The sequence below is a fragment of the Acomys russatus genome, chromosome 25 (genome assembly GCF_903995435.1).
Source record: "Acomys russatus chromosome 25, mAcoRus1.1, whole genome shotgun sequence".
In the NCBI taxonomy this organism is placed as follows: Eukaryota; Metazoa; Chordata; class Mammalia; order Rodentia; family Muridae; genus Acomys; species Acomys russatus.
In genome coordinates, this window is record NC_067161.1 from 26349118 (window position 1) to 26421206 (window position 72089).

A 72089-nucleotide genomic window follows, 5' to 3' on the forward strand; every position below is an offset into this window, starting at 1 on the left:
AAAGACTGGATGAGGAGAAAACCAGGAGCCAGAGCAAAGAGGACTTGGAAGTGGACAGAAGTTGGAACCTTGTCCTCAGGGCTTTGGGGAATCACTGAAGCATTTTTAAATAAGGAAATTTCCTGATCAGATGCCCTTAAAAAAAAAAAAGTCTTTCAAGAAAAGCCTTGGCAAGCATGAAACCAGGTGAATTGGAGCCCTGTAAGAAAGGGCTGGGTGTTCTAACATGGAGACCTCCAAGACCCAATGGCTGGGGATAATGTAGGAGGGCGCTGAGGATATGTTCCTGATCAGCATGGACTTACCACATTCCTTTACAGGATCCAATCCCCGGATGCAACATTGGAAGGAAAAGAAGTGGAAGACAATAGGAAAGAAGAGTTTCACCTCATGATGGAAGAGACCCCCAAAGCTATTTTCTGCTTGGCTGCCTTTTTCCAATTTTTAGGTTCATAATGACACTTTTGCTATATTTCTACATTTAAATGTTAAATGCCTGCTAAGACAAAGGGCTAATTTATGTACAGATATTTTAGCATTCTACTGGGTTTTATGCTATTGAAATATTTAAGTAATTTATGTATTTATTAATTTATTTCTATATTTATCATTTGTATACCAAGATGTACTGAATATTTCATGTTCTCATGGCCTGATCCACAGGGACCAAAATATAAGCTTGTTATCTTTTTAACAACTCTTCAACCAAGGCTGCATAGGTCCATGGGCTTTGTGATAACCAATAAGAACATAACATTCTGACACAAGCAGTTGTGGCCAATACAGACACAGGAGGCATTTAGAAATGTGAAGAAGATGTGAAAAAGATTCTGAAGAACTCAGTGCTAGTTCCAAACTTAAGGAAGATTTCCTAGATGTGATATTGATAAGAAACCAGGGCCACATGTTTTTCTATTAGCCATGGGTAATATTGGTCCAATGCTAGCCTAAATTTAAAAGAATGTTTTAAAACTAGAAATTGAAATTCAGGTTTGAGTATGTAACTCAGGGGGCAGTGCTTGCCTAAGACCTCTGAGGCACTGGATCTGGTCCCCAGGACTCCATAAACTAACATGGCACTGCATATCTTAATCCCATGGGGGGGGGGGCATTGAGAGACAGACAAATCTTAAGTTCAGTGTCATCCTCAGCTACATAACAAGTTCAAAGCCATCCTGGACTGCGTCCTATCCTATGTCAAGAAGAAGGGCAGGGAAGGGGCGGGTGGGGGAGAGTTTACTGGCTGCCTCCTCACCTCCAGTACTCACAAGACTTGGGAACAGAGACCTCCTAGGTGTCTGGAAGGAAAAGCAGCTCTTGGAAGCTGAGGGGAAAGATAAGTGTAGTTGTGACTAAAGGACATAAAGCCAAGAGTGGCTTAATAGCCACGCAAATTGGTGCAAAGAAAACCCTCCAGCATCACCATTTCATGAGCCAGAGTGAACCTAAGATGCAGATATGATGAGACAGGACCCATCACGCCACAAAGGGGTACCACTGCTGCATAATGACATTAACGGCCATACTTCTTGTAATGACTGCGTTTGTTTTCCATCGTTTATTTATTGTTTGTTTGTTTGTTTATTTATTTATTTATTTATGCCTTCTGAGACCAAATGAATAAAAAGTCTTCTTTGTAGTCATCGTCTTGTACTTGCTCGGCTGACTCAGGCATTCCGTTTCCAAGCCTATGTGGGTGCATCACCCTCACCCCCATCTTCTAAGAACAGCTTCTCCTTGAGGTGATTTCATTTCCAATTGTGCAGAGTGGCTCTTTCCCTTTATAGTATTTCCAGCATCGGCATCTTGCTGAGCTCAAGGAAGGTCCCTGCAGGGGCTCCACTAGGGCACAGAACTGCACTGTGCCCTCCTTAGGGTTTTGTTGTTCCATCACCAAACTTAAAATGACTCCTTGTCTTAGTTTGCTCTCTATTGCTGTGATACAACACCATAACCAAAAGCAACCTGGGGAGGAAATGCTATATTGCAGCTTACAGCTTGCCGTGCACTGTGAAGGGAAGTGAGGGTAGAATCTCAAAATAGGAACTGCCCCACAGGCTTGCCTATAGACCAATGCAATGGGGAAATTTTCTTAGTTGAGGTTCCTTCTTCTCGATGATTCAAGCAAGTTGACAAAAAAAAAAAAAAAGCAACAACAACTAACCAACCAACCAACTCCTACCACTAAGTGAGGTAGATGAACCTTGTCCATGTCTCCCCATTTCATCCATTCATCAACATTCATCAACAGGATTTATAGACATCTGTATCATGACTTGACTCGGTGCATTAGCTCTTAATGTTTGGGGTTTCCAATGACTCTCACCTTGTTTTCCTCTTAAAGAGCGCCCATTCCTGACATTACTTACAAAACAAGGCTGAACACATTTACTCCCATTAGATGCTCAGCATATATGATGTTTCAGGATCTCGACAAACTGAACAGAAAAGAGAAGCTGCTTTGTTTAATTCATGAGCAGGACCTATCGAGTTCTCCTAGTGGCTCCTGTGGAAAGAGTAAGTGGTGAACTCAGAGAAAATGACAATCAATTCCCTGCTATGCTGAAAATCCAGCTGTGCACATCTGGGCTTCCTTGCAAAGTCAGGGTGGTTTTACGTAAAGTTATTCGCTTAGAGTCCTGGTTGTGCTTTCTAGAAGGCTGGGAGGAAATTTCTATCATCCCATTCAAGCCTTTGAAGCACAGCACCCTGCTCTGAGCCCACACGTGACCGCTGGGAATGGCCTCAAACAACTGTGTCTTCCTACAAGGCCTTTTATCTCGGAATACGAAAACATTAAGTAGATACTAAATGAACAATAACACTAAGGAATCATATTTTGTAAACACAGAGACCTAGAGATGTTTCCCCAAACTCCCACTAAACTTAGGGCAGACTTGGCTGTCCTAGCCCTCACCATACGGTTGTTTTTCTGGCGTGACCTCTTAACATTTGATTAATTTCAGTTCATACAATGTTGAGTTTCTCTGTTTGAAATCTATTTTCCAGACAGACTGTCTTAGAAGCCAAGTCACTGGATGTAGTGATGTCATTAAGTGGCCTGACCATGCAGCCTGGGTACCAGACACCAGGCCCTGGAGCTACTTCTGCCTGCTCAAAGCCCTAAGACGTACCTTGACCATCCTGCTGAGGTTGAGGTGTAGCAGGTGAAGATGCTTCCAGTAGAGGACCCTGCAGGGTTCTTTGTGCTAGCATGGCATTACCAGCATCACCACCCGACCATGAGCACTCTGAGGCTAGAGTTCATTCTTGGGGAACAGAAAATGCAGAAGCCTGGGGCTGCCATCCTGGTTGAGCACGAAGGACAGAAGAACACCACTGAGTACTGGGAGCTGATGTTCTGGGATTGGGTGGAGAGCCAGTAGCTACTACAAGTAGATGGGTTGAAGCAGAAAGCAAGAAACAAGAGAAATGGTAGGCCCTCGTGACCAGAACGAGAAGACTTAGCATAACTGTGAAGGAACAAGCAACTGTGACTGCAAGAGAGGGTATTAAAAACAAATAAGCAAACAAACAAAAACCCTTCATTCCCAGGCTGGTGACTTGGCTCAGAGGTTAAGAGCACAGGTTCTTTCAGAGGTCATGAGTTCAATTCCCAGCAACTAGATGGTGGCTCACAACCATCTATAATGAGATCTGGTGCCCTCTTCTGGTGTGCAGTCATGCATGCCGGCAGAATACTGTACACTTAATAAATAGATAAATCTTTTTTTTTAAATCTGTTTTTAAAACAAAAACAAAAACTTCATTCCCAGGAAGAACATGGAGGCCACAATAGAAGCATTAGGCTCCTAGAAGAATCACAACTGGACCAGAGAGAGGCAGGTGGTCAGGTCTCAGTGCAGAAGCTCTTAGAAACCCAGAGGCTTACGCAGGTAATTTTAACTGCACTGAGGTCAAATGTGCCATGGCCATGTCACTTCTGGAATGGAACATCTCACAGCACTCCTTTGCATCCTCCAGCAGGTACATACTTCCATTCTCAAGCCTTGGGGAGCCTGACACACATGTCCCATTTAGAGCTAAGCACTCAACAACCATTCATACTTAACACATGGATCAGTTATGAGTTTCTGCATTAACTGCTGCCCACAGCAGAAGCTTCTCTGGTTGGGGTTGAGACCAACACTAATCAACAAGTATCACCATAAATATTTAAGAGGCAGTTTGAGGGCATATCCACTTGGCAAAACAATAGTTGTAAGTAATGCCATGACTTCACAAACCATTGCCACTTGATTGAGTTTGTACCAGGCATGAATTCCTATTATGAAACAGGCCTCAAATTCAAAAGAAAGTGATGATTGGTTGCCATGATAATGTTCATGCCACTGTTGCACCAGTGGGCACAATGTACAAGGCAGGACAGGATTGCAGCATTCCAGGCACTCCACTGGTAACTTTTCACTCTTTCAGAGGCCTGCATTGTACCTTCCAGCACTGTAAGAATTGGCCAGCAAGAAGTTTTCAGGTCCGTTCCAGCTTTACTTTTCTATGTCCTGACATCAGAGTGGTCTGCTTTTATAAATAAAGTTTAATTGGAACTCCTCCACTCCCAAAATCAAGTTTCTTTTTTTAAAAAAATCTATTGAATATCTGAGCAGAAAAATCTCAAAATGGAACCAGAAGACCAGGGCCTAAACCAGACCTGTTATGTGAACAGGTGACCTTGAACAGGGCATCAGGGATGACCTGTTGTCTGTCTAATCAATATCCACTCCCAAATTCCTTCTCCTTTGATGCTTCTCTTCAGTTCTAAAAATTAGAAAGCTGAGCACACACTTTCAAGGCACTCTCCCTGCTCAGCAAAACCAAAGAGGCCGTTTCTGGCCTATGGGAAGTAAGAAAATTCCACTGGAGAAATGCTGAGACACCCTGGCTTTCCTGATGAGAGATAAAAACCATGAACGTCATTGTTTCTCTCCTTCCTCCCTTGAGCAGACAAAACTTGAGAGGCTTCAGAGGGACATCTGGTACTTGGGAGGAAAGCTGTCGAGTCTATGCAGGTAGATTCTGGACCCTACTGGCAACATCATGCCGTTAAACAACCCTCTAATAAAGAGCTACCCCCGGAATACTTCTTAGTGATGTCTTAGTCGGTGTTCTGTTGTTATAACAAAATGCCTCAGGCCAGATAATAAATTAAGAATAGAGATCTATTCAGTTATGGACGTGAAACTGGGAGATCCAAGGGTATGATGCCCGTGTCTGCTGGGGATCGTTCTGTTACATAACATGCTGGAAGCCATCAGAGGGTGCGATGCAGCTTTTCTTATCTTCTCACAAAACCCCTAATGCCACCATACAGCCCCACCCTCACAGCATCACTTAATCCTAATATCTCCCAAATGGGAGAGCCTCACCTTCAAATACAGTTAACACATGAATTTCAGGATTACATTTTCAAGACGTAAGTGACACCCCAACAGACTGGGAGAAGATCTTCATCGAGCCTACATCCGACAGAGGGCTAATATCCCAAATGTATAAAGAACTCAAGTATTAAATGCCACCAAACCAGATAAACCAATTAAAAAATGGGATTCAGGACTAAACAGAGAATTCCCAATAGAGAAACATTGAATGGCCAAAAAAACACTTAAAGAAATGTTCAACATCCCTAGTCATCAGGGAAATACAAACCAAAACAACTCTGAGATTCCATCTTCCACCTATCCAAATGGCTAAGATCAAAAAACTCAAGTGACAGCACATGCTGGCAAGGATGTAGAGAAAAGGGCACATTCCTCCATTGCCGGTGGGAGTGCAAACTTGTACAACCACTTTGGAAATCAATTTGGCACTTTCTCAGAAAACTGGGAATAGTTCTACCTCAAGACCTAGCTATACCATACTACTCCTGCGCATATACCCGAAAGATGCTCTACCATACAACAAGGCTTTTTGCTCAACTCTGTTCATAGCAGCTTTATTCATAATAGCCAGAATCTGGAAACAACCTAGCTGTCCCTCAACCGAAGAATGGTAAAGAAATTGTGGTGCATTTACACAATGGAAGGGTATAAAAAAAATTACACAATGGAAGCTATTAAAAATAAGGAAATCTTGAAATTTGCAGGCAAATGGATGAAACTAAAAAATATCATCCTGAGTGAGGTAACCCAGACCCAGAAGGACATGCATGGTATATACTCACTTATAAGCAGACATTAGCCACATAATACATGATAACCACTCTACAATACACAGACCTAAAGAAGCTAAACAACAAGGAGGACCATAGGGAGGATGCTAATTGTCACTCAGAAGGGCAACTAGGGTGTACACTGGAAGTTCTTGAGGAGAGAGAATGGGATGGGAACCCACCATAAATGCAGAAGCTGAGACTCACAGCCAACCTTTAGGGTGGAGCACAAGAAGTTTTATGGAAGAACTGGAGAATCGAAGGACCTGGGGGAGACACGAGCTCCACAAGGAAACCAACAGAGGCAACAAATCTAGGCCCAGGACAGAGTGGGGCTGCAGAGACTGATGAACCAACCAAGGACCATGCATGGTGAGGACCTAGACCCCCAGCTCAGATGTAGCAGATAGGCAGCACAGTCTCCTGTGGGTCCCATAATATGGGGAGTGGGAGCTACTTTTGACATGGACTCTGGTGCCCACTCATTGATCACTTCCCCCTGGTGGGGCGACCTTGCAAGGCCACAGAGGAAGAGGATGCAGGCAGTCCAGATGACACTTGATAGGCTGGGGTCAGATGACAAGGGAGGAGAGAGGTGAGGGAGGGAGGATGGGAGCAGGAGGAGAAGAGGGAGTGGGCTATAATTGGGATGTGAAGTGAATAAATTAAAAATTAAAAATAAAAATTTTTTGGTTTGAGGTTTTTAGGGGGAATGGGGAAGGTCTCATATAGCTCAGGCTATCCTCATTGTTGCCAAGGATATCCTTGGAACTTCCAATCCTTCTGCTTCCACCCCCTAAAAGCTAGAATCACAAGCCTGCAGCCCACATTCAGTTTTTATGTGATTCTGATCTAACTTAGGGCTCTCTACAGGCTGGGCAAGCACACTACCAACTGAGCCACACCCAAACCCAACACATGAAATGTGGGGGAACACATTTCTTTTGGCCACAGGAGAATGTCGGGAAATTCTCACACACTTGTGGCTCAGGAAGAAGACAACAAAGACAGAAAACAGAAGGGTGGCTTTCCAGCCAACTTCCACCTCCCAAGCCTCTACCGCCTTCAAAACAGTGCCCCAAGCTGGGGGCCAAGTGTTCAACACATGAGGCCATGGGTGTGCTCCAGATTCAAACCACATAAAGATACACTGCTTATCATCAGAAAGAAAAAAATAATCCTGATTCTGGACCTGTGTGTTGGTTTTTAGGGGTGAGGGTGGAAGGCCAGACGCTGATATCCCGGTCTCTGAGAACTAGACTGAGATCGAGGAATCATCCATCATTGGGGGAGTGGGGAGGAGATAATTTGACATAGAGTCCTCTTCTTACAAATAAATTGGCAAACCTTCCTCCATGAGGAGCTACGGAGACGCAGTGATTCCCCGCCCCGTGACTTCAGGGACCATACAATCTGTTAGAAGAGTGTTTAATACACCGCTAAGGTGAGTGAATTAAAACACAACCCAGCTCTGATAAAGGTATTTGCACAATAAATGTTTCCTTTACAGAGGTTTCCGGCTCCTGGGAGGAGCCTTTTCCTTGTCATCTTCCCAGAACACAGTCGTTTAGCATAAACCTATCGATTCACCTTGCCTATAAATCAGACTCGAGCCATGTCCTTCTATTTCCACACAGCCCTTCTTCCCGGGCAGCGTTTGTGAAGAAAATGTCTTTAGTCAAGAACTTTCTCCAGAGGGTCGTATTATAGCAAGGAAATTAATTCCCTCTTTCAGGCTCATAAAATGCAAAACGAAAATCAGCATTCGAGCTGAAGGCTGAGGGAACCAGGTGCGCATACTGAAAACCCTTCTTCTGCGACAAGCGTGCTGGAGGGGCTCATTTGCATTTCCCTTCACGCGGGCGGCGGGCGGGTTCTGCAGAGCCGGGCACTCTGGCTGCCCTCCCGCGGAGCGGTACAGCTTCGGCACTGGTAGATGCCAGCCTTGATGGGCTTGAGAGTTCCACAGCTGTTCACCAAGCTCCTGCCTGGCCTCACAGAGCACAGATCACCTCTAAACTCCACCCCACCTGGCACCTTCTCCAGGTGCTGGTAGAAGGCACTAACCAAAACAGGAGAGAGGAGTGGGTATCTGTACACCAAATGTCCTCTAGTGGCCTTGGGCTTGACGGAGAGGGACACACAGAGGATGTCCACTGTGGTTGTTGGGCTTCTAAGGTCAGACACAGGAGAAGCGATCCTAAATCCTCTCTTCTTCCTTCCTCATGGGTTGGGCCGTATCTTTTTGTTTGTTTCTTTGTTTTGTTATGTTTTTTCAAGATAGGGTTTCTTTGTGTAGCCTTGGCTGTCCCTGACTCACTTTGCAGACCAGGCTGGCCTCCAACTCACAGAGATCCGCCTGCCTCTGCCTCCCTAAGCGTTAGGATTACAGGTGAGCCCCACCCACTCCCAGCTTGGATGATGTCTTGATGTAAAGCTATGTTTCTCCACCTACCAGGCACATGGCAAAGACAGGGCTCCTAAATCACAACACGCAGAACAATGGACTATTTCCCAAACCCATGGGGGACTTTCTAGAACACTCTGCTTTCATTAGCTGTGGCCAATCAATCCCTTTCACTGAAATCCATCCACCCACCCACCCGTCACATCCGACATCACCCCGACTCCCCACCCCCTCACACACAAACACACACATTTCCTCAGAGGCTCACAACCAAAAGTTGTCTGACTGGTTTTGAGCCGGAGTCTCTTTGTTCAGCTGGGCAGCGTAAATGAAGTGCCACCACAGACAGTGATTTGGCAGGAGGCGTAGAACAGAGTACCAGCTGCACCTGCAAAGCTCTGGTTCTTTTCAAGCAGAATTTATTGGTTTATTTTTCTGTGTGATTAAATGTTAAACTTTGGGAGTTTCACTATGAGAAGCAGACAAAAGCATAATTGTCTCACCCCAGTCCCCCCCAACCCGACTTCCCCACAGAGAGCCCTGGACTTCTTGACAGATACCCCCTACAGCTTTGTAGGACACAGTTGAAGAATTTCTGACTCTGTAAAAGGAGAAAAATGAAGGCAGTCTGGTGCCTTGCCCAAGGACTAGAGCCTGATTGATGCCAGTGCTCAAACTTGAACTTGGAGCTCCTGACTCCCGTTTTGTCCGTCCCTTGTAATGAGTCATAATTCCCAGGAGATTGGCATTAAAATGGCCAGTCTGTCACCAGAGTGAGACAGCGCGTTAAAATTTACTATCTCCTACCAGCGCGCTGGCGCTAATTACCTTCTCAAAATAGTTGTCCGTCTCCTTGGATCACGGTGTTCAGAGCCTGGAAAGTGGCTTTTTTTTTTTTTTTTTTTTTTATTCCACACCATGAGAAGGTGGAAAAACACCAGCCACCGTGTGACTTTGTGTGGTGGGTTTTCTTGATTATGTTCTTGAGTCATGGAAGCGAAGCCCAGATCGCGCCTGTAAGCAGGGTTCTAGATCTGGTTTCCTGAGGCAGGACGACCCACCCTGTGTGGGTGACAGAAGTCCTTTCATGGACCAGGATTACAAACTGAACAAAGATAGGCAAAGAAACTGAGGACTAGCCTTCATCTCTCTCTCTGCTTCCTGACTGCAGATGCAATGTGTCCAGCCGCCTCTACCTCCCGCCACCATGACTTCTCTCCCTGACGGACTGCACTTTCCAAGTTTGACTCAAAAGGAACTATTCTTTGTCCTTATCAGATATTCTGTCACAGCAATTGGTGCAGCTTCTCACCATGGAAGTGGTCCTGCCGTGGCTCGTCCTGCATTGCCTGCTGCTGCAAGTCTTCAGCAGCCCTGTGCTACTTAGGTCAAAGTTATGCCTGCTGCAGGCACACAGCCTCATGTCAGCCCCCTGTGGTTTGACAGCAGAGAGCAGGCTAGATTAAAGTCCTCACTTGATCCATTTGTCATCTGTTCTCAGAAAAAAAAAAAGACGTTGGTGCCGGGAGAAATTGAAGGAGAAGGAAGAATTTCTTTCCGTTGTTTATTCATTCTCTCGTTAGCAAATAGTTACTCTGCCTGCCACTGTGTGCGGTGCAAAAGAGGCCACATGAACAAGGTGGGCAGAAGAACTGCCCTTTAAGTAGCCAGGTAGGACTTCCAGTGTAGGGAGGAGGACAGCAATTCCCCCATAAAACATTCGACCTAAAATTTGTCTTGCCCACAAGAAGTGTAGGGATAAAGATGGAGCAGAAATTGAGGGACTGGCAAATCAATGTCTGGCCCAACTTGAGACTCACCCCATGGGAGAGAGCCAACCCCTGTCACTATTAATGATGCTCAGCTATGCTTGCTGACAGGCGCCTAGCATAACTGTTTTCTAAGAGGCTTCATCCACCAGGTGGTGGAAACAGATGCAGAGACCTCTGGGGCCAAGCTCAGGGAGCTCTGTGGAAGAGTGGGAGGAAGGATTGAGGGCGAGGGCACCAGAGGGGTCAAGGACTCCACAAGAAGACCTACAGAGTAAACTAACCTGGGCCTATGGGGCCTTACAGAGACTAAGTCACCAACCAAAGAGCAAACATGGGCTGGACCTAGATCCACTACACATATTTAGCAGATGCTTGGTCAACATATGAGTTTCCTAACAATGGGAATAAGGTTGTCTCTGACTCTGTTGCCTGCCTTTTGATTCCTTTTCCCCAGCTAGGCTGCTTTGTCTGGCCTCAGTGAGAGAGGATTTGCCTAGTCCAACTGTGACTTGAGGTACCAGGGTGGGTTGGCCCCCCTTCTCTGAGAAAAGGGAGAGGGGGCCATGGGGGAGGGGCTTAAGAACAGGATATAAAGCAATTAGATAGATAGATAGATAGATAGACAGATATAGATAGATAGATAGACAGACATAGATAGATAGATAGATAGACAGCGATAGATAGATAGATAGATAGATAGATAGATAGATAGATAGATAGACAGCGATAGATAGATAGATAGATAGATAGATAGATAGATAGATTTAAAAACTAGATCTTCCAACCTAGACAAGGTCACAGATAACCTAAGGATAGTAGGTGTTGCATGCTGTCTTAGGTGAGGAAGGTGAGCTGCAAGTAAGAGGACCCCTATTAAAACTGGCTTGAGCAATAAAGGGCATGAAGGCTAAAAAAAATGCTAGGAATTCTGGCAGTAAAATGTAGCACAATAAATTAATCCAGCAATCCAATAACACCATCTACAAGCTCAGGTCTTTTCCCCGAGCCTTAAGATTTTGTCCTTCCTCTCACAAGGTGGCTGCTAAATCACCAACTATCACACCTGTTTCTTATCATGCCTCAAGACTGGAAGGGTATGTCTGTTCTAAAGGAGGATTTGTTGGTTGGTTGGTTGTTGGTTTTTTTCTTCAACATTGGAAGACAATTGTCCCCAGAATCCCCTGGCACATGCCTACATTTTAACTGTAACAGGAGCTTAGAGGATAAGAAGCTGGTCTTTCCGCGGCCCACTGAGAGCAGGAGGGAGCTGACTGTGGGAAAGCCCATGGTGTGAGACTACCAACAGTGCCTGCCACCAGATCGTAGAGGAGGAACCTGAAACCCAGGCTTGAAGGGGAGGCCATGTGGCAGAGAAACGTTAGTCCCCTCTGTTGTCCACTCTAGCTCAATTTCTGTGGCTGTAATAAAGTAGTCTGACAAAAATCAACTTAGGAGAGAAAGAAAGGGCTTGTTTTAGTTCACAATTGAAGTTACCATCCATTGAGACCTCAAGATGGCGGAGACTTTTGAACAATTGGGTACACCACAGCCAGGGTCAGGAAGGGAGGGAAGTGAAAGTATGCAAGCCAGTGTGCTCAGGGCAGGGCAGAACTGACAGGGTTTGTTGAAGGGTGAAGGGGGAAGAAGTGAGAAAGAAGTGAATTCATTGATTACTAGCCCTCTCCAAAGACAGATAGATGTAGACATCAGGGCAAGATAGACATCATCTCTAGTCACAAAGAATGGAGAGACTTCTCTCTTAATCAGCTTGGCCACTGGAGTCACCATTCTGCTACAGGGACAAGAGCAGGATTGAGCCAAGGAACAAGGAAAGACAGCAAATGATTTCCACTTCATATCTGTGGATGTTCATGGCTCAGTCAGTGGCAGGATCCTCTAAGACTGAAATAATGGATCCTGGACTATCTGTGAGATTTGGCCTGGGTGTAGGGTCTGAGGATTGCCAGAAGACACAAGGCAATGCCACGGACTCATTCAGATGGTGGAACTATAGCTCAGCGATCAAAGGCATACGTAACATGCTGAAGTGAGAGGCCAGCTGAAAACTGGGACTGCCTTTCCCAAGTCATGCTGGCTGAACTGGTGCCAGGAAGTGCCAGGAGTGCGCAGTAAAGATAATTGAGTGAGGGAATGGCTGAAAAGGGCAAATGAATGAAAGCCAATAGGCAGTTCTCTCTTAGACTGTTTTATATAGAGAAGAAAGCCCTGCTCTCTGCCTTTTTTTAAAAGTCATCCCACAGCCGCAGAATGTCCTCCCTTGTGGCTTCAATGCTGAATTAAGTCTCTAGTTTCCATTTAGATTAGTTGGTGCTTTCAAAGGGGATCCTCTCCCCGGATGACTAATGCATTCTCTTGGGAGGCCTCACAAGTCTGACTTCCAATGTTTCCAAAAAGGTAGATATTTCCTTTCACAAGGCTGAGGTGGTTGAAGCCAGCTGGGCAGTAATGAAACTAGATATGGTATCCATGTGTGCTGTCCACTGTGTTTCGTCCTTGGAAATTATATATATGGTGTACGCCAAGAAACTCATAGGAACCTGTCATGGTTTGAATATGAGATATCCCCCATAGTGTTGGGTATTTAAACACTTAGTGGTCCCCAGTTAGTGGTGGTTTTGGGGGAGGTTTAGCTCATACAGCCTGGCAGGAGGAAGTCACTGGGGGGCTGAGTCTGAAAGTAAAAAAGCTTTGCCTCCCTATGTTTTGTTTCTATATTTCATGTTTCTGCCCACCACGTGCACTCTCAGCCTCCTGCCCGCATGCTTTCTCTACCATGACAAGTCTAACGCTCTGGAACCATAAGCCAAAATAACCTCTTTCTTCTCGAGCTTATCTTGGTCATGGTGTTTTATCACAACAACAGAAAGGTTAGTTACTACAGCAGCCATCTCATATATAGTAGGAAGTCGATGGAATTAGAACTCAGGAGAAATAAGCCATTGCACAGGTAGTTAGGAATATGCTGACGTCAGCTGCACAGGCCAACAACATGTTCTTCCACTTACCCACTGCAACCCCAAGACGGATGCAAGATGGTTAACTTACCTACTCGATGCATCAATTCTCTCGCCTATGCAGGCCAGTAGCAATGCCTACTGTAAGGGCCTGAGGCAAAGAGCTCAGCATAGATCGTTAATATCAGGGTCTCAATACATGCTACCTAGTGTATTCATTTTCCAAGGCTCCTGTTACAACATAGCAGGTGGCTTAGACAATAGGTTAGCAGCTTTTGAAGGCTGTGAGAGATGGATTTGTACTGTGCCTCTCCCTAGTCCTTGGTGTTCTGCTGACTGGCAGACACCACGCAGGAGGAACTGCAGTGGGCAAGTGAGCTTCCTGGAGACAGTGCACCATGTTTTACACAGATGTGATGGACGTACCTCGGAGAAGCACAGTTCCCCTCCCCACGCCCCACCCTGGGGTCGGGGGTTTGCTCTGGATTGCTTCTTGCTGCTGCTGTGCCTTCTCATGTTTGCCATGGCTATAGTTCTCCTGTGTCTAGCATGGTGTGACTGGGCTTGGGGAGACCCCCTCTGCCTATAGTGTGGTGTGATTGTTTCTTTGGGAGATGGCCACTCTATTGGGCATCCTGCTGATCAATATGAAGATGAACTTTCACAGAATAATATTCTTTGGACAAATTAATGATTTTTTAAAAGAAATTCCTAAGTTGATTTAAATCATTTTAGTAAGTTTGGATAGTTGATAAGAAAGATTAAAGACGTGGTTTAGGTTGTTTTACCAGGAAAACGTAATAAAGATAAAACTAAGAGTAAAATGTGCCCTTTCTTTGTAGAGTAGAGAGGGCTGTATAGGCTAAAAAAAGAAAGACAATGATTTCTCATGCATTACAGGCACATAGCTCTGCTTGTGGAAAGGAAAATAGGCTTGAGACAGGTTATGATCAAAGAAAACATTCATTCTAGGTTGGGTCTGTGTCCCTTGATCTTGTTATCCAAGGATGCAGTCACAGGTTTTGCTGTGCACCGTGAATAGGCAGGTTTATGAGCAAAGAGTGCGTGACACTATTATGCGTATAACAATAGTGAGTAGATGATTAGGCAGTTTAGCCAAATACGGTCTCAAAAAATAAGGTATAAAATAAATGATTTATTTCTTGGTAATCAGGTAATTTGTTTCTTGGTCATCAGCTAACATAGAAAAAAAAATAGCTACAATAGACTTAGCAAAAGAATTATTACCTTGAGGTTAAGATGAAGATGTAGAAAAAAAGATAGATGGGAAATGTACAGTTAGATGTGGGTTTCAAAGGAAGAATATATACTAAAAAATCATGTTATAATTTCTCTCTGTGCAATGATTTTAATGTTTTTGAAGAATAAGAATATGTTTTGTGGTGATTTTTTTAGAGAATATGTAACGTGTGGCTATGAGATGATCTTTTTCTTATGTAGAGAATTTTTGTCTTAGGTGGTATAAAAAGGCTGAAAAGAAAAATAAAGTTGTTGGGGCCTTGCTTCACCCAGCAAGTGTGTGTGTGCACGTGCGTGCATGAATGCGTGAGTGTGTGTGTCTGTGTGTGTGTGTCTGTGTGTGTCTGTGTCTGTGTCTGCATGTCTGTGTGTTTCCCCCTTTTTCACTGGCCCCAGAGAATTAAGTTTTGCTCTCTCAGAGAAAAAGTCTGCTGAGATATTAGCTTCTGCCTCCACACATCCTCCTCAGGGTCTGTTCTATTGAAGCTAGCCTTCCGCAGCTTGTAATCCTACTGTCCTTCAGCTTTCCTGCACTATCCTGTCTCTGCCTACATCTTAAGATAACTCCTTGTGTCCCCGTGTATCCCCAAATTTCTACTTCTAATAACAACACAAGGAATAGTGGATTAATGACACACCCTACTGTTATAGGACCTTATCCTAATAATTATATCTGCAGAAGCCTGCTTCCAGCACGTGTGAAAACACCAAGTTGCAACTTTCTGCATATGTATTTTACGGAAACATGTTCCAACCTTAACAGCTAGGAATTATGGCTTTTAACATTACTATCATATTCATTGCCAAGTAAAGATATGGTTTTTTTTTTTTGTCTTTCAATTTTAGTTTATTTGAGGCTTTAAGATATTTGTTGGTATCAAGTCTCTTCTTGGTAGCCTACTATCCTTCCTCTGAGTGCCACCAGGCCTCACCATCAAGGGGACGTGGTCAAATATGGGGCACTAGAGTTCATGTGAAAGTCAGTCCCCGCTCTCCACTCAACTGTGGAAAAATGTCTTGTCCATTAGCTAGCTCTGGGAGGGGTTCGATGTTTACCATATAGAGAGGGAGGAGGTCCCCTCAGTCACAGACATAGGGGAGAGGAATAGGGTGAAAGCGGGAGGGAGGAATGGGAGGATACAAGGGATGGGAAAACAACTGAGATGTAATATGAATAAATTAATTTTTAAAAGATATCTGTTGGTATTTCCTATTACTGTCACAAATTTTCCCTACTGTTAATATAATTGTGCTATAGTTATCTACACCCGGAATTAATGTTTGCACAATATTATCACCTTACTCCTACCTCTTAATTCAGATTTGCCCCACTAATGTCCTTATGGTGGTGTAAGATCCACTCCAGAATTCAATGTATTTAGTTTCTTACCATCACTCCCAACTGTAGGGAAGTTCCTTGGTCTTCCTTATTCACACATTTGCCCTGGCACTTTTGAAGAGCAATGGCCAGTTTGTTTGTAAAGATCTCTCAGATTTGTCTTCTTTCCTCATGGTGTTGTTGTTGCTGCTGCTGCTACTGCTGCCTTTTCATCTTCTTCTTCTTCTTCCTCTTCCTCTTCCTCCTCCTCCTCCTCCTCTTCCTTCTTCTTTCCCAATAACCCCACACTGGTAATCTTATTTGTTTATTCATTTGCTTCTTTTTTCTGTATAATGGGGGAGGGAGCTGAGCATGGTCTATCAGAGTATAGAAGTCAGAGATCCACTTCCAGTCCAAGTTTGTTTGGTTCTTCCACCCTGTGAATCCTGGGGTCTGAACTTAAGCTGTCAGGCTTGGTGGGAAGCACTTTCACCCCACAGAGCCATTGCCCAGGCCCTCACATCAGCCATCTGTGTGCCTTTCTCAGTGACTCCTATCAGGAAGCTGCCAATGTCAGGGTTGGTGATGGTAACTTTGGATGGTGTCTTCAGGGATTCTCCACTGTGCAGTCAGTCTCTTCCCTGTGGGATGAAGATACCTTCTGGAGATACATGGTGAGACTGTGTGAAACCCTGCTTATGATCCCACATACACACAATAGTCTTGTTGCATGTCGCTAATACTTGCTTGTAGGAATCATTGTCTAGTAGTGATTTCTTATTTCCAGCCATTATCAGCCTGTATTCTATTGTGATTTATATTATAATATGTAGGAGGAATGTATATACTCTTCCCATTACTACTATTTTTGTTTTAACTTAAACCTTTCTCTAACTTTATAATACTGTCAGAGACAATTCTGTGGGATCACTAGGACTCAGTTCTTGAGTGCTACCCGCTTCTAAAGTGTCCTCTACACAATACACAAAGCAGGGGGAGGTAGAAATCCTTCTTTATTTTGCATTTAAACCTATGACTTCCCATTAATAGAATCTTTGAAGGCCCAGTGTGCCAGATGCTTCTTGGGGCAAAGAGGATGTTTAAATTATTCAAGAGAACTGTTTTTCTACAACTGGATATACACATAAAAATTAATGCTAATTACATACAATTTCTAGCTATTCATTAAAACAAACCCCAAGGCATTCCAAAAGTCCTTAGTTGGCCTAATGTTATTCTAGGTACTTGAAAACAAATCAGCCTTTATTTAAAACGGAAAACCCTGAGATAAGCTTTACAAAAACAAGTGTCTGCACTAGCCATGAGCAAATCCTACTTCTGTTGCCTGGGTCTCCTTTTTTCTTTCTCCCAGGCATCCATTCCACAACCATGTACTGAAAACCTACTATGTGCCAACCAGATCTCTAAATGCTAGGTTGAAAGCTCTAAGCAAATAAAATAAAATAAAATAACCTCTGTGACTCCAGCTTCCAGTTTCATAGGAAAAGAGATCCTGTCTATCGCGGCTGCATGGTGAAAACTTTAAGCACAGAGGCACAGCGAGGTGACACAAGAGACCTGCCAATTGGATAACTTAGACAAGGAAGCCACCTCAGGTGAGGTAGAAGAAGTCAGGTGGAACAGAGACCAGAAAGAAGGGACAGGAAATGCTATGGCTTTAGGGGAAGGAAAATTGGGGAAAAGTAAAGGACAGCACTGGATAATGGGGAGGGTGGGGGAGGGGCCCTCCTTCCATAGCCCACTCACCTTCTCTTGGCTAAGTCTTCCACTTTCTCCGCTTGGTATTTCATAAGAGCCTTGAATATTTTCTTGTCTAGAAAGTCAGTCAGTACATATAATCCAGCTAGAGATAAGTGGAGAGAGAGTAGTGTAATACTGCTTTCTCCATATTTTATAGTATTGCTTAAATAGTGATATGACATGTATTTGTGCATGAGCAGAGATTAGGGGACAACATTCAGAAGTCAGTTCTCTTTTTTTAAGATTTATTTATGTATTAAGTACACTATGTTCTGCCTGCATGTACACCTGCACGCCAGAAGAGGGCACCAGATCTCACTGTAGATCGTCGTGAGCCATCCTGTGGTTGCTGGGAATTGAACTCAGGACCTTTGGAAGAGCAGGCAGTGCTCTTAACCACTGAGCCATCTCTCCAGCCCTCAGTTCTCTCTTTTTATCACGTGGGGTTCAGGGATCAAACACAGGCCCTTAGTTTTAGGAACAATTTCCTTTACCGGCTGAGCTATCGCGGTTGGGGGGAGGGGGAGGAGCTCTTTCTTTTGTGTGTATTGCGTTTGCTGGCAGCGCACCACCCTCGTACCCTTCCGCTTCCGCATTCAGAGCTGGACAAGCTGCTAAGAGAACCAAGAATGCTCTCCTATGAGTAACGGTAGGAAAGAAGACCACAGCCCCCTGCACTGACCTGCATAGACAGACATCCTGACCTCCACCGGAGCTAGAGCAAGATGAGCCATACTAGTACTAGGCCCTTTGGATTAGATGTACAGTCACCCGCTAATAACATTTGAGTTGTCTATTATGATCATCTCTTCTCAACATTAAGTTTAAGTATTGTTAACCTCTCTTTCCCCTTCCTGTTAAATGTTGGTTCAAGAAACGTCTGTTGTTCCCTTTTTACTTCTTTCAGGCAGCATTCCTCTGCGCCAAAGTATTGATGGTGCTGCGCCCAGTGTTTTTTTAATATCTCCTTTGGGCATCTGTAGAATCTTCAAGCATTCTTTAAAATTATAAATATAGGACTGGAGGCATGGCTCCGTGGTGAAGAGTATTGTTGCTCTTGAGAGGACCGGGCCACACACATGGTACATAGAGGCAAACAGGAACACCAGCGTAAACGTAAATAAAAATAAATACGTAATTTTCAAATTATGACAGCACCTCCTGGAGCTGTCAGCAGTGGAAAAGAGGATGTGATCTGCCAAAAAAAGTAAGTGCATGGATTGATAAGAAAAGCGGTGCCCACCTCCAAATGACTGTCCAGTAAAACTAAATTGAACAGAGACTGTGTCCATACCTTGAATCCTTATATAATGAACAACAACCTATTTTAGGAATTTTTCTTTTTTTCAAACAAATAGCTGAGTCTCAGCCAACAGCAATACCCAAGCTTCAGACTATCACAGACTGCCAAGCCCTCAGACTTAGCCAAATAAGGCTAAGATCCAGCTGCAGGGAGCCAAGCTTCTCTGCCCCCCCCGCCCCCGACGCCCCCGACGCCCTCTTTTCTATCCTTAAAGTTTCCCTAGCAAAGCTGCAGGATAGTCACTAAAAGGCACTAGTGAGGGCTGCCAAGTTGGTGGAGTGTTCTTCAGGATCAACTATCTATCAAACTTAATATGTCTAAAGTTTTCACAGCACCCATACATCCCAAGGGACAAGCAGCCTTGGGGAAAAAAAATGGCAGCAATGGTGACAGTAGAATTTACAAATGGATTTATGTGTCTTGGCTTGTAAAGCTTTGCCCCATAGATCTCATGGCTGATGTCATAGAAAACGCAATGTAAGATGCGAAAACCACAGTATGATGGGCTTTGACATCCCTAGCTGACTCTGTGGAATGCACACTGTGGTCTTCTTTAAAGAAGGTTTCAGTTTTCTAGACCCTTGTCCATAAATCAGGAGGACCAAGCTGCTTGGGACAGGCATGGACTAGCCTGCTTTGCAGGTTGATGTTCTGAAGCAAACTGTACATGTTTAATCAGCCTGGAATGTTCTTGTATTGAAGAGGTTAGAATTCAGAACATGCTTGGCTGATTCCACAATTGGGCTTAATTGCTACTGATTCTGATGAGCTGACATCTGAACTCTGGTCCCCTGGAGGAACTATATACGCTGTTAGCTGCTGAGCCATCTCTCCAGCACTTAGTTAAAAAAATCTTTGTAGTAACAAACAAATAAATAACAACAGACATTAATTAATTAAGGTACAGACTTGGGAAATACATGTAGAAAACGAGCATGTATGTCTTAGTCTCTTTCAGAATGGTGTCACGGAACGTCACATACAGGGGGGGAAAACTAAAAATAATCCTTATACCAAAGAGGCTTACTTAGGGAATACATATATGTACACAGTATACATACATATTCTGATCTCCAACAATCACATCTTACTCAAACCTCTATCATAATATGACAAATGGAGCTGTGATGTCGCTCAGGGGTTACGTTCTTCCTGTGCAGGCATGATGGCCTGAGTCCAGGTCTCAGGAACCAGCTCAAGACTTATGTATAACGTCACGTAACTTCAGTGCTGAAGGAGCAGAGACAGGTACTTCCTCAAAGTCAGCGCTCAGCCTAGCCAAATCAATAAGCCGTAGACTCGATGAGAGCTCCTGCCTCAAAGTGTAATGTGAAGCCATTGCTGCAGCCGGAGCAAGGATGAAAAGTGCTTCCAGCCTCCATTGGATACGCTTTGTTTTATTGGATAAGCATGATAATCAATGTAGAGACTTGTGGCTGCTCCGGGTACTGAGAATAAACACACAGCCCTATCCAGGACAGCTGCAGCGTCCCCTCAAAGGGTCAGCCAGGTGAGCCAGAATCCCCAACTAAGCCAGGCATGGACTTCTGACCTTGGAACCTATGAGGTAATAAACGTGTGGTGCTTACACTGTAAGTGTGTGATAGGTTGCTATGTGGTTTGCTGTCTAGCTTTATGTCTACTTGATAAAAGCTAGAGGAATCTGAGAGGAGGAGAACTCCATTGAGAAAATGCCTCCCTGAGAGCTGACTTTAGGCAGGCAAATCTGTAAGGCATTTTTTTTTAACTAGTGATTGATGGGGGAGGACCCATCCTATTGTGGGTGGTGCTATTCCTGGGCTGGGAGTCCTGGGTTCTATAAGAAAGCAGCCTAAGCAAGCCATGAGGAGCAAGCCAGTTAGCAGCACTCCTCCATGGCCTTTGCATCAGCTCGTGCTTCCAGGTTCCTCATCAATTTGAATTCCTATCTTGGTTTCCCTCAAAGAACTTGGGCTATATAAGGCAAGTAAACCCTTTCCTATGTTATTTTGGTCATGGTGTTTCATCACAGCAATAGTAACACTGACTAAAGACATGTAGGAATAGAAACATGTAAAGGTGTTAAGTTCTTGCCATCTATGCATGGAAAACAGCCAGCCAGGGTCTTCACTCCAAAGCCCACATTTATACCAGGGTTCTACTCTGCCTGTCTGTTCACAGATAGAACTTTTAAGATTGTTTTAGGACCCAGCAGAACTCTAATACACAACTCAGGTGAATTCTTCAGGTCAGTCATACAGAAGGACCTTCCCTGGCTTGAATCACAAAACAGACCACGTTATCTTTTCACGTATACAGAGCTGTCTGGGAGAACAGTGACCAATGTGAGCTCATCTTGGGCACATGTAAGACATGAAATGCCTTTATTTCACGTGACTCTCTCTACACTAGCTGCACACACAGAAGGGACTGATGTGGTGGTTCCCTGCTGATATGGGCAGCAGTAGAACAACCGAGCTTCACTTTCCACTTACTTTCCACTTGCTTATGGGTGATATCAGTTTTAACACCTCCCACTGTCCTAGGAACCAGAAGGGGCAACCATGTAGTCTCTAGCTCCCAGAACTCTCTGGGAGCATCATTGTAAGAGAAATATTGGGGCATTTAGATCCAGTGCTGAGCATGCCTACTCCTCTTTTATGAGGGCATTTGTAAATGATGTGAATCAATTTACTATAACACTAAAAGCAGAAGGCACTTAAGAGCTGCATGAAAACATCCATCATGCGTTACAGGGACCTCAAACTGCAGTAGTAACACCCCACCCCACCCCTTCGCATCCATACCCAGATTCTGAAAATGGCTTCTTTTATAATAAGCTTTCATGAAATTGTTTTTCTTATCTCACTATATCTCCCTGTGAAGGCGAATTGAAAACTTAGCAGGAATGGATAATGTCCTGAGTTTGATCACTTGGAACCTCATGGCAAAAAGGAGAGAACCAATACCCAAAGGATGTCCTCTGAACTTCACACGTACACACACACACACACACCACACACACACACACCATGCACATACAAACTAAGTAAATGTAACGAAAAAGGTCTCACACTTATACTTATGTCAAAGAAACTCAATAAAGGAGAACACTTCATATGAGAAAGAGATATGCAGAGACTCTGCTGCCTTTTTAAGGTCAAAGAATTTTCAAATCTCATAAAACTTCACTTTTAAGCTCTGTACCTGAAAAGATTTTAAATACCCACTAGTTGTAAAGAGTTTTTCAATTATTTAAGGATCACTGTAATAAAATCAGGATTGTTTAAATTGTTCCTGAGATATTTCTCTGACATTTGGCTGTTTAGGATGAGATAACGCTGCCATTTTAGTTGTGTTTTTAAACAATACTACTTCTTTATTTCATGTTCTCTCTCTCTCTCTCTCTCTCTCTCTCTCTCTCTCTCTCTCTCTCTCTCTCTCTCTCTCTCTCTCTCTCTCTCTGTGTGTGTGTGTGTGTGTGTGTGTGTGTGAGAGAGAGAGAGAGAGAGAGAGAGAGAGAGAGAGAGAGAGAGAGAGAGAGAGAGAGAGAGAGAGAGACACGTGGCCTGCATGTGAAGGGTAACTTGTCAGAGTTGTTCTTTCCTCTTATCATGTGGGTCCTGGTGATCAAATCATGGTGCCTGGCTTGCAGCAGGTGCTTGTGTTCATTGAATATCTCACCTGTCCGACTTAGTCCTCTTTGGCTTTGTTGTTTTGTTTTGGTTTTGGTTTTTTGTAGGTTTGTTTTTTGTTTGTTTCCAGTGCAGGTGTTCTGAGTTCTCCCGTGCTTCCATAGTGAATTCTCACCCATACTCTGCAGGCAAACTTAATCAAACCATCGGTTCACCATATTAAACTTACTTTAGCTGTTGTTGGGGACTTTATACGGGAGTGGAGAGACATTGACTAGGGTCCCCAAGTGAGGAATTCCCACCACACATAGACATCACACGGCCAATCCTGACCATAATGCAACTACATGGTAGTTACCTTGGGATGTGAGATTATACATACTTTTGTAAAGTTACGTATATTTCCAAAACAAATAAAATAGCCCATAAAATAAAAATATTCATGTTTAGTATTAACAATTTGGAGAACCAATATGTTTCAAGGTAAGCTCATCACGGAACACGCACTAGCACTCTTAAAGCCGAACAGAAAGTCTTTATTGCTGGCCAGCAGCTGCACCGGGAACTTGCCCAATTCATGCAGTCCCTGAGCCCCATTCTTCGTCTTTTATGCACTAACGCCACATCCTGGTTGACACACTTTGGTTAACAAGCACAACTTTCCCCTGCCTCTGTGTAGCCTTGGCTGTCCTGGACTCACTTTGTAGATCAGGCTGGCCTCGAACTCACAGAGATCCACCGGCCTCTGTCTCCCCGAGGAATGTTCTGGCCACAACATTTTTATAGGGAAAAATAATCAGGGTACTTCTTCCTGAATTTGCTTTGCCACATGATGCATGGGCCAGGCCAGTCCATGTTGGCTGTTTGATGTCAGAACTCTGGACAGAGTTGACGGAAGTCATGGACGGCTTCCCACTGTAGGAAAATGATGGGCTTCGTTACATGCCGGCTTGGAAACCCTGAGTTCTCTGCTCTTCACACTGAGTCCTTTACTGACTGAGAGACATGGGAGTGTAATATTTCCCTCCCTCCCATTTCTCCCCTTCTCCCCTCCCCTATGTCCGTGACCTAGGGAGACCTCCTCCCCCTATATATGCTCTCAGAATATCAAGTCTCTTCTTGGTAACTAGCTATCCTTCCTCTGAGTGCCACCAGGTCTCCCCATCCGGGGGACATGGTCAGAAAAGGGGCACCAGAGTTCGTGTGAGAGTCAGATCTCACTCTCCACTCAACGGTGGAGAGTATCATGTTCGTCGGCTAGGTCTAGTTTTTTTTTTAAAGATTTACTTTTATTTGCATGTGTTTGTGCATCTACATGTGAGTATGTGCACATGAGGAAAGCTGCCTCCAGAGGCTGGAAGCTGGGGTTACAGGTAGCTGAGAGCCACCCACAGTGGATGCTGGGAAATGAACCCAGGTCCTTTGCAAAAGCAATGCATGATGCTCTTAACGCCAAGCATCCCATCAGGCTTCAGAATGATTGTCTTTAAATCAGAAAATTGATAACAAATAACAGCTCGCGAATATTCTAAGAGTCACTGAATCACACTTTAAGTGGAGAGATTTCCTAGTGCAGAAATTCTATCCCAACGAGACTAAACACAAAACCAAACAAAAAACACTATCATCCCCACATTTAAATCTTACAATGGACCTCTTGTGCCCCTTAGTGTTCACCAGACTACTCCCTGTGACCTGCAGAACTGTACCTTTTCTGTGGACTCAATTACCTCCCCCTCACCACTTTTATCCCATTAGACCCTAAATCTGATGACGTGATCCTGCCTGCAGGTTTGTCACCTCTTTCCACTGTAATCTTCTCCACAAATCCCGAATAGCTCTTTCTCAGATCTCTGTGCAAATGCCACTGTTAGGCCTGGAAGACGGTTTCATAGAGAAGATGCGCTTGGTGGAAGCTTGGTCCTCCGTAGGTTAGTGCTGACGAGTGGGACCTATAACAGATGAGTCTCACAGGCAGGTCCTCAGGTCAGGTGGGTTGGTGGTGTGCTCTTGGAAGACAGAGCAGGAAGCCACCCTGTCTGGCAGTGGGCACTCTTCTAGCACAGTCTCACCACTTTGGCGCCCCCACCCCCCACAGTGTGATAGAAGCAGTAAGCCCTCTCTCTGCATGGGCTGCATCATGCTGTTTGGACTTTCGGCCTCTCAGACTGTGAGTTAAATAAACTTCTGAACAAACAGCCTGTCTCGGGGCAGGGGAGGGGGGAGCCTAGTTTTGCTCTGTTCCTGTGATCACACACCCGGACAAAAGCAGTTTTAAGGAAGAGAGGGTTTCTTTGGTCACAGTTCCAGGTTATAACTCATCATTGTGGGGAAATCAATGCAGGCACAGGAAGCAGCTGCTCACAGCCATAGCCAAGGGAAGAGAGACAATGAATACACCTATGCCTGCTCCTGCTCAGATGCCTGCCCCTCCCCCCAGACACACTTAACTAGAGCAGGACTGAACTACAGGGAATGGTGGCACCCACAGTGGGTCTTCCCACATCAATCAACAGGAAGCAAGGCAACCCACCTCAGACCAGTACAGAGGCCAACCTGACCAGAACACTTTACAGGTGATTCTGGATTCCGTCAAGTAGACAAATAAAACTATAGGAATGGAGCCATGGCTCAGAGATAAGGAGCACACACTGCTCCTGCAAAGGACTCAAACTTAGCTCCTAACACCCATGTCAGGCAGATCACAACTGCCTGTAAATCTAATTCCAAGGAATTCAGTACTCACTTGCACTCACGTGCACACACACACATACACACACACACACACACACACACACACACACACACACACACATGAGAGAGAGAGAGAGAGAGAGAGAGAGAGAGAGAGAGAGAGAGAGAGATGCAAACATTCATGCCCATCACAAGCACATATGCAAAAGGAAACAGCAAACCTCACTCTAATGGTCCACATGCCTCTGAAAAGTCATCAGTTTAGTCTTCATTATCCAGGTTACACACACTGGTTTGACAGGTGCTTGCTGCAGATGTGTAGAGCTACAAGAACATCTCTGAGGCTTAGTAACTTGTGGTTTGGGAATTTGTAAGGTTTGTGTTATTATTGTTAATTGACTGTGCTAAAAAGCTGTAGGTTTCGGTCAGCACAGTGGTGCGTGCCTATGACCCTGTAGAAACCCAGGATGTGCCCGACTGATCAGAGGTATGGCTGGGGAGGTTTTTAATTGTATATGTGAGGGAGAGTACAGCCAGATGCATCTGCAAGATTCCACACTCAGGAGAGAAAATAATAAACTGAACTTGGCCAGGAGTCTGGAGTGGACCATGAGAGGCGAGAGGGAGAGAGGGAGAAGAAAGACAAAACAGAGTATGTGGCCCCAAAACCGCAGGATTATATCAGAATGAGAAGCTGGGGAAGGGAAGCCCATGAGCTGGATGGGGCAGGGTGAGAAGAGCTGAGAGCCATTGGTTATGTTAATAGGCATCACAGACAGCCATTTGTCCCTTCTGACAGTGCTGATGAGTGGCTCCCTTGGTAGGAGGTTCCAGAATCTGGGGCAGAGGACTTTCTTCTGGGCCCAACTGATCCCAACACTCAGAAGCCTGAGGTGGGAAGATCTCACCTTTGGGGCTAGCCTGGGCTACCACAGCATCACTAGATCTCAAAACAGAACAATAGCCAACTTTTCATTCTTTTTAAAGGGAATAAGCATCTTTATTAGATTTTTATTTAGAGAGAATACACACACCATGGTGTGCATGTAGAGGTCAGAGGTTTTCTCCTTCTGCCATGTAGAATCCCAGGGACCAAACTCAGGTGGTTAAGCTTGGTGGCAAGTGCCTTAACTCGCTGAGTCATCTCACCAGCCCTGAATCCATATTTTAAATAAGTTGACAATTTATATCGGGAAACTTCTTTAAGCTTAGCATTTGAGAAGTGCTTGCTTACTTCCAGATGTAAGGGTCCAAGAATCACTGAAGAAAAACCCCAGAGCAAAAGCAAAGAGCAATTACTCTGCAGAAGCAGCCCACACGTAGGGGCCAACAACTCAAACAAAACGGAGACCATGAGAGGAGATTGCAGTGTCCTTTTAAAGCCAGTTATGGGATTTTGACCTTTGTTAGGATCGGTTCGGTTCATAATAAGGAGTGCTTGTATGTTCCTGATTGGTTCCGACCTTGGGGAAGAAACAGTCACCTCGTATCTAGTTTAGCCCCAGGCCAGATGTTGGGGCAGTGGCTAATTGGTTGCCCTTTTATGAGGCTTTTTTGAGAAATGTAATAATCCTTTCAGGGAAACCAAAAGCAAAGGCTCAATATAGTGGCCTGATTCAAAATGAAGTAGGTTTGGCCTTTTCACCAGAGTTAAAACTGATGTGGCTCAGAGGGCAATACACTGGTGAGGGTGTGGACCAGTTTGCATCCCCAACACCAAGGCAATGCCAGGCAGACGTGGAAGCCCGTTTATAATCCCAATGCTAGGAAACAGAGTCAAGACTATAGAACAGGCTAACACCACACATTCGTGTCAAAAAGGAGGAAGAGGAGTAGATGATTGAAGGGGTGAAGGAGGAGGAAGAGGAGTAGTAAGGGGAACACCTACTGTATTGAAAGGCTTCTAAGTTTTCTGGGAGGTTTTGTTGTTGCTTTGTTTTGTTGAAGGAGTCTTGATATTACCATATTCTACAAAGGCCGTAACTGGCATTTCTAGTGATGCGTGTCTAGCCTGCAAGTCTGAGAGTCATCTTTCCTTCCTCTTCTAATGTACCGATCTGTTTGTAAGTCTTAGGTCAATCTAAGAATCTAAAAGTTCTCTTTTAAGTTCAAAATGTTCAACACTTACACTAAGACCCACATAGTTTCCCCAAAGCTATTCTAAAAATTAGATTCTTACTAAATTAGTTTTTACTATATTTTACTAAATTAATTTACCATTTTATTAAATTAGATATCATTAAACAGCTAAGCACTTAATGTTCAAAGGCACCTCTTAAATTTTGATGTACAAATACTTATGTGGAAACTGTTATTATCATCATCTGTACCATGAGAGTTCTGTTGATGACCTGGTAAGAGAAAAATCTTCAATATGCTTATTTGCTATTCATGGTGTGTACGTTAGTGTTGTGTCATGGTGACAAGATACCTGAGACAAACAACTTACAAGAAGGAAAGGCTTAGTTTAACTAGAGGTTTCATCGAATGGCCAGTTGACTTATTTCTCTTAGGCATTTGACAGAGACATGGTGGAGAAAGCTGTTTACCTGGGTAGGCAGGAGACAGAGTTTGCTTCTGTAGCAAAACCCATGGTTTTGCTATTTATTTATGAGGTCAGTGTCCTTGTTGTCCAATGGCTTCCCCACTGGGATGCAAGTCTTCCAAGCATGAGTTGGGAGGGTGGCTTGAGAGCCAAAGTAATATTTTTTTAATTATTTATTTATTTATTTATTGTTTTTTTTGAGACAAGGTTTCTCTGTGTAGCTTTGGCTGTCCTGGACTGGCTTTGTAGACAAGGCTGGCCTCGAACTCACAGTGATCTGCCTGCCTCTGCCTCCCGAGTGCTGGGATTAAAGGTGTACGCTACCAGGCCTGGAACCCCAGAGTAATATTTCATTAACAACTAAATGACACTATCTAAGCAATCTTTTTTTTCCCCCCTAATCTCTCGCCTCTGCATAGTTCTATCCCCACAGAAGAAAACTAGCTTATTTCCCAGAATGGAACATGCTTCCCTTGCTTGTTGCTCACCCGCTGTCTCCCCTACAGGGCTGAATGCTACGGTAGGTAACCAACATTCAGCATCCCACAGTGCTTGCTAATGCAAACACAAAGGGTCCTGGATCTCAAACCATTCTTCAAATGTAAGGTTTCATGATGTTATGTAGTTGTTAGGGTAAATATACAGCACTAGATATCAACTATTTTAATCTTGGAATTATTTCTGGTAGAAATGAGTTCTACCAGATACACCATTGAATGGTCCGTTGTATGTCACAGAAATGAGTCTTTGCTTTAAGTCTCAAGAGTTAAAAGGTAAAAAGGGCTTCATACCCTGTAGAATTTATTAATCACACAAAGCACATGATCCCAAACGGTTAATAACAAACTGGCTAGTACTTTGGTTTGGGTGCCACCTGCTGGTAGGAAATGCACATGAAAAGCCCACCTGGCTAGCTGTGGAGTTGTGAGGTTTAACTTAGATTGTAGAAGGTTTTATTTTTTTTTCCTGACCTATGTTAATAACTTATCTTTCAAGTTCAGCTCACTTTAAAGATGAAGCCCAGTCAGGCTTGGTGGTGCACACCTTTAATCCCAGCAGAGTCGGGTGGGTCACTGTGAGTTCAAGGTCAGCCTGTCTACAAAGCAAGTCCAGGACAGCCAGAGTTACACACAAGGAAACTCTTTGTCTAGAAAAACGAAAGAAAAAAAGAAAAGAAAGAAAGAAAGGAAATATGGAGCCCTTCCTTCTCCATTACTATTTGGAATAATAAACTATAATTACATGAGAAAAATGAAACAAACCTTAAAAGCTCTTAAATGTTCTAGTCTAGGGCTGGGGCGATGGCTGAGTGGGTAAAAGGGGCTCCATATAAACGTGAGGATCTGTGTTCAGATCCAGGGAAGGGAGCTGGGGATGTCTCAGTTGGTGAAGCTTGCCATCTGAGTACCAAGGAGCAGAGTTCAGATTCCCTACACACAAGACAGATGTCTGTAATCCCAGCACTCGGGGATGGAGATAGGGAACCACCTGGTAAACTGGCTTAGATTCATTCTACCTGGTTCAGTAAGAGACCCTGCTTCAAGTAAAGTGAAGAGCTATCAAGAGAAATATCCTGTCAACTTCTAGCCTCCACATGCACCCACATAAACATTCAACACACACACAAATTTAAAATTATATTGGCCCTTAATTACCTTTTAAACAAATTCCCAGACATTAAAGAAACATTTTAATAAATTATTTTCATTAAGCACGGCTATCTAATTTGTCACTAAAACCAATTTGAATGTGTAGTGATACATACAACTGCACACTTATTTTAAGATCACAGCTGCAGCTGACCTCCAACTCTGATTCTTTCTGCCTCTGAAGGTCAGGCTCATACTTCCTACCCAGGGGTCCTTGCTTGAACATGGTCGGTGACTTAACAAAGAGGTAATGTACTTGAGACATTACGGAACAGATAACCAATGTTTTAAGAAAAGATATTTATTATTTACACCACTGAAATAGTCCCATAAGAACATTTAAAGTTCATTTAAAAGGAGCAATTCCCTTCAATACAAGAACTGTATAAAGCAATACTGTCAACACAAAAGAGCAGTCACATTACATATCTGCAGGCTTGAGCATTGCAAGTAACAGGTATCTTTAATCTCATGGCTAGATATGTCTGCTGCAACGGTGTTAGCAGTTAGCAACAACACACAGCTGGAGTAGGCACAAACGCTATCCATGCTTCTGAGAGTGGAGTTGGTGAAGGTGCCTTTTACTACTGCGGTAAGCTGTGTTCACAACTATGGTTTTAGGCGGAAGTGCTTCTAGTTAGCCACCAAAAAAACCATCCTCTTGTCCTGTAGTGCTATTTCAGTCTGCTTGTTGCCCTATTGTCATCGAGGGCAGTCCTTATCACGCAGATGCCCTTCGTTCTTGAAGAGCAGTGACACAACTCCAGCTCCAAGATCTTCCAGGTGGACTGCAGAGGAGGAACTCTGCAGCACGGAAGAACAACTCTTGGGAGTTCTTAGCATAACAAACCGGGTTATTTCTTAAAAGCTGGTTTGGGCTTTTTGGCTTTGCTTTTGGTTTTAAGGGGGAAAGCACTAGCTAGTTTGAAGACAGATTTGGTCTCAGACTCAGGCAGCTGATTATACAAGGAGACAAAAAACATAAGAGCATAAGACAAAACTCATTTCCAAAGTCACAAGATGACACTAGTAGATATACTTTTCTCCACCTTTCCTTTTCCTATTTTTAGAGGGTTTAGAAAACACCTCAATAATCAATACCAGAAAACATTTTCTTCAAAAGTAAATTAACAATAGAGGGAAGAGAGAACTTTCTTTTTAACACTTAGTTATGATCTTCAAAAAAAATACAAAATTAAATGTACAAAGTATTGGAAGACCACGGCTAGGCAGCCTGGCATCTGCTTCAGTGTCCAGCACAGTCATGGTAATGCCTAGCAAAGAAACAAACATCCAAGGATCTCCAACTGTGAGTGTAACCGTAACTACTGCCCTTGCTTCTTTGATAGATACCTGCAAGAAATGAGATAAATATGTCAAAACCAGGTCAGGCCAAACTCATGAAAACAACCTGCCTTTCCTACCAAAGAACTTATTTCAAGGGTAAGCCTTGCAAGATGAGTACACTTAGTAATTACTCTGAATTGTTGAATGCTATGGTCCTCCTATTTCACAGGCTCAAAAGTTAAGTAACTGCCAATTCAGGCTGCGCAGATTCACAATTAGCCTTTGGAGGTTGCAAGCATCAGTTACCACCATATGCCTACCTTCCAATGTTAAATAATATTGTGATTTCTAACTAACTCAGACTTTATCTAAAGATCTTATTTTTTCCTATATAAATATAGTGGGATAAATGATACTAAAGGGAGCCGTACACATGCACGCACGCACACGCGCATACATACCGTATCTATCTATATATATACTTATATTTATACACACACACACATAATAAAAGGACTCTGGTCAAGAGTGTAGAGGAGAAAGCTGTAGCTCAGAGGTACAGTGGCTGTATAGGAAGCATATGGCTCTAGATTCAATGGCCAGCACTACAGAAAGTGATAACTCTTTCCTCATATTATTCAATAGGATCTACTACTAAATTAAAATTGCCAACCCTTTCTCACACAGAGGCTACCATCACAGCAGTGTGAAGACAGAAGTGGGGAACAGATGAGTTTTACGGTGAAAACTGTGTGGGTGCTGCATATCACTTATCTGCATGACTCAGCTGCCCCACCCATTTTCCCAAGAGGTCGTTAGACACCACTAAGAAGCTCTGTGTCAGAGTAAAAAGCCAAGAGTGGCATTTGAGGAAGCAAAGTGCCCTGGCAGCTTCTTCTGGAGCTCACACTGGGACCAGATCTTTAAAGTTCTGATTAAAGTAGCCTTACTTGTAGAGCATACACCCTCCTATGGCTCCAGGTTTTCTCAGCTGCATTATACTGATGTTGGTTGCAATTTAGAGTGGGGTTTTCCATGGCCATACTTAGAAAAAGAGACCAGAAGACTCTACACCAATATGGTAATCTTTAGAACCAAAAGTCATGAGCAACTGCTTTTCTTCTATTTCTGCTGCTATACACAGAAGTTCCTTGTGGTTTTAAACTATGCCACCCTGACACAACTTATAGTGACAGTAAAATCAACTCCTAGTCATTCCCATGTGCTGCATGCGTCTGACTCCAGCAGCTGGGATGCTGAGGCAGGAGGACTAGAAATGTGAAGCCAGCACAGGCATCACAGAGACCTTCTGCCTTAAAGAATCATGGTGGGAGGAGCCGGGCATCCCGAGGGTGACCTGGTAATTGTCACTAAGTGACTTGTCAGCCTCTCAAGTTCACACTACTAGAATATTAAAGACCTGAAGGAATGTGGGTTTAAGAGCAAGTTAGGGTTAGAACAAGTACCTTTGAAGGGATGGCAGTAGGTTAAAAAGAATATTTTAGAATTTCCCCACTTTTCATAAAAAATTAAGAGCACAGTTGGCACTGCTAACATGTTCCCACTTGTTGGTATAAACAGAAAATGGCGCAGTTAGCACTAACCTTTCCCAGTACTTGTGGTTCAGCTCCAGGAAGTCATCGAGCTTGGCTATCTCCTTGAGGTACTGAGTGAGCTTCACCAGCTCCTTGTCTTTGTCACGGTTTAGATGAGCTTTCATGAAAGGCCTTATCTGTCAGAAAACGAACAGACTTCACCACATCTTGTGCTGTGGCAGGAAAGCTAACAAAGGCCTGTGCTGCTACATCATCTCAGTCAGTTACGAGGTAGAATACCAGTCCAAGCGGCTTTCATGCCACCCAAGCTTATAAGATAAGAGGTCTAGGGTATAATTTAAGCTCTTCCACCTATTCTACCTCCAGGCTAACCTGACACCACAGCCTCCTCCAGCGCTGCATCTACATGGCCGCTCCTACCTTGCAACACCGGTCACACTTTACTTCCTTCTGTCATCTGAGTGGCTTCCATTAACTTGATATCATTTACACCATCTACTCTGTACTGAACCAGCCCAGACTGGAGCATGTCCTAAGCACAGTGGGGTTATCTCTACTCAGCACTCCTCTATGAGCTTTCTCTACTTGTCTGTTTATTCGGTGTATGCCTGTGTGTGTGCCATGTGCACATGCAGAGGCCAGAGGAGTTTTCAGGAGTTGTAGGAACCAGGCCCAACTGGGCTGCCTGCCTGTCTTGCTGTTTCATGCCCTGTTTCTAGCAGCTTTGTGTCTGTGTTTATGTTGGTTAGCTAGTCATGTTTACTGCTCTGAGAACGCACCCCTCCCCTCCTCGGGACTTTTCCTCCTGTGCGCAATCACCTCTTGAGAGATTTCACCTGGGAGTGGCATTCCTGCTTTGCTGCCTATAAGAAGGCTCTTTGAACACTGAAAGCTGCTGTCGCTGCTGCTGCTCTTTTAGCACAAAGAACCCGCTGTTTTTGTGTGTGTGTGTGTGTGTGTGTGTGTGTGTGTGTGTGTGTGTTAAATCTGCAGTCCCTCACCCTTGACTCGGTACCGCTGTGGCGTGGGCGCCACAAGGAGTCAGTTCTCTCCGTCTACCATGTGTACCTTGAGGATGGAACTGCTGTCTTGCAGGCCCCACTATGCCTTTCTACACAGCTGAGATTATTATATATTCAAGCCAGTTTTCCGCCACATTTTGCCATAAACATTGCACTATGTTATTTATAAAGATGAGCTTCCATAAAAACATCTGTCAGCATGTTCTCCCAAATTATAAGGTTTGATATATTTTATAATATTAATATTTCACTTAAAAAGCATTACTTCAAAAAACTGTAAGTCAGGAAAACAGATAAATGTGAGACTGAATCTTGACCATAATTATGAGTTATTTAATTTGACACATTTTGGGGGGGGTGGTGGTTAGAGAGGGTTTCTCCATGTAGCCTTGGCTGTCCTCGAACTCAGAGATCTATCTGCCTGCCTCTGCCTCTGCCTGCCTCCCAAGTGCTGGGATTAAAGGCATGTGCCACCATGCCTGGCTTAATATTAATTTTAAATCAAATATAGGTTTGGGGTTTGTTTCAGAATATTAAAAGACAGAAGACAAGAGTACAAAGTAAACACACTTGCTTTGCTTCTCTTTCAAGCCAACAAGCTGACTCTGGGCTAAAATCCAGGGCTTGCACCACCATTCTAACACAAACTCACTACACACTAAGAACAACTCAATAATTTATAAAGGCTCTAAGGGCCTACTTTCTACAAGTTCCCATCCCTTGTCTTTATCCAGAACCTAGCTGGCTAAGAAGTTCAGGACAGAGCGGGAAAAAAGGCTTAGTACCAGGATTTCCACTTCACATGGAAACATCCTCGCTGCTGTCACAGAGCCTCTGTGTTCATACCACATGGCTGCATTAGCAGCCACAAGCATGAGAAGAATTCAAGCTCCAATGTTCTCCACTGCAGGGTGAAATGTGCCTAGCTCCTACACAGATTTCATGGACTTGTGCTAAGATTATCACTAACCCAGGAACTAAATCAAACAGATCCTGTGCAAATTCTGTCAAACACCCACTGTATATACAATTCTGAGCAAGTCTTGACTTTTCATCCTAGGATTGTTTCTTAAGAAATGGGACAAGTTGCATGTGGTTTCTACCATCTCTGGCACCTGATAATTCTAAGATCTGCACTTGACTCACAGAAATCACAAAACCACTATTAGTTTCAGTTTAAAAGAAGAAAAACCAAAGCGTTCCTAGTGCCCACTGGCCAGCAACTCTTAAGGTGTACACTCCTAACAAAACACCCGACTTCACTTCTGCTGTTGCAAGTCAATGTCAGTAAGACCAGATTGCTCCCACAGAGCCAGCTAAGACTAAACATTCAAGCAGGCTGCCTAACGAAGGGCACAGTGCAAAAGGCAGCATTCATTTTCATTTGAACTTCGCAAAAATTTTTAAACTCCATTTGCTCGTGACCATAAGACTGTAAGCACAGGGGGCCTGGGGCAGATGGCTCAGTAGGTAAGAACACTAGCTGTTCTTGCAGAGGAGCCATGTTTGTTTCCAGCACTCACAAGGTGGTTCACAACCATTTGTAACTCCAGGTCAGTGATCTGATACATTCTTCTGACTTCTGGTGGTGTAAGAGACAAATATACATTCATCCTGGCAAACAGTCACACATACAAAATAAAAATAAATAGTGTGTGGGGTGGTGTGTGTGTCGCCATGCATCACTCACCACTTCCTTTCCTGAGATACATGAGGTGGATTGCAACCACTGTTTGAACACCACAGAATACACTCTCTCTCTTACTGTCTGCCGAAGCCCAGCGGTGAGGCCTACTGCTCCCAGGCCACCAAACCTCATGTTACTGTACTAAATACCACAGGCGATTGTAAGTCTCTACATAAGTCATGGCACAGTAAAAAACACTAGGCAACAGGACATTTTCAGCTGTTATCTTGAGGACCTGGGCTAACACTCGCTGTCCATTCTTAACTGAAATATCATCCAAAACTTGATGACACTCCACAGCTCAGCTTACATGAGCCTAAAGCAAGTAAGCTGACTTACCTTCAGTCCATTTTGTGGATTCATTAGAAAATTTCTTCCTATGTCATCAAACATAATGGTGTTTTTCTTGCTGTAGAACTCAGAAAACTTTCCCCAAATGACACCAAGAGGCTTCACCTTAAAATAAAGGTTTGTGTTTAACTCTCTATGTATTCATAGCTCACCACAGCCTAAAAGCAGAGCAAGTTCCCTCCGACCTGGAGGGCTACAATGGCTGGCCACCAGGCACCATGCAAGCCTATACTGCTCACCATTTTGTGCATGTCCAATTCACCTGACCCTACTGTAACACTTTACCTAACTTTCACATGAAGATTCTGGGCCAAAAAAAATGTAGGTATTTCCTGGGCTAATAAATACCCACCTTTCTCAAGTCCTTCCGGACTAGGAACATCTAAGTGACAAAAACCACACTGGGCTCGTGAGTTAATAATTTAGGTATCTTATTACGAAATAAAAATCATGGGTTTTTTGTTTGTTTGTTTGTTTGTTTGTTTGTTTGACTTAAGAGTCTCACTCTGCAGCCCAGGTTGGCCTTGAACTCATGCTCCTCCAGACTCAACCTCCTGAGGGCAGGGAGCACAAGTGGTCACCAAGGTAGCCAGCGGATTCTTGTCTTTGAGTCACCAGCACCAGTGCCTGATTCCTAGGGCATTTGATCCATGAACTTCGAAAGCACCAGATATTAATTCCTAGTTTTGTTTCAGAATCCCTAGTCCAGGACTACAACGGGACAAAACCATGACACTGACATGGTTTCTAAAAGTCTCACACAACGAAAACTGATAGCAATGCTCCTCTAGAAAAGGGTCACAGCTCTGCATGAGGTGGGAAGTATCTTCCTAGGACACTGGCTCTCACCCTCCCTCGTGCCATGGCCCTTTAATACAGTTCCTCATGTTGTGGTGACCCCTAACCATAAAATTATTTTTGCAGCTACTTCCTAACTGTAACTCTGTACTGTGATGAACTGTGAGGGAAATGTCTGCGTTTCCCAGTGCTCTTAGGCAGCCCCTGTGCAAGATCAATGAAGAACCTGAGAGAGGCCGCGGCCCACACACTGAGAACTGCTGTCCTGGAACAAGTGTTCACTAACTACAACCCTGACTTTTATTTTGAAGAGCAAATACAAATGAATAAAACATTCACAAAATGCCTTAAACACACCAATTTTTAAAAAGCAGCTGCTTCTTAGTTAGTAGTAGGAATTCCAGTCAGTGATATTAGATCAATAGGCAGAAGGAGAGAAAAGCTGTCCCTGGTTCCTTGATTCCTCCTCAACGTAACATGAAGTAGTATTTTTCTTCCCTAGGAATACTATTTTAAGTTTGCTAAACTTTTTTCACCTCAATTATTTTCTACTAGCTGTTTATTCTTGAAACAAAACTGCCCAATTCTTGAGACAGAAATAGAGGAAACTGACACAGTCAGCCCGACTCCAGGGGTTTGCAGGAACTTGTCTCAGAAGGTCTGACAAGACTGTCAGACACCAGGACTGAACAAGATGAAATCCCACATCTTCTTGGAAATTAAGCCTAACACACCTTGTTCCCCACCAAACATGGACTACTGTTTAAAAATGACTGTACTAGTATTGCTGACCACACAGTAATCTGAACATGCAGAAAAACACAGAGGAAAACTCAAAACTATGTAGCAACTATACAGTCTAAATCACTTATCTGAGGCTTGCTTTCATTTTTAAGTCAGCCTCAGGAAATTCACCACTAAGCTGAGGGGAATCCTAGACTAAACAAAGGCTGAGAACCATTGCCACTGGCCCGCAGATGCCATGTTAATACTCCTTTTACTTGAGTCCTTAACCACTCTACACCATCAGTGGAGTAAGTGGGCTGCGCCACACCCACAACCCAAGCGCTTCACTCCTAGCCACTGGCAGTTAGCTGTTCTTTGAGGTCCCACAGCCCTGCCTTGCTTAGCATTTCCTGAGCTTAGATTGTAGAAGGTATGCAGTAGGCCATAATTATGCCTCTCTCCTGGTGTGTGCAGTAGTTCTTGCACTGAACAAGCCCTCACACTCTTAGACCACTGTTTACATTACCAGTGACGTCACCCGGGACTGCTCCAAGCAGGCTGAACTCTCTCCATTCCTCTTGTTTTCAAAATGCAGGAATGACATTTCCCTCATCTAAGGGTGCCTTTTGCAGGGCCTTGTGGAGGCAGTCACCTGACAAGTACACCATGTTAAATGTCCTCATTTTTAAAGCCCTTCTTTAATGGGCATTTTTAAAGGACTTCTCTGATGTCCTGTTGCTGTTTTCTGTGAGTATGCATGTAGCCTGATGCCTGTATTGTAGTACACCAGTTTCTTCTAGATCACAGTGGGTACATGTGGTTTGTTTTTAACATACTTCTTAGTAATATTCAATGTTCTTCTCCTCTACCGTGTCTGACAGAACTTCACTGCCATGATCACAGCCTTGATATAGTGTCTTTCTTGACAGTCCTTCAATATCCTTACTTGTACCATTATCATTATTTTAAAATTTTTTAACTAATAATTTAATTTTTTGAGAAAGGGTCTCATTATGTAGCCCTCACTGGCCTAGAACTCACTATTTAGACCACACTTGGCCTTAAACTCAAAAAAATCTGCCTGCCTTCTGACTGCTGCAAATCTTTTAAGTACAATTCTTTGTCAAAATTCAACTATCATTTTATTACCTGTTCAGATCAAATTATAAATTCTTTCTAGTTTTCTTTCTGTCAGTTTAAATATAAAGGTGCACTAAACATACACTCATCTTGAACAAAAGTAACAGGAACTCTTACGTCAATGAGCCCTCTCCTTGGAGTATGCACAGTTATCATAGCAGCACTGTCCAGCATGAAGGTAATCTTATAATTGGCATTTGTGCTCACTCCCAGTTCCTGTAACACAAATGTTCATGACGTTAAAATACAAATGTGGAAGACCTCAGGCTTCTGAACATTCTGGCTGCAGTTTCTCAAAATATCAATTTTCTGCAGTAATGACAGCCACATTTTGCTACACAACAGGAAAAGTATTTGTTCTGCTGAACTGTGTCAGGGAGTAAACCGGAAGTGGATTCATTCCTAACTGACCATTTTTAGGAACAAATCACCTGCTCAGTATCACGCAGGAGAGTAAAGGGCAAAGCAAACATTACTGGAGTATGAGGGAGGGAAAAGGGGGCTTAGCTTCTCCTTGAAAACAGCTTAAGCAGTCAGAGCACTCCACCACTAAACAGGCTCACACACACCTCTACTCCCAGAACTGGCTTTCCGTATCTACTAAAAGACAGCCAGTCAAATAAAATTGATTTCAGTTCTAGAACCTTTGATCTGTCAAACGTGATTTCAAAACATTGTGAAATGGCTTGTTTCTAACACTTACTTTCATTTTAGCTTCAATCCACTTCATATTTGTTGCAGCTAAAACATGAGGAATAATACAATACATATGAAAAGTTTGAGTTTCATTTAAAAAATGTTTTTCTTTTGAATAAATAAGCTTTTAAAGCAATACCACAACTTTAAAAACTTCACAATTAAGGACCCTAATAAACTTACTTTAGTGTATTTTTTTAAAAGAATATAACTTAAACCACTTTTATTTTAAGACAGAGATAATTGTGATACTAAAACCCCAAGTCCTTTTCAATCAGCCCTGTCATTACTGTTTATTCATTCCAAACCAAGTTTGACATGTGTGGTTCTTAAGTCTCCCTGGCATCGGATCCAGGCCACACATAACCACATGTAGTATCAGCATTAAGTAAACTAATGGTTTGTGTCAGCAGCCTGTGTGGAAGGCCAGCCAGGACTAATGCCTATGTGTACTTTGTCAGTCTTGGCAAATTAAGCTCATTAAGCCCAGCATCTTAAAAGCATAAAAATCCCTCTACATTACATATCTGCTCCAACAGACAAAAGCTTCAATCTTTGCACAATCTCCTGGTCTCAACTTATACTTTGCATGCAGAATTAGTCAGTAAAACTGTAAATTTAGTGTATCACATTTACAATGAAAACAATCATAAGAAAAAGTTAACTAGTACCTGCTCTGTACATGTAATTTCCAGATGAAACACAGAGACACATGGAGTAAACTAACCGTTCATTGTTAAGCAATCGCTGTATGTTAGTGACAGCGCTAGTTACTATACTGTTACATCTATTCTTGTCATTAACCTAAAATACAGGTCAAGTTACTACTTCTAGGTAAAGAACATGAGGTTCATAGAAATTAAATGACCTGCCTGATTTTGCAAAGGACACAATTAATATCCTTGTGTATTTAGTTAGCACCAAAGTGAAGTACCCCCTTTCGACCTACAAGCATAAAATAATTTAGCAATACCTTATTTTAAATATATGACATAAAGATTGTCTAAATGTTTAAGTCTAACTTAATTATTTAGAGGATTTTTTTTCCAGTGTTAAATCAGAATGCCAGAGAGAGAGAGAGAAAGAGCGCGAGAGCGAGCAAGAACAAGCAAGCTCCCTTCTCCCAAACTGGACAATGAAACCGCCACACGTTGACCATGTTTTTAAACAGTTGTATACCCAGTGTCAACAAATAAGGGAAATGCTGATTACAGGGAAGTACAAAGGAAGCTTACAGACTGCACCTTTTTGGCTTCTCATCAATGCCTCCCACATACTTTTATACTTGATGGGGTCTTATTCCATACATGGTCACTCTCTGATTTGAGTTACCAAAAAGTAAGTTCAGTTGTTTATGATAAATAAATCACTGCATTGCTTCATTTAACATGAAATGGGATGACAAGTGTCAAGCAAACTCAAAGCATGACCTCCGTCGTACAGCAAGTTTCTACTCTGCAGCAAACTCATGGTGTGTCATGGGTCTGTATGACCTCCAATGTCCAGACCTTAGCATCAGGAGGCCTGCTTCTGTCGTGTATTAACTTCTCCTGAAGCAATTCACAGTTCTTTATTTCTGTCCATCGCTAAGATTATTTTTAAAAGAGAGTATGTCTCCAAATATTTTGAAACTAGAGTGAGGGAAAGGAGGAAAGCATTAAGGATTAAAGGCTGGAAACACAGTTCAGTAGCAGAATGTGTCTCATGCAGGCACAAAGTACGTAGTTCAACCTCCAGTACTACAAATACACATAATTAAGTACTTTTACTCTAATACCATGGCCTATTCTTGTCCTAGAGTCACCTATCTCATTGCAATTAGGCAAATACATGTATACTTCATACAATGACATAAGTCAAACATTGTTTTAGAAATTTACTTTAAAAAACTTTCACATTGAAACAAGTCTTTTTAAGTCAGGCTTCCCACAGTAGAATAATACTAAGTTACATTCTTAGTTCCATGGAAATCTAATAAAAAAATTAAGCTTACACCAAATAACAATGTCATAATCTTCATATGCAGATGTTAGAAATTCATGAAGATAGGGTCTCATTAACTCTACCCCAGTCTCTGCACAAGACCTATGATCTAAAAGAAAGCGGATCATACAAACAATCATTAGTTTATTGTCAGGGAAGTACTATAGAATGAAATGATTATATAGAGTAGTTTTTGAGACATAATACACACAACTGCAAATCACTTGACACTGAGGACAAGCACATGTTCTGCAAAGCACAGGATTTAATGCCCCTGGGCTGCAGCTTCCGTGGATCAATTCTGTGTAACATGCAAAGAGCAACACTGAAAATTCAGGCTTCCATGACCTGCTATACATTTTCCTCACCTAGTTTGAATAGTATTTACAATAACAAATAATAAGTGAGTCCGCATAATCACACACACTCATCCTGAGAGAATCAACTTCACTGCTCAACAAGTATAACCAGTTTTTTAATTCATAAGCAAGGTGCACATTAGGCTACAACACATTTAACACCTAGGGCTACTAGAAAATTGTAGTATCAGAAATTATTTATTCCCAATACCAGAGGATAAAATAATGTCTTTCTTTTTCAAGGGACATAAGTAATTTTAAATTTAATGACCATATTTAATATTTTGATGTCTTTTAAAAAGTTTGTTTATATGTATGTCCTTTTTTTGTTGTTGTTATTTGTTACGAATTAAATACATACTGTGCTAGCTAGTTTTTATGCCAACTTGATTCCACCCAAAGTTATCTAGGAAGAAGGAATCTTATTAAAGAAAATGTTTCCATACAATTGGCCTGATTATTGATGTGGGATATATTTAAACAAAAAACAAGGGTAAAATAGAGACTTTTTAAAAATAGTCCTCATAAGTGTTAATCAGGGTTGAGCTGGTTAAATTATGACACATCCATATCTTGTGCCCCACAAAAACGTATACGTGTACACAAATATTTTTAGGTATGTGGCTTAGTTGGTGTTTCTACTGCTTTGATAAGACACCAGGACCAAAAAGCTCTATAGCTCTCAGGTCACAGTCTTCAATGGAGAGAAGTCAGGGCAGGAATTCTAGGCAGGAACCTGTAGGCAGGAACTATGGCAGAAGCCATGGAGGAATGCTACTTACTGCTTTGCTCCCATAGCTTATTCAGCCTGTCTTCTGATAGCACCTAGGACCACCAGGTGAGGGGAGGCACCACCCACAGTAAATGGGCCCTCCCACATCAATAATCATCAATCAAGAAAAGGCACCACAGGGTTACCTACAGGCCAATTGTATGGAAACATTTTCCTTAATAAGATTCCTTCTTCCTAGATAACTTTGGGTGGAATCAAGTTGGCATAAAAACTAGCCAGCACGGTATGTATTTAATTCATAACAAATAACAAAAAAACGATATACATATAAACACACTTTTTAAAAGACATCAAAATATTAAATGTGTCGGGGCTGGAGAGATGGCTCAGTGGTTAAGAGCGCCGCCTGCTCTTCCAAAGGTCCAGAGTTCAATTCCCAGCAACCACATGGTGGTTCACAAAACCATCTATAATGTTATCTGATGCCCTCTTCTGGTGTGCAGGTGTACATGCAGGCAGACCACTGTATACATAATAATAATAATAAATAAATCTTAAAAAAAAAAAATTAAATGTGTCATCTTTTCTTCTTAAATTATAGGTAATGCCTTTGTTTGCTTATCTGTATTTCCTAAATGAATGATTTACTTTTATAACAGTAAGGGAAGTTTTCAAACACTTCATGTGCACACTGAGTTACTGGGGCAAAACCCACTACTGTTCTGGGTAAAAGAACGATTGGAGCACCGTAGCTGACTCACCAAATAAAGTGTAATCGACATCCAGCACCAGGAGCTTCTTCCCTTCCCTGGGCGGGTTCAGCACTTCCACTTTGTACTCCTTGACTCTGCGAGAGATCTTCAGTAAGTTTTCTTCCCTAAGAGAAATGGTGAGACCAGATGACATTCCCTTCTCTTCTCACATGGCGATGTCTTTGAATGCCTACAGCACTTACCTATTTTCCACTTCAACCACTTCATCTTCAATTTCAAAGTCATTGATGACATCATCGTTGTCAGGGGGAGGACATAAGACGTCTTCCTATTAAGAGAGGAAAGTTGTGTTTCACCGTAACAAACACATATTGGCAATCTGAGCTCCAGCACACACCGTGGGAAAATCTCCACTGCTAACTACTTGTTCTGTATGTCCCCTGGGAAGATCTGCCATGGTAAATTTTACCACACAGGTTACAACTAACTAACTAAAAAAAAAAAAAAAAAAATTTTTAGCTCTGCTGAGTTAATACCACATTCACCATGCAGTTCTTTTTCACTGAGCATTAGATGGAAAGTTTTACCACAGTTATTAAAGAGATGCTGTAACAGTGTAGTGTACATCCTAACACCTCCAAAGGGGCAGACAGTAACAAAAGTAAACATTTACCAAGCTCTCCTCACGAGTTCCCATCATCATGATTTTAGTATTTGGTTTCAGTTTGAGAGCTCCAAGCTTAACATCATTTTCTGCAGGTTTGCCTACAATACAAGCAAATGACTGTTTTCTCACTAAAGTTCAGATGCTGATTTCACTATTCCATTACATAAAAGCCAAACATTGATAGGTCTGGTAGTTTTGCATTTGTTTCTTTCTTACATTAAAAAAAAAAAAAAAAAATCACTACTACTAAATGTGTGTGTAACATATTCAGTAGTAACACAGTAAGTCACAAGTAACACAAGGCTTGTGTCCCTGAGTCCTATCTGGCACATTAGTCTATTACCTAAGCAAAAGCAACCCATGCTTTATTGCTCAAGAAAGAGACAGCGTTGTTCTAGAAGCCTTGAAGACTAAGTTACAGACTTTCTATTACTGCAAACTCACCTGTCAGAGACATAAAATATACAAGTCAGCTAGACAGGAACACCAGCAATAAGCTATAATCTCCACTTCTGAAAAAGGGGAGACAGTTTGCAAAGAACACAAGGCCCAAGGCATAATGAAAGGTGAAGTGCAGATGCCAGAAATAAATGAGTCTCAGCTGGGCTTTCCGTGTCAAAGCCTTAACAAGCAAATACCAACTGCTAGGGGAAACAAATTCATCCAAACAGTAGTGGTATTTTCAACTAATTGTTCATTATTCTTATTTTTACCACTGAAATAAGTTTAGAAAACTTAAAAAAAGTTTCTTTCTTTTTTTTATAATAGCAAACATGAAAAGTAGTAACCAACAGTGTAGGAACCGTGAAGTAGGGATTACCTTTAACCTTGAGCCCCAGTAGTTTCTGGCGCTCTGGGAGCACTCCCGTAAGGGTCTTGAGGAACTGCTTGAGGTCCAGCACAGTGTCATCTTCTGAGAGTGTAGTCACCGAGTACTCCTGGCCACCCCACTTCACAATGATGGGGAGCGCCATTCTTCAAGCATGGGAAGCGGTAGCTTTCCGTCAGAACGAAACGCCTAGGAGATTGCATGTGCACAAAGAAATTAAAACTGACAGGTTGAGCACAAACTTAAAATGTGCAGCCTGAACTCTGCTGTACAGTCTGATAGTAGAGGTAGCCGCCTGTCCTCAGAGCAGTGCTCCCAGAATCCTACCCGTTACAGTTTCCTACTCATTTCGGCTTAGAGTTAGTACGTCCTAGCACTCTTAGATTCTTCCTCTTGTTCAACTAAAGAACACTGAGCCACCTACCCACTCCTGCTTTGCTTGGCTGGGTCTATGCTGGAGAGGCAAGCCCCTCCAAACAGATACCCACGCTCAATAAACATTAGAAAGGCACTCACAGGAGCCCTGAACCCAGAGCAAACTCCCTGTGCTCATATCCTAGATCCTCACTTACTATGTGACTGTCTTGCTTAGCACACGCCATCCTCATCTGTAAAACTGAGGAAGACTATCTGCATCTTAAGGCTCTTGTGAAGAGTAAGTCCATCAGCATTGCTACCTCACAAAGTACCTAGTAAACTGTGCACATCTCAACCAAATACATTTAAAGCTGGCCATTTATTATGTTTCAGGCAGTCCCAGATAATACACCATTATGTGTTTTTTAGTTTATGAGTTGACCAGATGTACAAAGATCATCTTACCTAATAAAAGTGTCTGATAAGAATATTATCTTCCCATTAAGGAAGTAGTTACATCATCTACCCACAAACACATAAGGCGTGCGGGTTTTCTGACTAAAACTCACCACACGCTATACCCATCACATCACAACCGCCTAACTCCAAAGAGGATCTACGGGAGGTAAAGCATCAAATTGTTTTGTTTTGAAATCTGATCATCTAGAGTCAACCGCACAAACGTTACACGGCAGCTGCTATTCTCCCTAATAACTAAGTGTGGGCTGCCTGTCCCATAAAGCTTTCAACATTTATAAAACTCACTTCCTTCATAGGTCTGAGAACTGAGTACTGGTATTTCATGATGAAACAGCTGATTCACTGTTCATGCAATCATCACAACCAACTGGGAGAGAAGGTGAAGTTTAATTGACAATTTGCAAAATCCTAACTTGGAAAGTCTGTTAACCGTGCTCATCAGGAAAGAGTTAACAAAGCCAGAGTCGCTGTGGCTTATGAGTGTCCATTTGGAGCCACATCTATACTTACTCATGTTAATAATGGTCTACAGAAAATACACAGCAAGCGAGCCAACTTAGGACAACAAATGCCACTTTAGGCTGAACCTGCCCCAGGAAGTGTTATGACCTTGAATTAAAAAGGCACGTAGGTCAAACTGAAATAGTTTACATGTCGTTTTTCTGTAAGACACAGAAATGGGAATGACTTCCTAAGGGCTGGGAAGGCATCTGGCTGTGCTGTGCTCATCTGTGCTGTGGTGAGCAGAACAGAGCTTGGAAACCATGAGCGTGTTCTCAAGGAGCGACTCCCAGCCAAGAGCACCGACCTGCCTTGATGAAAACTTCTTGGTAGTGCCAGGAGAGGTAAAGGGAACGGACCTAATAATGTGTATCTTAACTCGTCCTACTCCACCATTTCTGAAGCACGCTCAAGTCTGAACATGCTACTGCTCCAGGCTCTTCCATGACACCAGCTTTAGAAAATCTGGCAATGGCGTGGGCTCCACGTACTTATCAAGAGAGAGCAGTATTTGGTAAAGAAATTACGCCATACGTGGAAACTGTAAGTTGACAAATGCCCAAAAAAGCTGGGCATAGAAAACAAAGGTTATACCAATTTTTACTGCTTAAGTTCTTACAACTTTTTTTTTTATTTTAAAGCTCTGAATCTCATCTCATCACTACTGAGAATCATGTAGGACATGAAAGCATGAGCATTTTTATACTTTTTTTTTTCTCATACAATCCTAATAGCTTAACACATTAGTCCCCCAATAGGGGTGGGGGGTGCAATCAAACTCTAAGAGCATATTTTTATGGGATTATATAATGAACATATACTTAAATTTGAGTTCTGCCTAACATCATGTGTTGGCTTCGCCTAGAAAATTCTTACCTCTGGCCCTCAGCCTGCTGATCCCTAAGATGACTCAATTGCTATGTCCATTTTGGTAAGCTATAACACCTGACAGCATTTTACAAGCTGCAAGGAGCTAAAAGACCGGCAATGGTGAGAGAAGTGCATGTTAAGCACCGTAACTAATTTAATCTTCACAATCTTGAACTAACAACTGACCTCACTGTACAGATTAGAAATCTGCAAAGTAAGTCACCGCGACTCGCCCAACACCGCATAACTAAAAGCAGCTCAAGGCGGCAATTTCAAACGTAATCGTGAGAACTTCTCATCAGGCCAGGAAAAAGTGAGTGTGCAGTGTTGGGCTCTGGGTCTGGGCACCGGCAGCACTAGCCGTGCGGGGGATGCAGCTGGGACTAGCCCGGGAGAGCATCCTTAGGTAGGCAGAGACCCAGAAACAAGCTGCCCTAGGACGCCTTCGACAACCCACGCGTGAGAAGGGCGAGGCAGATCCAGCAAGAGGGAGGAACGAGGCCTGCGGACACATTAACATCCTAGGATGTGGGGAGCTTTGGGATCAGGTGAGAAGGCCGGATGCGAAGGCGGCGGCCACGACCCGCAGCGCGCCGGGACAGGGGCCTCTGGGTGCCGGGCGGGACAGCTGCGGTCCCAGCCCACTCGGCCCACAGCGAAACAAACTACGAGGCGCATGCAGTAAGTACAGTGGCAACCCCCAGCCGCAGCGTCGCCTTCACAGGCAGGCGCGCCGGCTAATCCCGCGTCCCCTCACCTGGAGCGCGGCGGAACCAGCTACAGCGGACGAAAAAAGCCGGCCGCAGCGGAACCTAAGGAGGCCGGAAGTAAGGGGCGGGACCGGAACCTGCGGGCGGACCGGAAGTGTGTGGTTGAAAACGGAAATGTGCTTGGGGGGGGGGTGAACAAGGCAACAACTTGTATGGTTTCGCCTCATAAGCTTAAGTCCGAGCATTCCCGGCCAAGAATCTCCACAGACGAAAAAGCCGAATCTTTTTCAGACTGTGGCCTCTGTTTAAAAGACCCTCCCCGCCCGCCCTTGCCCGGTTCTTGGGTAGCCACCGGCCATTCTGCGCATGCTCCGAACCTGGGTAGGTGCTTTGGCCTTGTGACGTGTTTTTATCGCCGAAGCGGAGCTGTGTGGATCCTGTGTGTCTGGGGTTTCTTTTCGTGCTGAGGTCTCTGCCACTTTCGCGTCTGTGGCTCTTGCGGCAAGTTCCAAATGAAGCCGAGGAAGTGACCTTTGAGAACCTAAGACGAGACTTTTCTGTTGAGGCAAGGAGCCAGTAATATAATTCCGGGATTTTAGGATTTTACTCACTCCAGGGGAAAACTGGCCAAAGTGATCCAGACTCTCAAGGAACAAATGTCTGTTTTGACAACTGTGGTCTGGATTGGTGTCAGGACCCCACCCACTCATACCTGCTTTGCCTCTTCCTTAAGTTCAAGGAAAGCTAATTCCCTTTACAAAAGAATTTCATGCTTTAATAGAGACAAGTGTTAAGGAGTTAAGTGTAAAGGAGTTCGAAAACATCGAGAGACCAATTAGCCAAATTGTTATTTTTAAGCAGCCACTGCCCTTAGTTCCCATGAACTAAAAGGGGAAGAGGACTTTTAAAGGCAGGTTACAATTACTTCATTCCTGTGGAATTTACAGCTATGTGAGGACTGCCTCACTCCCACGTGCATAATGAAAAGCGGAGTCTACAGAAACCAGAGCTAGCGGTTAATCATTTCATAACGATGTCACAGTTCTGGGGAGGAGCCAAGGAGTGAGAGTTGCTAGAAACTTATGCTTTAGGAATTTAGAAGGGATGCCTCACATAAAGTGGAAATTTCCTTAGCCATCCAAGCAGTCTCTATCTGAGTCTAGAAATGTCTGTATCCCAGCATTGGGGAGGTGCAGAAGCAACAGAATAGTCAATAAATTAGAAGTTGGTCTAGGCATAGAGAATTCTAGGTCCAGTCCTGGCCTAAGGAATCAAAGAAGCCTCAAAAGGGAGAAACCTTGTCCATTCAGGAAGTTCCCAGTACCACTTGTTTTACACACACACACACACACACACACACACACATACACACACACACACACACCTTAAAAACTAAACTGAAGAATGTTTAAATCATTGGCCCCTAGGCAGGTGTATCTGATAATTTATAAAACTTCACATTTGAATTCAATCCCAGAGACCCACAAGGTAGAGTCAGCTCTCAGACTTCATGTGTACACCACCACAAAAAAATTATTGTAATTTAAAAATTATTTTTAAAAAACACACAAAAACGTTCTCTTAAACCAGTTTCTTTACAAAGGGAAGGAGTGGGTATTAATACTGACCGTGTGTGTGTGTGTGTGTGTGTGTGTGTGTGTGTGTGTGTGTGTTTCCACCACACGAGGGCCTAATAAGAAGAGGGTTTCACGTTCCTTGGAAGTGGAGTTAAGGAAGGTTGTTACTCTCCATATGAGTACTGGGAACCAAACCCGGGACCTCTGCAAGAGTCATGGCTCTAGTCCCATCTCGAGTGTTCTTTAGTTAAGAGGTTTGGTTTTGGTTTTTGTTTTCTGTACTTAGTGATAACAAGTATCTAATTGTTCAAAATAAATTCTTTGCTCTCTTTAAAAGAGAAAAGAAATTCTGCAAAACCAACACTGTAGGAGTTTAACTTAACATAGTCATCAAAAAACAAGAAACTGATCTCCAGAATGAATATGCTCTTTACTCCAGCATCTCTTCCTTGCTTTGCTCACCCTCTGACTAGCTTCTTGTCATGGCCTGATTCTGTTTTCAACACAACTAATAAATTTGTCACATCTACAGCACTTCATAAGGAGGTTCTTGTTTTGATGTTTTAAAAAGCCGTGTTTCACGAGGTCTAGTAACTTAGCCAATACCAGAATATAAATAATAGTAGCCAAGTGTTTGGTGCCATTTCTCAAAAGGAGCAGTGTAGCAGAACAGTTTTGTCAAATACCCAATCAAGAAGATGACTCCATGCCTGTCACCTTTCCTTTTTGTTTTTTGTTTTGTTTTCTGGAGGTAGGTATCAAACACAGAACACTGCATACGCTAAACAACTGCTCTGCCGTGAAGTACATCTCCAACCCTCAGCTTTGTCTCCCTGTGGAGCACTTCTGGGCTCTGGAATTCTTTATTCTCTGGCCTTGGCCTTGTAGCCAGGTTCCTGGATTACAGGCCTACACCAATATGACAGGCCCTCCAAGTTTATTTCTAGCTAGTTAAACCTTCATGAAATGAAAAATATGGTTAAGAAAACAAATGAAAGGCAAGCCGGATGGCTCAGGGAAAAAAAGAGGCTGCCATCCAGCCTAACAGCTGAATTCCAGCTCTGTGGCCCACTCAGTGGAAAGAACCAAGTCCTGTGTGAGAAAGTGTATATGCTTTCACACAGCAAAAAATGAGTAAATGTAAACCTTTTCTTTTTAATTTTTAAAGAAATTGTGGTATAGATAGAAAAGTAGTACTATTTCCTTATTTTACGAAAAGAACTAAACTCTTGGTTACTAGGAATGACTGCACAGTTGACTAGAAAAGGCTTCACAGCAGCTCACAACAGCCAATAAGAGAAACTATCTGGCACTGCTGCCTGGAACCTCTCCTAACATAGAGAGGAAATGATAATTTTGTCCTCTCCTGGTGTCTTTGCAGTAATAAAAGATCTGTAAAAGGCCTGGTACATCGTTGGTTGCAGGGTCTAAAAGACTTAAAGGAAATAGCCAGTTTTATAAACTTAGATGTTAAAGTGTAGATATTACTATGGTCATAATTATTTTGGGAGACCAAAGGACATTTCTATTGATTACCTTTTCTCTCGCAACCCAATTTTCTTTGTCTAGTGATTGCTTTCTCTTCCCTCATAAGATTCTGGAGGACACACATACTACATATACATATATATGTATACATATGTGCGCGTGTATATATCACACTACATATATATGTTTACAAACACATATGCATACGTGTAGTGTCTGTTATTTAGCTCACCTCTAGCATTGCATTTCATATTTCTGTCTCCAAATACCTACCTCTTTGCCTTTTCTTGCCGGCAATTGCCATGCTAAAAATGGCTAGAATTTTCCCCACAGGAGAGATTCTACAGGCCCTTAGCCAAGCCTGGCAAATAACATCTCTTCTCTATTCACCTAGCTTTGCCAAAATGACGACTTAAAACTTCCCTCCCCAGACTCCAGCCCTTCAGTTACTCCCTTGTTCTAGGCAGGCGGTATTGTCCCAGATTTCTGCAGTTCTGCTTCAAACCATTTCAAATCTATAAACGAAGCCCTGTCTGCAGTCACCTTCGCTTCTTTTGAATGAATTGAGGGAGTTCCCCTCCAGCCAACGCCAGCCATGTGCTTGTGTTCTGACTCCATCCTTAGCAGGAAACCATCTATAAATCCGACATCCCTCTTCCTCATATTTTTAACTTATTTTACAGTCTGCTTCCCTTCAGTGAGTGATCAGTGTGTCTCAGTGTCACGCCATCATCATTACCAAACTCCCTGTCACAGGTTAATACTTGAGCATTTCTTTGGAACATTAATAAAGTAACAGTCCCACCCACTGAACTGCAAGCTTTGTGAGTAACTGCACCATGCTCTAGTTATTTACAGTTTTAGTCCTAGAGCCTAGCATGATGTTGATGATTAAAGTTGGGGCTCAATAAATATATGATGAATTAGCGAAAATATGTTAAAACATGCATCTACATGTAATACTGTATATCAACTTACACTCATGATTAAATAAGTATAAGACTCAGTGTTTGGAATGTTTTAAAACATGCATATTACAATATCAGCAGGTCATAGCATTTATGTGTTGCGGCTTTCCATTACTGTGACAAAATACCCAAGATGATCCACTTGAGAAGAGGAAAGGTTCACTTGTGTTGTTTCAGAAGTTCCATGCGTGACTGATTGTCCTCATTAGTTTGAGGCAGTAGTAGCACGCAGTGTGTAAGAGAAGATGGGCTCTTCACCTGACGGAAGCAGGAAAAGGGGCTGGAAGGAGTAAAGGTCCTAATATTTCAAGAGTACATCTCAAATAACCTAAGCTCCTCCCACTTGACATCACTTCCAGGGTTTCTGTGACCTTCCTGTAGTGGCAGAAGCTGTGGGGAGGATAAACTTCACATGACCTGGGGATTGACATTCCAGACCCAAACGTGTGTGTGTGTGTGTGTGTGTGTGTGTGTGTGTGTGTGTGTGTGCACGTGTGCACGTGTGCATCAAGATATGTGTAAATTACACAGATATATTCTTACCACAGTTAATTTCAGTGAGTATACTTAAAAATAGCTTATGTTTCATATAACCTGTGTATGTGTGTACTGTTTGTATGTGATGTTCCTAAAAACAAAGGTTTGTTTTGTTTTACACAAGATCTCACTATGTATATTAGGCAGGCCTGAAACTTCTGAACTCCCTGCCCCACCTCCTAAGTGCTGCAATTATAGGCATGTGCCATCATGCCTGTGTACATTTTTAAAAACAGGTAATAATAGATTCACAGGAGATTCCAAAAGGGAACAGGTGCATTCTGGACTCTTTCTCTCTCTATTTTTTTTTTTTTTTTTTTTTTTTTAGTGATTTCATCTACATGTTGTACAATGTATGCGCATGTAGTTCTCTATCTCTTTATCCTATGTAAGGTTATATAGCCACAACTTGAGTCAAGATCCAGAACTGTCACCTCACCACACATGTCACCTGTGCTAGTCTGTTACTGTCTCTGAATCCCTGAGCAGAATGTGCAGACAATGAGAGCATGAGATACAGGCCCCTGACCTCAGTAGATCCCCAGACTTTAACACAGCTGATGTCCTGGTGGAGGTCCCACTCAGGCTCTAAGACTCAGCATGTAGACTGCACCACCTACCAAAAGGGAAACAAAGACCTAATCCATCAGAATCCATCCTTCTAAAAAGTCTCTGAATGGCTACCTTTGCTCTTTGGATTTGACAGTTCTTCTAGCGAATTATTTTTGCTAACTGAGGTGTGTCAATCTAGGATGTGGTTTTTATGCTTAACAGCTCACCGTGAGAAAGGCTAGGGACTACACTGAGCTCTTGAATATTCAGTGTACTTGAGAGTTGACTAATACAGAATTACTATTGATTTAAACCCATGTCCAGTAGTCTCTTGGTGGATGGTCCATAACAAAATGGTCTTTTTAGTCTGTATAAGGCTTTAAGATCCACTGTGACAACGTGTACAACAGTGGCTCACTTTCTTTATGAGTCGGTATGAATCCCTGTTATCACTGTTTAACCATCCCCTACTGGATATTTTGTTTATTTGCAGTCATGTGGCTTTTATAAATGAAGTAGAGCATTTAGGTGTGATTGCTGATATGCTAAGGCTTACTTGCTCTCATTCCTTTTTTTTGGCCTCTGTTAGGATTTTTCCTTTATCTTTCTGTTGCTTGTGTAAATATTGTTTGGAATTTCACTGTAATTTATGTGTGGAGTGTTTGACTTTTGCATACATTTTTTAGTGTACTTACCTTTTTATAGCTGCAAGTCTAGTGTTGCATGTAGATGATTCACCATAGTGACAAGGTTGTACTGGTTCAAACCCCAAGAACTTGAGCTTTGTTTAAATTTCTTTACTCTCCCCAATTTATAGCCATTGTAACTGTGTACCTATAGCTATATGGAACAATATTATAACCTTTGCTTCTATCATCAAACAAAATTTAGAAATTTCTAGAGAAGTCCATTTTATCAACTCAGCTTCTTTTCTCTTTCCATTGTCTTTTCTTCCCTTCCAAGGTTCAGTATTCTCTTTATCTTCTTTCTTGTTCGAGTACTTTGGCAGCCATTTTCTCAGGCAGGGTAGGCATAACAATAGAAAATGCATGACCACAGAAGCAAGAAGTAGGCTGATCTCATTCTTATACACTCTAAGGAAGCAGATGAAAAAGAACAGGAAGTAATGTACTTCTTCCACGAAGGATGCGCCTCCTAAAGGCTCTATAACTTCCCCAAACAGCCCTACCCCCTGAACCACATGTTTAAACACACAATCATAATGGGAACATTTATTATTCAAGCTGCCACAACATCCACTGAGTATTTGGGTTTGTTATTTTCATTTGTATGGAAATTCTCCAAATTGCCGAGTGCTGAATCCTATCTTACTATAGCCTGAATATGTTGGTGGCTCTGGACCACACTGAAGCAGAAGCCACTCAGAAAAGACAGAGTCAGAGAATGGTACAAGTTAGCGAGTATAATAACCTCAAAAGGCAGATCTCAAGTGCCCTTGTTCCCACCAGGGTCCACCTCTCAAAAGTATCCAGAACCTCCAAACTGCCATGTGGAGCACAAGCACTTAACAGAGGACCTGTGAGGGCATATCCTGTTTAGGCCATGGCAATGCCAATGAAACCATGCAGGGGGTACTTTTCTCCTAACTACAACAGATACAGGATGTGTCTGCTAAAAAGTTTGTTAGAGACTCCTTCCCAGAAAGTTTGGGAAAGCATAGGTTCTCCTGTCTAATTTTTTGTCAAGTTGATACAATCTTGAGTTTTCTGGGAATAGGAATCTCAAATGAGGGGGAAAAAAATGCCTTCATCAGATCAGCCTGTAGACAGGTTTGTACAGCATTTTCTTGATTGAAGAGTGATGTGGGAGGGCCTAGCCTACAATGGGCAGTGCTATCCCTAAACAAGTGGTCCTAGGATGTATAAAAGAGTAAACTGAGCAAGCCATGGACAGCAAGTTAGTGAGCAGCATCCCTCCACGCTCTCTGCTTTAGCTCCTGCCTCAGAATTCTTGCTTGAGTTCCTGTCCTGCCTTCCCTCACTGATGCATTGTCACATGACCATGTAAGGCAAACAGCCCTTTCCTACCCAAGTTCCTGTTGCTCACTATGTTTATTACAGCAATTGAGAAGCTAACTGTGACTTAGGTGGTACAGGTACCGCTATCTACCGCATGCCCAAAGTCCCAAACTCTCAGAAGGAATGCGGGCATGCAGTGTAAGTAACACTGTTTGCCAAGGCGGGCATGGCAAGTACCTCTCACCATGAAGGGAAAGTTCTATATCCACCTCGAAAGTTTTCAGGTGTCAAGAAAAGACCAACCTTTCAAGAGGATTTCAAAATGAAAATGAAACATATGTTGCCATATAAGCAGACATGCAAATATAGGGTTAAAGTTACCAACAAGAAGGAAAAAAATATCATTTTATTGTACTTATCCTAAAAGAATGCATTTTCCCTAGATCTACAAAAAACACTTAATCATTATAAAAAGAGGAATTCACTTTTCTGGGTTAACATTGCAATGTCTGTGTGTATGTGTGTGTGTGTGTGTGTGTGTGTGTGTGTGTGTGTGTAAGGAAATGAAAACTTCTAAGTTAAATTGATTGCAGAGTAGAAGATCTAGACTCACTTAATGTTACTGATGTATTTTGTATCAAGAAGAGAAGCAAAAGGGTGGTACACACCTGTGATCCCAGCACTCAGGGAGGCAGAGGCAGATGGATCTATGTGAGCTCGAGGTCAGCCTGGACTTTCAAAGTGAGTCCAGGACAGCCAAGGCTACACAGAGAAACCCTGTCTCGAAAAGCCAAAAATAATATAATAAATGAAGAAGAAGAAGAAGTGGATGAGGAAGATGAAGAGGAGGAGGAGGAGGAGGAGAAACAAAGAAGGTAGCAGCTGACAAGGAGCTGAAGCCCTGAGTGCTGAAAGTAGAGATGCCTCGAGCACTATGTCAAAATACCCTCTTTGAGACAGGGATTTCTTGATGTCTTAGCCACAGTGTGCAAAAATTTCCTTAATAAATATTCTCTAAAACGTAGTGATGGAATCTTAGCTGAAGATGAGCACAAGGAACTTTGTGTGTGTGTGTGTGTGTGTGTGTGTGGTTTCAATTTTTTTTTAATTTTTTTATTTTTATATTTTATTAATTTATTCATATTACATCTCAATTGTTATCCCATCCCTTGTATCCTCCCATTCCTCCCTCCCTCCCATTTTCCCCTTACTCTCCTCCCCTATGACTGTGACTGAGGGGGACCTCCTTACCCTGTATATGCTCATAGGGTATCAAGACTCTTCTTGGTAGCTTGCTATCCTTCCTCTGAGTGCCACTAGGCCTCCCCATCCAGGGGCCGTGGTCAAATATGGGGCATCAGAGTTCGAGTGAAAGTTAGACCCCAGTCTCCACTCAACTGTGAGGAACATCCTATCCATTGGGTAGATCTGGGTAGGGGTTTGAAGTTTACTGCATATATTGTCCTTGGCTGGTGCCATAGTTTGTACAGGACCCCTGGGCCTAGATCTGCCCATCATAATGTTCTTTTTATAGGTTTCTAGGACCCTCTGGATCCTTCTATTTCCCCATTCTCCCATGCTTCTCTCACCTAGAGTCCCAGTAGGATGTCCTCCCCTATGACCCACTTTCCTGGTGAGTGAAGATTTTCATGGGACATGCCCCTTGGGCTAGTGTCCAGATATAAGTGAGTATATACCATTTGACTCTTTCTGCTTCTGGGTTAACTCACTCATTATGATCATTTTTAGGTCAATCCATTTGTCCACAGATTTCGGGAATTCCTTGTTTTTAATAGCTGAGTAGTATTCCATAGGAACACAAGGAACTTTTTTGATAAATTTGTAAAAATATAAGTCAGAGTTGAATTGCATTTGCTAGTAGCTGGAATTCAAGCACAGCTTGAATAGCTGGGTGACTTCTTGGGTGTTGGGACTTGGTGGGTGACCCAGGAGGTGTACAACATTGGGATGGATGCAGTCTTAGTTAGGGTTTCTATTGCCCTATGACTATAGCAACTCTTATAAAGGAAAACATTTACTTTGGGGCTGGCTTACAGTTTCAGAGGTTTATTTCATTATCATCATGGCAGGAAGCATGGAAGCTTGGCTGGGCATGGTGGCACACACCTTTAATCCTAGCACTCCAGAGGCAGAGGCAGGCGGATCGCTGTGAGTTCAAGGCCAGCCTGGTCTACAAAGCAAGTCCGGGACAGCCATGGCTATACAGAAAAAACCTTTCTTGAAAAAAACCAAAGGAGTAAAAAAAGAAAGAAAGAAAGAGAGAGAGAGAGAAAGAGAGAGAGAAAGAAGGATATGAGAGTTCTTCATCTTGATCCTCAGGCAGCAGGAGACTGTGCCCGACTAGGAAAAAAAAAAAAAAAAACAGAAGCTGCCACTTTTGCTGGAGAGCAAGGGTTTGAAATGACAGACATTAAAGAGACAGACATAAAGTCATCCAAAGGTAAGCTCAAAGAGGCAGTGAACTGTGGTCTTCACCCATAGGACTGATGCCACTGTAACAGCTACAGAAAACTCACTGCTTTTGATGTCTTAAGACCAGATAGATATTCACACTGATGGAGCCAGATATGCGTTTATTGGAGGATTTCCTCTCTCACTGTACTCTGACAGGCCCCTGACTGCATCTGTGCTGGGTCCTATGAAGCAAGCATTATAGATGATCTGACTGTACCATAGTGAAGCTGGGCCCCCAAAGATAAAAGAATAGAGAACTCAGGTTGGGACACAGTGTTGTGACTACTTCTGGACAACCCCCATGGTGATAAAGGAAGAAATCTGCCATCTTTTCCAACTATAAGTGCATTCTTATTTTTGAGGGCACAGAACTTCTCCTAGAATCTTCAGGCTCTCCAGAATCTGTAACAAAATATGTTTATTTTCAGTTTGTTAGTCCCTCTTAAATGTCAAACAGGAATATAACATTTCAATAGAAAGTGTTATTTCATCTTCAATTCCTTTCTGAATTCATTTATATTTAGCAAATTGGTCAGTTTTTAAAATATTTCTGATTTAAAGTCAGGAGCAATTTAATATAAGACTTTTTAAGGGATTAAGCATAAAACATTAATATTTGGTCTTTTATATAAATATATTTAATTTATAGGTGTTTAGAGGTTTGTGTATACACATACTGATAAGTTACACACACACACACACACACACACACACACACCTGAGGATTGGTCAAACAAGATACAGAAGTGTTTATGCTAAATTATTTCAAATACACTTCTCAGTGTGCATTGATCCATGGAGAACTTTGACTACTCAAGTGATTTTCCTGACTTTGCATTACATTACAGAATTAAAATCATGACCTGCCACTTGCTTACGGTCTGCTGTAATTTGACACAGATAAAAGCTTGTCATAACACAATGGGGAAGATGAGTAAAGATTTCCTTGTGGTTGACACCCAGGTGCAGCATGGGCCCCTCCTTTGATGGACTGGGACACTGTTTCCAATGTGATGTGTTAGTAGAACAGTAAAATATGTGATTTTATTTACACCTAAAACCACATGCCATGGAGATGGAGTTTTCCTAATCGTGGGAGCAATCATTTCAGACATCCCTATCCACGGATTCCAGGCTAATGAAACTGAGATGAATTTTAGCATAATATATTGGTGCTTAATCAACAACCAACTGAAGATCATGAACATCAAATTGTTATGATGTGGCAGTATTTCCCATTGTGAGAGCAATTTCATTTGTTTGCTTTTTCTATCTGCAGTGACTCATAAGTGGATAAATTAATGTCTCCCATGCTTCAGTAAATATTGATGAAATGTCTAGACAGTTTTAGTCCAGGCATTCACAACATGACAAGCAAGTTTGATCAGCAGTCAGCCAGGGTGATGGACAAGCTATCCATTGCTCTATTCATTATGCGTCTGATCTACAGGAGACGTTTCTTTGACAATGTGTTTGTTTTCAAAGATATAAAACGTCTAGAAGCAGTTTTGTTCAAAATTACGCTCATGACCTTGAAAAAAAATTAATTTCCCTGACTCCAACTACCCTGTTTGTTAAAGTGAACTTCTTGTGTAAACAAAAAGATTTTTTTTTTAAGTTGTATCTTTCAGAGCCTTGGTGGTTTAAGTAGTTTTTAAATATAAGCCTTTAATCCCAGCACTTGGGAGGCAGAGACAGGTGGATCACTATGAGTTCAAGGACAGTCTGGTCTACAAAGTGAGTCTAGGACAGCCAAGGCTACACAGAGAGACCCTGTATTGAAAAACTAAAAAAAAAAAAAAAAAAATCATATAGTCATGTAGTCTGGAAATAAACTTCATACTGAAATAAACTACATTCTGACAAACATCACAGAGAATTTAGATTTAGCATTTAGAATTTTATTTTATTGATAACATCAATATGGTAACATTTATCTTGATATTGGGTTAATATTGTTTGTAGTAGCTTTTGCTTCTTCTTCTTCTTTTTTTTTTTTTTTTTTTTTTTTTAATGTTTTGGTTCTGAGTGCAGCCTTTAACAGCTGAACCATATCTCTCCAGCCCAAGTAAATTTTTGTTTTTATTTTTTTAAATAAAAGCAAGCTCTGAGCTCAGTCTGGTACACATGCATACAATTCTAGCACTTAAGCAGTAAGACAGGAGGACCAAGGGTTCAAAATCAGCCTCGACTACTTAGCACAGTTAAGACCATCCTGGCTTATGTAAGGCCCTATCTTAAACAGAACAAAACAACCTCCCCTCATAAAAGAGAGCGGAAGTCCAAGCTCTGGTGACTTTCCCAAAAAAATAAAATTTGTTCTGTTCGCCTTTTACCAGTCCATTCTGGCATGCTTGCAGTGGTATCAGACTGCTTTGGTGTTTTGCAAACTCTCCCCAGTTCACAATTATAGTGGCACTGTTTGATGGACACACTTTGACTAACATGGCATTCTATGGTATTTTCCATTTCCTTAGAGTCATGCTGTTGCCAAGAAGGATGACTAACTTGACCTTCTTGCCCTGTCTGGCCCTCGTGAGAGTATACCTGGACCCTGTGTGCACTTCCTATGGGTTTAGTTGTTGAGCTGCTTCCAACTGGAGATCCCCCTGCCTCTGTTCCCTCTGTGCTAGAATTGCAGAGGTGTGACAGTATGCCCTGCTTTTTTTTTTTTCCTCCTTACTTTTCATAACCAGTTGGAGCCAAGAGCTGACTGAATATAATGACCAATGTGATCTTCTTTTGTTGCTATCTTTCTGTCTTAGGTACAACATGGCCCTCAACCAGTAGCAACTACCATGGTTGCCCAGGTGGAAGAAAATAAGGACTCCCCATAATCTGAGCCCTCGGAGTTGGAGTCAGGAGTTCTAAATATTATTTCTGGTTTTAAAATCAGAAACTAAATCAGGCTAGCTTGAGTCCAAAGGTGGGGGTGAAGGGTGTAGAGAGAGATTGGTATCGCATAGAACCACAGAGCATTAGGTGAATATTGTGGAAGTAAGAACCAAGATAAGCTCAAGGTCTCAACAATACATCCATAGGTCTCACCCCTAGCATCCTGCTGTCAGTATGACTCAGGTTCCACGTTTCTGTAGTGCTTAGCTCCAAAACCTTAAAGTTTGTTGACCTAACTCATCACTTGTCTATTTCTGAACCAATCAGTTCTCTGGGCGAGCCAATGTCTGTCAGGGATGGGGGCTTCTTCACAGGCTGAATTCTGACTACACAGCTAGGTACAATTACAGACTTAGTTCTTTTCCTGCTAGGTTCCAGTATTGCTTTATATTCTTTTCTTTGCCTTATAATTAATTCACAATTCACCCACTCATTCTATAATGAATGTCACATTGTATCCATAAGCAAATAATTTTCTTCCCCCTTCATATTGCAGCTTTTTGGATTGACATAAATTTTAAGTTCTGCCTCTTGAAAACATATTTTCAGGTATCACTATCACACATGGATACATAAAAAGTATCAAAAAGTTCCAAATTATTCATGATTCTCAAATCCTGAAGTGTTTCACATATTAAATTAGAACAGCTACCCACATTAATTTCTCCTTAGAATTGCTTCCTCCAAATTTGATTACACTTTAATAATTCCAATCTTGACATGGCTCACAGCTGCTGCTCTCCTTTTGACATGGTGAATCAAATCTCTCACTCTTCTCTCTGTAACTCCCTCATATTACTCATTAATAGTCATAAGTCCTAATATTATAGATGTGATATTTCATTCAATTATTTAAAAACCTTCATGCATATGAGTGCATGCCCAGTTACCAAGATGTACAGCACATGTGTGCAGACACCTGTGGAGACCTGAAGAGTGTGTCATATCCCCTGGAGGCAAGATGCAGTGGTTTCAACCACTCCATTGAGGGGACTGGGAAACTGTGCCTCCTGCAAGAGCAACAAGGGCTCTTAATTTCTCAGCCACATCTCCAGCCCTTTGATTCAGTTCTTACAACAATTTTATGGGTAGTAAAAATGTTTCTTCATTGTCCAAGAAGAAAAGTGATGAGCAAACTGTATATTCAAGGTTTTGCTTGGGGTTTGAGACCACCACCAATAACTGTCTCTTTAACATAAGAATTTATTGCCTCCAAGTTTGATTTGCTTTAGTTTCTGCTTCCTCAGCACTGCTGAGAAAGGAAGCCTTAAGACCAGCCAGTAGCCACACACGTTACCACCCTTCCTAAATGTTATGTTCATTTTTATGACTACAACACAATACCCCAGACATGGGAAATTGTGAAGGAGGGGGTGCTTATTTGGTCTATGAGTTTGGATGGCATGGTGCCTGCTTTGGCTCAGGACTGCTGAGAGGCCTCTGAGCTGCAGCATACCATGGCAATGTGGAGAGCATGTTCAGGAGCAGGTGTTCGTATCATTAGACTAACAGAAAGTTAAGGAGAGACCTCATTCCCAAGTCCTGTTCAAGAGCATACCCGCCAGCCTCTACTTCCTGGGGATCCACACTTCAACAACTCCGCATTGCATAAATCAGCTCCAAACCATAGATGTATTGATTTTTGTTGCCAAGCAAAGTTTACCATGTGTGAAATATGCTACTATTCCCTTCATATTTTCTCTGCAGTGATAAACATGACCAAGAAGAAGAAAACTCCAAACGTTAACAAGCAGCCTGCTTGATTTTCACTGAGGAGGGTAGAGAAAGGGGAGAAAAAGAGGAAGTGGCAATAAACTGCTCTATCAAGTCCTCCCATTTTTCTTAGTTATATCTTATCCTAGTTTGCATCCTGTTGCTGTGATAAAACAATGTGAACAAAAGTATCTTGGGGAAGAAAATATTTATTTGGCTTACACTTCTAGATCACAATCCATCACTGAGGGAAATCAAGGCAGGAACCATGGAAGAACACTGCTTACTGGCTTATCCTCTGGATCAGAGGTTCATTTTATTATTATGTAGCTCATCCTCATCTGCATAGCAAAGGTAGCACCCATAGAGGGCTGGTCCCTCATACACCAACTAGCAATCAAGAAAATACCTCAGGCTGGAGAGATGACTCAGAGGTTAAGAGCACTGGCTGCACTTCCAAAGGTCATGAGGTCAATTCCCAGCAACCACATGGTGGCTCACAACCATCTATAATGAAATCTGGTATCCTCTTCTGGTGAGCAGTCATTACATGCAGACAGAACACTGTATACATAATATATAAATAAATAAATCTTTTTTTTTTTTTAAAGGAAGAAAATACCTCACAAACATATCTACAGACCAATCTGATGTAGAAAGTTTCTCAGTGGAGAATCCCTTTTCCCAGGAGCCTCTAGTTTGTGTCAAGTTGACAATAAAAACCGAGCAGTACATATCCCACTTCCAAATTTGTGCTAGAAACAAGCTCACTCTTCAGTAATTCCACTGCTTATCTTGCCTTTAAGTTAGTGATTACCTGACACTTGCCAAGATCAACATATGCAATATTAAATGCTTTTCATTCAGGTTGAATATTAACATTACAACCTGAGAAGATAAGAAAAACAAGATAACATATTTTAAGTGCTTAAGGTTACACCTTAACTCTGTGGCGGATTATATATAAACTCCAGTAGTTTAATTGTAAAACAGCATTCTTTCAACAGAATAGTAAATGCATAATTTAAAATTTTCAAGTTGATAGTAACAGAGGAGATTAATAAGATATTTTATTCAATACAATATATCTAAAGTATTTCAGTATCTGATTAACACAGAAATTAATGTGATTCCTACAAAGCTAAATCTATTCTTGCTATATCATGTGATGATCTCATTAGTATTTATTCAATTTCATTAAAAACTTATATCTACACAAGAACATGTACCATAGATATGTATAGTATTTATAGAACCCATAGGCCCCTCCCATGTCATATCCAACCTCACCACCTAGCCACACTTTTGCACCCAAGCTAGCCTGGTTATGTTTCTGCTATTTAAAGCCAGAAATGAGGGACTGGAGAGATGGTTTTGCAGTTAAGAGCACAGACTGCTCTTCTATAGGATGAGGGTTCAATTCCCAGCACCCTCATAGTAGCTTACAACCATTTGTAACTCCAGTTCTAGGGGATCCAACACCTTCTTCTGGCCTCTGTGAGTACTAGGCATTAATGTCATTCATATACACATGTACATGCAGACAAAACACTCATATATATAAAGTAATAAAAGAAATAAATGAATAAAACTAGTAATCATGTCTCAAATATGAAGGTCCTGCCATCCTAGTTTTGCTGTGAAAAGCACAATATTGTATGAAGTCCTTTTTTTCTTGGTTCTGTGCCATTGTGTCAGTTACACACACACACACACACACACATGTGCATGCATGCACACATGCACATATGCGCACACACATAGATACACATGTATATGCAACTATATTTAAACATCCATATCTGTGCATGTCAGAGCCTAGAGGTTAACCTCGGATGTCATCCTTCCTCAGATACCGTCCATGTCACCTGTTTTTCTTTCCTTCTTTCTTTCTCTTTCTTTTCTTCTCCCCCCCTCCTCCTCTCCTTCCCCCTCCTCCTCTCCTTTTCTCCTCCTCCTCATCATCATCTTCTTCTTTTTCTTCTTTTGAGACAGGGCCTCTCATTGGACTGGAGCTTGCTATTTAGACTAGGCTAGTTGACCAGTGGGACCCAGAAATCTACCTGCCCAGCGGTGAGGTTACAGGCATGTGCCAACAAAAACAGCTTTATTACATGGGTTCTGGGCATATAAATGGAATCGCCATGCTTGGACTCCAACCAGTTTACTACAGAGCATGTTGCATGTTCTTTTTTCCTGTAAATAGAGACACATAGAGCATGATGGGGACACCACCCACTCGGTCACATGAGACTTGTTTCTGTTTTGTGTTCTGAGTACTTCAGCTGTGGTCATTTTCAGATACCAACAAACTGAACTTTGATATTTCTTCCAGTACTTGAATGGACTGAATTTCTTGGGGGTGAGGGGAAGTCCCCTACAGAATGAATGATCACCTTATCCTGAATTTCTACATGGCGGGCATGAAATAATATCAAGACATGTGCATATCTGAAACTATGTTTCAAAGACCAAAGAATGGAGAAATAGTAAAGAATCATTTTGTGCCATGCCATAGCTCCCCTACTTCCTAAGGATATTCCTTTGGACCTGTTACTTCAGCTTTTTTGCTTTAGTTCTCAAATCAGTAAAACTGACATAATGACATTTATCTCACAGACTAATCTCCTGGTATGTGTTGACTGCTTGGTAAATCCTGTCTTTTCAACGTGTCTATTTTACAGTGATTTATAAGGCAGCCCTCTATACCTTCCACTAATTGAATAAAATGCTATAGATTATATTTCAGATAAGTGCATGTAGATGGAGTTAAGCATGCTCAAATGTTAATGACATCCACTTTAAAAATTCTTTCTAATAAGATACTTTCTGGTAATTATATGACATTGCATGGATCCAGGCAAATTTCAGGAAAATTGGAGCTTGGGGAGTCACCTAAAGTACAGGGTTCCTTCCTGAAGATAAAGGATTTGTATTATTGCTCATTTCCTTCTCCATAGACGTTGCTTAGTGTCCTTTGTGGCAGTGTTCAGATTCACTCAGGTCTTGCCGAGAGCTTGCTTCCAGTGTGCTCAAAGCACGAGGCACCCCTGCACCTGGGAACTCAGCAGTAGAGACCTTGAATGAGAGGATAGAGCCCAAGCATTCTTCTTACTAAGCCCTGACTCTATTGTGCACATCACACTCAAGGCTTATTGTAATTCATATCGGGCATGTTTCAGGTTCTCCATGGCACATGTGGCTGGTGGCCACTGTTCTGAACAGCATAGCTCTACAACACTCTCTAAATACTTAATTTTCCTCCCATAAGTTTTTCTAGCTTATATATTCCTTCATTATGATTAGTTCACATTTTCCTAATTTCTCCAAGTTATATATGCAGCAACAGAACTGAAAGAATTCATTGGGAACTAGAGGGATGGACCAGCATTTAAGACTAATGTTCTTGCAGAGCACCCAAATTTTATTCCCAACACCTCTGTCTGATGACTTAAAACAGCCTAACTGCGTTTCCAGGAGGATCAGATACCTCTAGCTTCCGTGGGCACCAACACACACACACACACACACACACACACACACACACACACACAGAGAGAGAGAGAGAGAGAGAGAGAGAGAGAGAGAGAGAGAGAGAGAGAGAGAGAGAGAACACTAACCTGTAAAGAAATAATTCCTATCATGACCCTTGGAAAAAATTTCAATTATGCTACCAAAAGGACTCCGAACTCTCAGAAAACTAACATAAAAATCATACTTCATTTGTGGGGATCAAAACAGACGCAGAAACTCACAGCCAAGCATTGGATGAAATGTAAGGAACCTTGTGAAAAAGTGGGAGGAAGGATAGAAGGACCTGGAGGGGACAGGAGCTCCACAGGAAGACCCAACAGAGCCAACTAACCAGGGCCCAGAGGGGCTTGCAGAGACTGAAGCACCAACCAAGGACCATGCATAGACTGTACCTAGGCCCCCTACCCAGATGTAGCCAATGCGCAGCTTGGTCTTCACGTGGGTCCGGGACAGGGATGTCTATGGCAGGGACTTGGCTGCCTGCTTTTTTATCACTCCCGGCTCCTGGCGCGGGTGCCTTGCCAGGCTACAGGGAAAGAGAATATGCTCAATCCTGATTCAACTTGATGTGCTGGCATGAGCTGATTGAGTGGTGCGGCGGCGGCGGTGGGGGGGGGGGGGGGTTGGGGACAGGGGGAAGAAAGAGGGAGGGAGGATGGGATTGGGTGGAGAGGAAGAAGGCAGCTACGATCAGGATATAAAGTGAATAAATAAATTTTTAAAAATTATACGGTACTTCATTTGTGAAGAAATTAGTTGTATTTTTGTCTTTAGTCGTGTGTGTGTGTGTGTGTGTGTGTGTGTGTGTGTGTGTGTTTAAAAAACTTCTTTAGTAAGGAGTTTAGTTGCTGCTTAGTGTTCATTGTCAGCTGACTCGGTTTGGGATCTCCTAGGAGACACCCCAAGAGCATCTGAGTGGGCCGTTCCAGCTAGGCTTCACTGAAGAGGGAAGGCCTGCCCTGAACAGCTAGTATCATCCAGTGGGCTCTAGCTGAGCTGAGTGGAGTGAACTGAGGCAGCTTGTCACATTGCGCCTGCACTCTGGAAGCAGAAAGAGAGGAATTGTTGGTACAGTTTGCTTCTTCCCTTTTCTGTTTTTTTTTTTTTTTTTTACTCAATCTTGGACTCCAGCCCGTAGCCGTAGAATGGTGCCGCTCGTTAAGGTTTGGTCTGCCCTCCTCAGTTAACAGTCTCTTCCTGGCCACAGATGTAATGTGACTGGCTGCCTCTCACCCCTCTAACGTGAGCTGAAATAAGCCCCTGCAGCTTCCTTAAGTTCTTTTGTGAGGATTTTGTCACAGCAACAGAAAAGTAACTTGCACGGTGTCTGTGAGTCAAACTGAAACTATTCGCTCAGCGTTAGTTGGCAAAGCTAAGTGGCACAAGCTGTATTAGTTGCCAAAGGCTGGACGGACAAAGATCTTGTAGCGGTCTGAAAGAAAATGGCCCCAAGACACTTGGGGAGTGCAACGTTAGGAGGTGTGGCCTTGTTGGAGGAGGTGTGGCTTTGTTTGCGGGGAGGTGTGTCTCTGCAGAGCTAGCTTTGCACCGTTTCTTCCTGCTGCCCAGTGCATCTAGACCTAGAACTCTCAGCTACCTCCCCAGCACCATGTCTGCCTGCCCACTGCCATGCTCCCTACCATGATGGTAATGGACTAAACCTCTGAACTGCAAGGCAGCCCCAATTAAATGTTTTCTTGCTGTGGTCATGGTTGTCACAGAAAGACCACTCTACGACAGACCCCCCTTCTCTGAAAGAGGAAGTGAGATCTCCAAATTAACATTAGCTTAATATTGTTCTTTAAAATTACCTACTGTATTACCAGTATGCCCGGCTAGCGATCAATCAAGACACAGACACTTGCTATATTTTAAAATAGCCTTAGTTAACCTGGGGCAGGGCAGATAGCAATCCTCTAAACTACCTCCCATAGTGGGACAGGCATGGGATCCCTGTCTCAATCCCATACCATCTGCTTTTAATAAGTTTTATCAAGCTATCTCCCATCCATACTCCCACATGCTTGTTAATGTTCTTCATCTGGGCTGGATTTGTAAGACTGAGACCTCTAGAGAGATCTCTAGTCTACTCCCGGAGTCCCCACTAAGAGACGGAGTCCATTGTCGATGCAAATGCATAGGAATAGGAATTTATTGAGCCATCGCGATGGGGTCCGTTCAGCTCTTTCAAGCTGCAGACCCCGAGAAACAGAGGCACAGGCCTTTTATAGGTTTTAGACAAAGAAATGAGTTTTACAGTATGTGATTGGTTGGCATTTGGGCAGAAAAGCTGCAAGCAGGGAGTTACAAGTCTTGGCGTTTGGTGGTTAGATAATGGGTGGAGGGGCAAGCTGACCTATGGGAAAGATTGGTTGAAGCAGTCACAGGGGGCATTTAGGAACTTTTTTAGTTGGGGAGGGGTAGTGGAAATTTTAAACACAGCTGGTTGTCCTTGAGTCTAGCTGGACTCTAAGCACAGACTGAGACCTTGAGTCAAGTTGGACTCTTCAAGGTTTTTCCTGTCCCTGCCACACACGTACAGTGATCTGCTATCTGTCTGTCCTTGGTTCAAGCTGGACTCCCTAGAAATGTACATGCTTTGGCCTTAATGGGGGTCTTTAAGGGAGGACTGAGTAGGCTGACTTTTACATTTTCCCAGACTTTGGCTTTAATGGGGGTCCTTAAGGGGGCTAGTTCCTTCAGATTCTCCATCCACGCCGGCCATGTGATTCTCCTCCATCTAACCCATGGCAGCCTTCCTCTCTTCCCTTCAGGTCTCTCTCCTTTCTCCTCTTGGCAGTCTTTCTTCCCAGAATTCCTCTCTCTCCTAGCCTCACCTATCTTCTTTGCCCTGCCCAGGTGGGATGGCTTTTTATTAAGCAAAAGTTGGGTCACACAGACAGCAAGAAGTAATTAGCATCAAAATACAGCAGGCTATCCCCCAACAGTTTAACTTATAATTTTCCAATTTTAAGAGAAAAACTTAAATATAGCATTGTTATGCATGTGCTGGGGTGGGTGTGTAGTGTACATGTGTGAGTGTGGGTGGGGAGTGCCCTGTGCATGTGGAGAAGTCCTAGAAGGCACTTCCGTCCTCTCACCTTTCCATGGCTTCTGGGGATCAGGTCTCCAGGTGAGCACAGCCAGTGCCTTTATCCACTGAGCCCTCCCACTGGCATGTAACTTTTTAACTTTTTCAATTTGTATTTTCTTCCCAGGTCTTGTGAAAGGAGGTCTTGTGATGCAAGACAGCAGAGCTCCCCCAAGCTGTTGGCCAGCTATGCCATTGTGTGTGTGTGGGGGGGGGCATATCCTCTGCAGCTGACTACTAAGTGTGATGCCCCATGTGTATTAAATGTACTTCTGACCAGCAGCAGGCTTACTGATAAGGAAAGCCATTGTAAGTCAAGAATCATCGGTGTGCCTTGAGAGCGTATGAAGGAATTTGTTACTGCCTTTTCCAGTTGCCATCTGTAGTGATGTGCCAGTCTTACCTGCCATCATCAGGTGCTACCCCAAGAAGAACCTGGGTGGGTGCAGGATTTCTTTCTCCTTATTTTCATGGTATAGTTTGCCTTTAATAAGTATAATATTGTGATGCCTAAAAGAAAAATTCACATCTCTAAGAGGCTATACATCATGTTAGGCAAAAGAAAATTTAAAATGTAGGGTTCCCTCGATTGCCTCTTAATCATGCAGATTAAGAAAAAAAATATCTTCTGCAAGAACAGCACATCCTCTTAACCACTGACCCATCCCTCCATTGTTCCATAGTGCAAGCAACTCCAGAGCCCAGAATGCAGAAGTAAACTTTTAGCTTTCAATCTCTGCATATGCTACAACTGTCTGTATAACATTTGTAACTCCACTGCTGTTCTGGCTCTGATAAATGCCAGCAACTGAAACCCCATCCTTACGTGATCTAGAAACCAAAGAAAATTAAATTTTCTTTTAGGCTCATCTCTGAACACTCTCCTAAAAATTTTCAGTTCTATTGATCTCCCATTTGCGAATTGTGTAATCAAATAACTACCCCAGGAAAGCTAAAGATGAAAAAAAGTGCAAAAACACTTCAGGAGGTAAAAATTATTGCCATTTTCCAAATCAATACAATAGAAGAGTTAAGCAGCAGCACCGAAACACTATATTTCATGTAGAAATTAAATAAAATGGAATCAATTTACTGATAAAAAGCCTCACTTGCAAAATGCGTATTTGTGAAACTCTGCCCTGAGAGCTAGAATTACAATGCACTCCGCTGTGTTTCCACCCAACACCTTGCCTCATCACTTAGGTAGAAGCCATGAAACCAGAAGAAAATATTGACATTTACTTAAGAAGGCAAAAATCTTACTGTGCTTCTAGCTTGTTTTAGTGAGCACATCAAGTTGTTTTGTTGCTTTCAATAGCAGTAATAAAAGCATTATAATTCTCCTACCGCCAAGTGGAATTAAATGGTAACAATTTACTCTGGAGACTTTACATTGAAGTAATTGACTACTACAAAACAGTATCTTAGAATTTCCATTCTGTCTACACGTCCTTTCGTGCATGGAGTGATCACTTAGTGACAATGAAATCAAGATAGAATGTCAGAATTCCACTGGAGGGAAATAAAAATCATGTTGTAGTCTTCAGAAATGGACCCACCAAAGGCTGGATCAGCTTAGAAGGTACACAGTTTCTCTTCTTCCTTCCTTCCTTTCTTTCTTCCTTCCTTTCTTTCTTTCTTTCGTTTTTGTGAATTTTTTTCTGTTAAGCCTTGGCTGTACTAGACTTACTTTTGTAGACCAGGCTGGCCTTGAACTCACAGAAATATGCCTGCCTCTGCCTCCCTGAGTGCTGAGATTACAGGCTTGTACCACCACGCCTGCGCCCAGCCAGCTTCTCTTTTCAAATTGTGTGAACGAGAAACTAAGTCCAGTACTTGCATAGGATGTGCTGTGGGAAAGGTTTTGGGATGGTCTATAGTGGCTTATTAGGCCATGACAGAAGGGCATCTGTCTGGAAATTTCTCCAGGACTGATCCGTAATACTTGATTTCTAGCAGAAGACTAAAGAACAACGGAGCCTGGGAGGGAAGCTGCTTCCATTTCTGGTGGGAGGATTGAATCGAATTCAGTGCCTGTGACCTCCATTCCATGGTGGCCCTGTCTTGCCACCGTGAAGGCACTAATGGATCAGGATAGAGATGTCCTGATCAAAGAGTCTGATTTTGACCCCAAAGTGCAGTTTGGGATCCTTCAACCTTGTCTTCCTCCTGCTTGGGATTCCAGGACCTCTTAAAGCTTTGCCAAATGTCCTTTTGGAATATGATAGACATAAAGATGATATTTGTAAGGACTTAGAAATTAAGTTCTCCTTGATCATTCTTCTCAAGTATAGATTTTATTTTCTTGACTAGTCAAAGTTTTCCTCAGCCAATGGAACTCTCAGCCGTGTGTGTGTGTGTGTGTGTGTGTGTGTGTGTTTGTGTGTGTGTGTGTGTGTTCATACTTATGCAACTGATTTTTCTCATTTGTGTACATAAATCTTTTATCTATTTAGGAATCATCTTCTTTTTCCATTGTCAGTCATTTTAAATAGAGCATGGCATGAACATTTTGTTTTATTGATGCAGTTTAGTAATAACTTTGAGTTTCTTAAATGCTCTGGGATCTCATTTTCAAACTGGGTTTTGCTGACCGCCACAAGCTAATGCATTTTGGAGACCCTTAATTTTATCAGTAATTTCACTAGTTATTTTGTGTTCTTTAGTAATTTAGTATAAATTTTACTGTCTCCTCCCACCGGGGTTTTATAGAGACTTAGTTACCTCAGCCACTAATTTCATTGAAGCTCTACTTCAGGAGACTGGAGAGATGGTTCAGAAGTTAAGAGCACTGACTGCTCTTCCAGAAGGCGTGGGTTCAATTCCCAGCCCTGATATGTCAGCTCCCAACCATCCAACTGCAATTCCAGGAGATCTGTTGACCTCTTCTGGCCTTCACAGCATTGCATGTATGTGGTGCACAACCATACATGTGGGGAAAACACCCATACATATAAAACAAATATTTAAAAAATAGCTCCATTTTAATAACTTAGATACAAATCTTCACGGTCATGGTTTTGGGACTGCTTTCTTAAATGTGACATGTGGGGGACAGAAGGAACAGAAGAAAAACGATGAATAGGTCTACATCAAAAGTAAAAACATTTATGCATTGATGAATATTACCAATAAAATGAAAAAAAAATGACCTGCAGAATAGGGGTAAAGGTGACAAGTCAGCAGATGTCTAATAATGATGCAAAGCCAGAAGAGTTAATGGCCTACTATTGACTGCACAAAGAAGGCCCTCCGAGGTAAGCATGTCTCCAAAGAAGGCGTATAAATGACCAGTAAAGACAGAAAAAGATTCCCATATCAGATGTTATTGGAGAAACGCGAATCTAAACTTCAGTACGGCTGCCTCATGCCCACTGTGATGACTTAACAGGCCACCACATTCATCTTATTCTAGATAATGAAACACAAGGAATCTTGGTAAGAGTATGAACAAACAGAACCCTTTGGTAGGAATGTTAAATAGCGCAGCGGGAAATAGTTCAAAACATTGAGGACAGAGCTGCCACGTGAGTCACTAGTTCCCCTCCTAAGGCTGTACCAGGAGGACTGACAGAATCGTCAAGCAAGGCACATGCATGGTTGCTCAAAAAGTGTTATTTTAATAGGCAAAAAGTTGAAACAGCTGAGCAGTAGCTGTTGGTGTACACCTTTAATCCCAGCACTCAGGAGGCAGAGGCAGACAGAGCTCTGTGAGTTTGAGGCCATCCTGGACTACAGAGTGAGTCCAGGACAGCTAGGGCTATGCAGAGAAATCTTTTCTGGAAACAAACATAGAAACAAAAAGTTGAAACAAGTCAAATGTACATGCATGGAGGACCGTGGGAAAAGAGTATGTGGCAGATGTGCACCCTACGATGCTACTCGGCCGTGAACGGAAAGGCATATGAGGCTTAGCACATACAGCGCAATGAACCTTGAAGTCATAAAGGCCAACAGTGGGAGTTCCTCAGTGCAACAGGGCCCTGTTGTGCATGGCCTAGGGACCTAAGAAGCCAAGGCCAGATACCTATGGTCGTGGAAGACTGACTAGAGACAGTGGAGGGTAGTGGCTCTCTTTATCTACAAGCTCAATGGCAGAGCTGGAAGGTGAGGTAACCACTATTGAGATGGGCTGTGGTGGTTGGAGCCAATGAAGGGCCTATGCCTTCTGTGCCTATCCCTCTGGCCCAGTCAGTTCATGTGATGCCCACCAAGTTAGGAGGGGTGGAAGCACCCTTCTCCCATCTGTGACTCCAGCTCTGGTAGTTTTAACCTGGCATTAGTGTGTATATTAAGGACTGATTTACTGTGGGCCCTTTTCCATTAATGCCCACAGAGAGTGGGTTACTGC

The 72089-nt window shown here is 42.6% G+C and overlaps 1 protein-coding gene across 1 annotated transcript; it reads right to left on the reverse strand.

The window, feature by feature from the left end:
- Positions 1–29784: 29784 nt before the first annotated feature.
- On the reverse strand, positions 29785–47065 carry Ublcp1 (ubiquitin like domain containing CTD phosphatase 1). Its single transcript, XM_051167558.1, has 11 exons — positions 46977–47065; positions 44003–44200; positions 43189–43280; positions 42758–42843; positions 42564–42679; positions 40721–40819; positions 38735–38772; positions 38149–38247; positions 35356–35472; positions 32356–32483; positions 29785–30817 (listed from the first exon to the last, which is right to left on the reverse strand). The coding sequence occupies exons 2-11, from the start codon at positions 44154–44156 to the stop codon at positions 30790–30792; spliced, it is 957 nt and encodes a 318-aa protein (XP_051023515.1). The 5' UTR covers positions 44157–44200; positions 46977–47065; the 3' UTR covers positions 29785–30789.
- Between the last annotated feature and the right edge of the window lie 25024 nt (positions 47066–72089).

Bases quoted from the DNA above. Each gene is read 5' to 3' on its own strand.
- Ublcp1 (XM_051167558.1), bottom strand. From the start codon at position 44,156: ATGGCGCTCCCCATCATTGTGAAGTGGGGTGGCCAGGAGTACTCGGTG. The intron at 38,773-40,720 runs GTAAGCTTAATT...CTCATGTTTTAG, and splicing joins TTATGACATTGTTATTTGGT to CTGCAACAAATATGAAGTGG. The intron at 35,473-38,148 runs GTAAGAGTTCCT...CTTTATTTTAAG, and splicing joins CAAGGAGAGGGCTCATTGAC to GTGAAGCCTCTTGGTGTCAT.